Raw genomic sequence first — 72,089 nt, forward strand, 5'->3', positions numbered from 1 at the left:
AAGTGCAGAAAGGAAAATGTCTCTTCTGATGCACTGTTTAGGTTCTGAAGGACAGGAAGACTTCGAAAATCTATCTGAACTTATGATGGAAGAGGCTAGTGATCGTAATGATTTTGAAATCTGTATTAAAAAACTAGACCCACACTACCTGCCCAAAATTTCCACAGTTTTGGAGAGATATCATTTTGGGAAAAGATATCAAAGGTCTGGAGAATCTGTGGAAGAGTACATTACAGTACTTAGGAAATTAGCTTCCACTTGTGGTTTTGGAAGTAGTAAGGATGAAAGATTGAGAGATCAATTCATGTTGGGCTGCAACATTAATAAGGCAAAAGAATATTTCTGGACTAAGGACAATCCATTACTTCATGAAGTAGTGCCTATCGCGAAAACACATGAACATAGCTCAGCTTGTCTTAATGAAATCAGAAAGACGAATTCACTAGGAAAAGATGATGAAATCCAGTTCGTCAGTCAAGGGAGTAGTGTACAAGATAAAACAAGCTCTCAGAAATTAGCAAAAGATAAGTTTAATGGCTTGAGAGCTAAGAAAGGTGTACAGGGAAAATGTTACAGGTGTGGTAAGTTTGGTCACTACACTAATTTAAAGGTTCCATAGGTTGGAAGGTTTTCTGCAAGATTTGCGGGAAAAAGAGACATCTTGCTTCATGTTGCAAGAATTCCAATTTTAAAAAAGGTGTTCAGGAAATAACCCTGGAGGATGAAGATTCTCTGAAAGGATTTGTCTTACAAATAAAAAATGGAACAAGTGGCCCGGTAGAAACAGTACATATTGAAGGAGTTTCTGTCCCTATGATGTTTGATTCTGGAGCAAAGATCACATTAATCCCTATGAGTATTTTTAACAAATATTTGAAACCCTTGGTAAAGTTGTTCAGGCCGGATATTTCTCCTAAAGGATATGGAGGGGAACCTACTAAGCTGTTGGGTTATTTTATAGGTTCCATTCAATACATGGATAGGTTCACAGCCGGTAAGATATATATCTCTGTCAGAGGTGATTCCCTCATTAGTTGGGCTCATCAGAAAGATTTGAGGGTTTTCTTGATCCAAATGAGTCTCCATCAGTTAGACTGAAAGATTTGAGCTGTATTAATGCAGTGAAAATGATAGACCATCTTATGAACAAGAATTCTCTGATCTCTTTCAGTCTAAGCTTGGCTGTTTGAAGTGCTATGTTCATGAGATCAAGATGAGGAGGGGTGTAACTCCAGTAGTCAGTAAAGTGAGAGGTGTTCCCTAAATGGTAAAGGAGAAAATGAGAAGGGAACTAGAAAGGCTGGAACAGGATGGAATAATTGAGAAAATAGATGCCACTGAGTGGTTGGCTCCAGTAGTGATGGCAGTAAAAGCTAATGGTGAGCCAAGACTGTGTGTTGACTTGAGAGAGCTGAATAAGTGAGTGATAATAGATCACTATCCCTTGCCCAATATTAACAAAATGTTAACTCTTCTCAGTGACGCTAAATGTTTTTCATCCTTGACTTGACCTCCGCGTATCACCAAATTAAGCTTCACCAAAATTCTCAAGACTTGACAGCCTTCATAACACCCTTTGGCACTTACAAATTCCTTCCGATGCCTTTTGGGTTGGTCTCTGCGGCTGCAGTTTTTCAACGAGCCATGGAGAAGATTCTTGAAGGGATTCAAGGCGTCAGGATAAACCAAGATGACATTCTAGTGCATGGCAAGGATGTATACACAATACAAGGGTTTGACAAGTTCTCTTGAGATTAAGAGAAAGTGGTTTAACGTTGAAAGCAGAAAAATGCAAGTTTAATCTTGGTGAAATTGATTAGTTAGGTCACAAGAGCTACTCTCTTAGCATTGAACCAAATGAAAACTTAGTCAACACAATTGAAAATCTTGCGAGCCCAACTTCAAAGGAGGAAGTATTGAAGTTTTTAGGGATGGCTGAATTTTACAGTAAATTTATAGACAACTTTTCTGAAAAAAAACAAGACCATCAGAGGGTTGATTAGAAAGGGTGTTACGTTTCGATGGGATAAGGCATGTGAGGATGAATTTAGGAATGTGAAACACTAGCTGAAGTGTGCTCCGTGTTTGCAAAGCTTTGATCCAGGTCAACAAACTATCATTATGGTTGATGCTTGCGCCAAAGGTCTTGCTGATGTTTTACTTCACATTCATAACGGTGTAGAAAAAAATATACTTTTCATCTCAAGGTGCTTAAGGGAGGCAGAATCTAACTATTCAGTGATCGAGAAGGAGGCTCTTGCTGTATATTGGTCAGTGAACAAACTAAGGAAGTTTGTTTGGGGGAGCAAATTCTGTGTGAGAACTGACCACAAACCCCTGAAAGAATTTTTTTAGAAGAAAGGGCTAGATACTATTTCAGGAAGGATCAGGAAATGGGTAGTGACTTTACAAGAATTTTGTTTTGAAGTACAATATGTACCGGGCGCTAAGAATCTTGTTGCAGATTGCTTTTCTAGGCTTGTGAATGAAGTTCCAGAACCTGAAGATCAGATTGCTGGAAGTCTTGATGAATTTGATGTTTGTTCAGGGAAGGAATAATTAAAGAGAGTGAGTGGATGACCGATCTAAATAATGATGTAGTGATGCAAAATGTCCTTAAAAAAATCCAATATGGTTGGGATGGCACTGAGAAACAAGATCAACTCTTATGTGGTTTTTGGAGAGTCAGAGATGAGTTGTCCTCTCAGAGAGGTCTATTATTGAGAGGGACAAAACTGGTTCTTCCAGAGAAACTAAGGGATCAACTTATATCTATAGCACATAAGAGTCATCCAGGCATCTCTAAAATGAAGGAAAGATTAAGGCTTACATATTGGTGGCCAGGAATGGATATCCAAATTGAGCGGAGTGTAAGGAAGTGTGTGGAGTGTTCCAGAGCAGACAAGACCATGATGTGTAGAGTTCAATCCTATGGAAGTGAGGGAGCTACCCAGTGAACCTAGGCAGGAAGTTTCTTTAGACATTTTGGGACCTATTAGATACTCTAGTACTGACAAGTATGTTTTGGCTTTAATAGACATGTATTCAAGGTGACCTGAAATTGGGATCACATCATCGGTGGAAACTCAGGTTGTCATAGACTTCCTCAATCAGATTTTTGACAGGGAGGGGTTTCCATCTTCCATCCTCACAGACAATGGTATACAGTTTGTCTCTCGAGACATGGAAAGTTTCTTTAGTAACAGAGGACAGATTAGACATAAGAAGGCCTCTCTCTATCATCCTGAGACTAATGGCATGGTAGAGAGATTGAATAGGGTGCTAAAAGAAACTATTCAATTAGCTCTAGCTAATAACAAATGTTGTAAAGAGGAGATTTTGAACAAAATCAAGAACTACAGGTTGACTCCACATACAAGCACGGATCTTACACCTTTTGAGTTGTTTAGGCGCAGAAAACCTAACACGCAAATGTGTCCGTCTTGGGTAAATGACAAGGTGCGGTCAGAACCTGATATTGGGCATATAGTAGAACATAAGATGGACAAGGAAATTAGAAAAGCTTTGGAAAGAAAGGCCAACTTTGATAGATGGAAAGCAGTAAAGAAAATTGTAATTTCAGTGGGTGATGTCATCAAAGTGAGAAATCCTCGTGTTGGTTTATCCAATACTCATTCTAAATTCTCCTCTCCCATCAAAGTGATAAAAGTCATGAAAAATTCTGTGAAGACAGAAGATCATAGGATATGGAACATTGGGAGAGTGGTAAAAGTTACTGGTGATGGAGAAGATAATTCTGCGAAAGTGAGTGAAAAAAAGTGTGAACAATGGGATGGTGCACTGAGGAGAAGCTCAAGAGTCTATAGACGTCCTAAGTCTTTAGAAGACTTTGTGACCTCAAAGTAACAATTTATGTAACTTTGTTATTTGTTCGTGTTGGAAAAGAGCTTCAATCTTTCACATGTCTGCAAATCTTTCACATGTCTGCAATGCATAAGATTGTATAATTGCATTATTTTCTTCTATATTGTATTGAGTTAGAATTACAAATCTGCTTTTAGTTTTGTTAACAAGGGGAAGATCTGTGGTATTCTAAGTATTCTAAGTTGGAATGATTATTGGAATGTGAGTGTCTCCAAGGAGACTACGACAGTTGGAGGGTTGAAGAGGCAGAAGGAGGACGGGGAGAGAATCGTCTGTGGGCTGAGGTGTTTATTACTGCAAGAATCTCTTAAATAAACTTCTGTCTCACTCGAAGAAGCTGTATTCCCTACGATCTTTCACAAGGCTTGTTTGCGGTCTTTCTGCATGGAAATAACTCTGCATCCACCAGCACGCCGTGGGACATCTTCTTTGCAAAGGAGAAGCTCCTGGCATCTTCCGTTGTTGCAGAATCTTCAGCTTCTCCCACCTGGAGGTAGCCATTTTGCACCTTCATCCAGGGTTTAGTGGGCTCCTCCCCCCCGGACCCTTTTGTGACTCTTGGACTTGGTCCCCATCCTTTGCAGGTCTTCAGGTCCAGGAATCCGTCTTCAGTGCTTTTCAGTCTGTTGTGGTCTTTGCAGAATCTCCTATCACGACTTTAGTGTGTTTCTGGGGAAGTAGGGACACTTTACTCCTACTTTTTAGGGTCTTGGCCTGGGGTATCTTGGACACCCTTAGTGTTTTCGTACACTCCCAGCAACCCTCTACACACTACACTAGGCCTGGGGTCCCTAAGTGGTTCGCATTCCATTTTCTTAGTATATGGTTTGTGTTGCCCCTAGGCCTATTGCATCCTATTGTATTATACAGTGTTTGCACTACTTTTCTAACTGTTTACCTACCTGATTTTGGTTTGTGTGTATATTTTGTGTATTTTACTTACCTCTTACAGGAGTATATCCTCTGAGTTATTTTTGGCACATTGTCACTAAAATAAAGTACCTTTATTTTTAGTATCTCTGAGTATTGTGATTCTTATGATATAGTGCTATATGACATAAGTGGTATAGTAGGAGCTTTGCATGTCTCCTAGTTTAGCCTAAGCTGCTCTGCTATAGCTACCTATATCAGCCTAAGCTGCTAGAACACTAATAATCTACTAATAAGGGATAACTGGATCTGACACTAGGTGTACGTACCATCAGGTACCCACTATAAGCCAGGCCAGCCTCCTACAAAGCTTTCATCTAACCCTGAACTGAAACCTCACCCCTTTCCTGGTGTGTTAAGTATTATCTCTCTTCCTGAACCGATTGAATTTGCATGATCTGGAGTGTTTGCAATGGACATCTCTGATTCCGACAAATATACTAGTAATCTTCTATTAAAGGTACTATAGCTATTATAAGAGGTAGTATCATCTCGGGACAGGGAAAATGTAGGTGATCCTTCAGAAAGCCTTGCATTGGGAAAAAATCCTATTCAATTAGTGGTCTGATTTGAATTTTGTGTGTGTAGGGGTTATTTGTCTCAGGACAGTGGAAAGTCTTCTGATTGTGAAGGTACTTGAATTAGTTTGATTCACTGGGGTATTGCTTGTCTTAGGGATAGCTGGTAATCAATGTATATTATTTCCTCTTGATTCTGGGTCATATAATGGAAAAATGGGACCTATTGCCACGGAATCTGTCAATGCATCTGGAGTGGATAATGAATTCTGAGGAATTGTCATTCCTAAGGCCTGTCCTGTCTGACTTGTGGTTGGTTGTACTGGTGCAGTAGGTATGTCAGATGTCTCATCTTTAACTGTCACGTTTTCTGATCCTGTCTGTATTGTGTTATATAATAGTGGACAACTCAACGACAATTAATTTATAAATTAATTGTCCGAATTACTCTCACAATTGTCATCCTTGTTCTTACTATCACCTGTTGTTTCCTTCTCTTTATTTTCCTTTGGTTTGGGTTTTCCCTCATTTTCCTTTACTAGGGCAGAATATAATCTAGTTCCTTCAATTATGTCAGATTTCCAAGCTTTTTGCTGCTCATCTCATCTAGCCTCTCCAAAAGACCTTACTGCTTTATTCATTCTTCCCTCATACTTCTCTCTCTGTCTTTGAGGTGCCATGGGTTCCCAAGTATTAAGTGCCTCAAACTGTGCAGGGCTAGGAGCTGGTTTCATCTCAAATGAAATTGGACTCAACCACTCAATTATTCTGAAATTAAAGGTTTCCATGTGGAAATTCTAACGCAACCTCTTTCTCAGTAATCTTATGCCATTATTCAAGCCAGAAACATGCAAGGAGACCTACATGATGACCTGGTGTACCCTCTGGGGGAGTCTCCACTCCCTCTCGAACCGGAAAAACTCACCACCCTTTATTAAACCTTTCATTGCATTAAAGAATTTCATTTTTACAATCCAATTTACCATAGTTGACTTTTCATTTACAAAGGAGGAAGTAATTCTACACCCTCAATCCTCTGCTCGATGTTCACAGCCAATGCCAGTGCAGTTTTACACCAACCAACCTAATCAAGCGTGACACAGTGTGACATCAGTCTCACTACTTGCAGCAGCTCACCCTCCTTTAAAATTTCTATTGTAATCACTTTGTCACTCTAACCTAAATGCAAAATTTGAAAATGCAAGTGTTTTCAATGGCAACCTTCATCTGCTTCACTAAAGGTTCAGGACAGAGAATGTATGGAGCTCACTTTCCGACATACTCAGGATTCACTAATACCAACCTCTCAGAATCATACTTAGAAATTACTGATACTGTTGATGACATTTCAAGTCCAAACCCCCATACACAGCAGACAACAATAAATTAGCCAAGTGTCTTCTCCACTTGTGCATTATCCCGGGATCTTAGGCCATGTCAGACCCGTGTATCAATTTATTAGCAGCAAGCGACACATTCACACAAAAGCTTTGAAAACTCTGCAAAACACTTCACAGCAATCTTACGCACAAGGTATGAAAAGCACAACTGCATTAAAACTCACACATCCGCTGCATAGGAATAACGCTGAAACACCATTAATCTTCTGAACTAACAATGGACTCAGAATTTGGTCTGGGACAAAATCTTAATGGGACAACCTAAATTCCCTATCTTTATCTCCCTAAGGACTGAACCGTCCTCAGCTACCAGCTCTGATAGTGCATTTACCTGTTATGCTCTAAACTAGGTTGACGGTCTTGAAATCCTGCAAAGGGCTAAAACTAGAAATAGGAAACAAATCTATTCAACATTAATCAAATATTAAACAATGCTATCAATTTTGCCATACATTGAAAACCCAAGTCGGAAATCAATTTAAAGTGTTTTATTACAGTTTAACACTCAGGTTAATGTACACGATTTTCAAAAAGATCCTGTAAAGGTACACAATGACAATAGGAAATCCATAACACCGGAAGAACTGTAAGTGTGCTAACATAAGGCAGACTAATAGTTCAGAGACAGCAATGTGGAATATCAACAACAAACTCTGGTGCTTGGACAACAAACGCTGGTGCAATCTGTCACACATTAGGGCAACCGTATATCTTCTGATTAAATAAACCAAGGTGATCAGGAATTTCCTAAAGGAACCTAAGAATACATATATTCCAATCTAATGGACACCAGGATAAAGAGTGAAAAGCCAAATTAGAACAAAAATAATTTGGAAAATTGTCATCAAGAGCAAAAGGAAGATAACAAAAGAAGGCAAAAATTGGGAAACAAGGAAGGTGTCAGCACATCAGAAGCTCGGTCAAGAGCTTTCTTAGGGAATCCAGTGTTAGCCTAAGCCACACTCAGCAAGCATGGGGAAAGGGAATTAGAGGACTATACCTCTCAAAGTCCTGGTAAATCTGTGTTTAGGCTTGTCAGCATAATTCTTCCCTGGGGTCAGGATGGGTCTGCCCCATTCATAAGTGAAAGTCCTAATTAAAACCAAAAGTTTCATTGGTTATCCCTCCTCTGATCAGGAAAATTCCAGTTCCAGCCTCTCATCGCCTTACGGGCAATCTGTAACATCCACATTCTTTCCTAAGACCATCCTGTGAAGGCAAACATCCTTGGGTTTCCGTGTGACTTTGTAACATGATTGAATCAGGACAGTCACATTTCTTTTCAGTCTCTGAGTGTACCTTTTAAGGCTACTTTCTAAAGCTCCATATGAATAAGACAATAGCATATCTATTTACAAGCCAACATTTCTCTGTATGAAATACCTAAAAGAAATGTCATGTTAGCAAAAATGGAAAACTATTTCTTACATTCAGGGGACTATAGTTATTGAGGCCTAGTTCAGCAAAAATAAAGAAATACATTCATGGCACATTTAATTTAAATTACACTAAAATCTGTCACAATAACATTTTCAGACTATAATGTTAATCCAACCCTTATCATTCCAAACTCCATGTTACTGGAAAATGCAAAATGAAACAAATTGTTAACACATGTAAATGAATATCACGAGGAACTACATTTCTTCAATGTTAAGCAACGTTTTCAACATACATGTTAAACAAATCTGTTATTGTTTCAGGGTAATCACTTTTAAACAAGTAGAGGATAGCTGCAGAACCACCATAAATTATTAAAATTTGATTAATTGTGTTATGCCATAGGACTTTGGTTTCCTACACTACATGCAACGCTTAAAACGTGTCAAATATAACACTTTACAATTAGCAAACTATTATTTCAAACTTTTGATTCAATAATATAATAATATCAATAAATAAAGTCATTGTGGGCATTCATGACTGATCCTCCTTTAAACCCCACTGGCAGGGTGAGAACTATAATGATTAGGAACACCTAAGTCTCTTTGGAGAATTTATATATAAATCATAACACAACAGGGGCTTATTGGGCAGAAATATCACAACGTGTTTTTTTTTTTAAACAGAAGTTGTTTTTCGTGTGCCAGTGAGCAAGTAGTAAGAAATGTCCTAATGACCACCCTTCATGGTATGAGTGAATATACATCAGGGTAGTACAGTGTTTCAGGTTCAAATGGTATGGACTGTTTATATGGAGTTCCCCCCTAGAACTATTGCTTGACAACATGATAACAAAGTTTTGTTTTTTTTATCAAAAAATGATATGTGCTATAGTGATATACAGAAAAAGTTATACAGTGAATAAAATGTTTTGTAAACATCGTTGAAAAATAGGTAGTATTGTGAATACAATCGTAAATTAAAACCAAAGAAAATTGTAATGTAATTCTATTTTATTTGCATTTGGTGTGTTAAAAACAAATCAAATCTAGACAATGTTAATGTTCGTAACATGCACTGCCTCGTCTGATAACTCACTATGTTTATAAATGGGTCAGGAATCAATAGAGGAATCTGTAAGAAAGTATAATACATGGACATCCTTTCCAGTTCTGAAAAGAAGCTGGTACTCTGAATGACGCTGCTTTTTCTCAGGTTTCTCCTCTCTGTCTTGGACACAGATTTGTTTTTCGAGAAGCATCCTGATAACACTGCTGATCAGAATTACACAGTGGACAGACCCTTTCCTGGAGACATTCTTTCTTAAGATCTGTGGACAAGCCCTAGTCTCTGGAGCAAATTTGGCCTTCTGCCAGTTGAAGGAGTAATCTTTGCTGCCTGGAGCAGAGCAGGCCTCCTAGCCAAACCTGCCAAGGCCCAGGTGGCTCTGCCTGTGTATGGAGGTCATCTCAGTAGAAGGAGATACCTAGGAGTCACAAAACCATTGCTGTCCATCTGACAAAAGAGACAGGAATGACCAGATCAGCAGAGATTGAGGAGCTGCAGAGACATTCTCTAGGAAGACATCTGTATTGAGCCTACATTGCCCAACCTCACAAGTATCATACGGTGACCCATGTTTTTCTGTTCAGCAGAAGACAGACAGTAAAACTCTTCTATTAATCATCATTTTTGGGGTTATGTTCTGAGGAATGCATCCAGTTGTTTTTAAAACCTGGAATCTGTTGTAACCTGTGATATAAGCTAGTAGATGAAAATGTTTTTTCATTGTTTAGGGGTTTTAAGTTTGTTTGTCAAAAGTGAAAAACTTATATTTGATAGAAAATGCATACATTTCCAGAAACTGTTATGTAGATGCGGGCAAACACAATGGGTGCATTTTCAAAATATAGTTATGAAAGATTAATTTGTACCCATATATACATATAAAGCAACATACTGCTGTCCTAAAACTAAGATGGCAGACAAGACAAGGAACATGGATAAAGGAATCAATGTGAGGGGCCCAAGCGGACAAGTTGCTGGTGAAGGACGGACATGGAGGAAAGCTGGACCAGTAAATGGGAGAGATGAGTTTAAGAAATGGAGTGCAAAAGACGTATGCCTCTTGGATGCATGAGGTGCAGGGATAAAGTTGGAGGCAGGAATATAGTCCTGCAAGGTGAGAGAAATAATTGACATTGTAGTAGAATGGAATGATAGACTCCGTTTGGGAAGGGCTAGGGACTAGGTGGTTGCACAGTGGAGTGAAATAGTTAATGAGTAGGTTACATTGGGGAAGTTGGAGGTGTAAGGAGGACGTGTAGGGACTCCTTTCTTTAGACTCTGGCCACTAGGAGTTTACACTGTAGCAAGGTGTTGCTTGAAGCCGTAAGCCTTAGCTCTATCCCCAGTGGATGAGAGCTATTTGAAGCTGAAATGTAAAGATCACCCGAAGTTTGGAATACTCATTACAGATGTCTTATTGGTGCTAGAGGCCGCTTCCTGCTATATCCTCTAATGTCATGACTAGTGTATGAGCATTTCATCAACAACTATACTCAATAATAACTATATGACATTATGAGTACTGCTTCCTGAGGCATGAGCGTGTAATATTGGTGTAATCTGTCATGCAAACTGTGAGGTCTCTGTAAACTGAGTGTGACATCATTAGAATGAACATTTAAATTTTGCCTTATTTTGCTGTCTGTGGCTTCAGATTGTGAAATCTGTGTAATTTTTAGGTCGAGCACGCAAGCTCGTGACCTGTTGTAAGTATTGTGGGCTTTTAACCACACCCACCGCATGCCCATCACTTTCACTCCTTTGTGGGCTTGCCTTTTCAAAATCCTTTGCTAATTGGTAAATGTTTACGTTTTTCCCTCTTTGGGGCGGTTTTGTTACCGCCTTGTAGACTGCCCCTGTTACATGGATAATTGCACGATTGCTGACACGTTTGACTGCGAGCAAACTTCTCTTTCTTTTTGTGTCCCTCCTTCGCGCTCATGCTCATGGCGGACATGGCACTTTGAATCGGCTCGCTTATATCAACTGTTTTACTTTTCATTTTCAATTTAATTGACAAGAAAAGTCCAGTGAGGAATTTACAACACTAATAGCTGTAACTCAAGCAAATGCGAGACGCATTACATTGCAAATGCTTGTTCATTTTTCCACCCTGATCCTTTCAAGTAGATATTTTGTATAAACTCCTGACTTCAATTCTACTACTTGGGGGGGTAAGTTGAAAGATGAAAGGAAAAAGGTATGTAGGAAGATGATACTTAAGTTTTAAAAATGCTACGCTATGTGAAATTGCACACACAGATTTAACTACATTAAACACCTTTTTAGCACATATGGAGAAAAGGCGCTGAACAATTCTTGACTTTTTTGAGGCAATTTCTTTCGAATTTGGATTGAAGAAGGGAGACATATAACATCCTTGGAAGGGCAGACCTCTTTGGCACCCTGAGGAAGGATTGCAGTTTTTCAGTAATGCCACATAAAAACGCATGGTATTGGAGCCGATTTAGTATAAAGAAGGCTCTTAACATTCTCTAATTTGCTCCATGTTTACAGTTTCCCTAAAGAACAGCCAACAAAACCGCCTTCCAGGAATTCAGGCTTGTCGATTGGCCTAATGCGATTTAGGGCAGTATTTACACCACACAACTTTACAGTTTCATCAACAGCCAATTATGTCCCACCATCTTGAATGCTCAACAGCCACCAGTAACTATGGTCTCCAATTACTAGACCAAAGCCTGCTTCTGCCTCTATATATATAATGCAACGGTATTTTGGTGAGGGGTATATACCAGCACTTCCACCTTTACTAATTGTCACTATGCACTATCAAGTATGAGCCCTCTTACAGTCTACAGTCAGACTTGAGCATTCTATTTTTACCTAATGGCTTGAAACAGGGGATGGGCTCTCATTATCTGTTACCTCAGGTCAAGTCGACCTAAACTCTTGGAACCTATATGTTAACCGACAGAGGAATGCAGGGAATATACAATTTCATAGTAAACTTTTATTTTTATATAATAGCGCCTCCACGATGAGTATACCTAAAAACGTTTTATTCTATAAAAATGGCAATTTGCACGCACATACGAAATATCATGATTCACTTTAATAAAACACTGCCCGGCCCTGGAGTGGGTGTAAGACATTATGGCCCAGATTTAAGCGGGCCTACAGCCACCTTGCGTCACATTAGCATCATTTCTTTTGCGCGAATGTGGCAGAACAAGGCCAAAAATCGCCACACCGTACATTGTGCCACTTTGTAACCCCTTGTGCCACATTATGCCTGTGCCAGGTATAATGTATGCAAGGCGGGTGCCAAAAAAATGGTGCAAAGCAGGCGTTAAAAGGGGGCATTTAGAAAGAAAGATTGTGCTAAACTCCATGTTCCTTAACATACTATAGATGTAATGGATATATGCGTGGCACTATTGGGGTTTATGAATCATTGAAAAGTTATTCCGCTGAAGGTAAAAACATATTGGGTATGTTTAAAAAAAGGAAACCTTCTTGGAATGTAATTCCCTTGCAGTACTGTATTATATTTAATAAATCATGGTGAGATTTCCTCATTCCATTATTCCACAAATTCATTCTCAGCTGCAGTGAATACTCTCCTTTTCCTCGACCTCCTACATGGCAGTAAGTTTTTTTGGGGAAACTGCACACTTTTTCTGTTCCCTGTGAAAGTAAATAAACTTCACTGCCTGTTCCACCACCGTCCCACTCGTTCGGTTATTCTTCGCTTTCTCTCTCCTCCCTGATTTGGCTGCCTCATCAAGGACAAAGCAGGGAAACACGTTTGCTTTTGTTCTGGCATTAAATAGATCCTGTGTGATTCCGTCCTTCAAACTGCAGAGCTCAAACGGAAGAGAGAGGGCGGTCACTGAAACACGGTTTATGGTCTCATCTCAGGAGTGTCTCTAAGGGTAAATCTGAGACAGGTCCTGGGTAGTGCTCTGCTTAAGAGCTGCCCAGCTCCACCTGTAAAGGGGCATCTTCAGGGTCATTGTCAAAATAAACACAGCTCCTGACCTCCACTCCTTCTCTCTCCGGCTCTTAACTCCCCGCTGACAAAGCTTCTCCCATAGTTCTGCACAGCTCCACATTCCACATGGCAGGAGCTTCAGCTCTGCTGCCGGCAGAACAGAACAGAAACCTCTCCCACATGTCATGCAGATAAAACAAGCATACAGACCTGTGAAATGTGCTCCCGCTCAGAAACCGTAGAGTGGCGTCATTCTGTTCAGGCTAATAGACTCTAGTATCAGATCTGCTGAAGGACTCCAAGTCAAGGGTGGTTTTTATTAACTTTATATAAGCACTGCACCTTCCTGAAGCAAAGTGATTAATGTCACATCATGTAAGGTCGGTTAGGACGTGGAAGATGAGGAGCTCTGTGTGTGCATGCTACTGCGTTTCATTGAAGTTTAAGTAAAGAAAAAGAGAAGGAAAGTTCATTGGGGCACATACACAACGAAGCTACATTTCATGGGCAGTTAGGATGTTAGGGGAATTAATGAACATAGTTTTCATTTTTTTAAGTTATGTTTATTTATGAGACACTAGTCACAATTATGTTCTATAGAAGAGGATGATAATTGTCTTATAGGATAAGAATCAATAGTTAAGCTATAATTTAATGAGTAAAAAACTGTTCACTTTTTGCCAACAAGAAACCCTTTCGTGTTGCGATCCGGTCTTAGTAAAATAATGTAGCACTTGGGAATGAATATACAACCCAGGAGTCCCGCAGTGGAAGCCAGGATGGCGAAAATCTCCACGGCCACCATGTATTTGCCCTTGGTGCTCAGGTAGGCTGGGATGAAGGCCACCCACACACTGCAGAAGACCATCATACTGAATGTAATGAGCTGAGCCTCGTTAAAAGAGTCCGGCAACCTTCTGGCAAAGAACGCCAAAAGAAAGCTCAGGAGAGCCAAAACTCCAATGTAGCCAATAACAAGGTATAGAGCAACAGCAGAGCCATCATTGCACTGCAGAATCATCTTCCCCATTTCAGAGGTGTCTACGTCTGGGAAAGGTGGAGCGAGGATGATCCACACGATACATATTATACCTTCCCCCAAAGATAAGAAGATGACTAAAGAGTTTCCAAGTCTTGGTCCAACCCACTTCCTCAGCTGGCTGCCTGGCTTTGTGGCATTGAAGGCCAGCACTACTGTGACGGTTTTTGCGAGAACGGAAGAAACAGCAATGGTAAAAACAATTGAAAAGCTTGTTTGTCGTAGTACGCATGTTACTTTTACAGGTCGGCCAATGAATATTAAACAGCAAAGGAAGGAAAGTATTAGAGAAATAAGGAGGATGTAGCTCAGGTCTCTGTTGTTGGCTTTTACAAGAGCGGTGTGATGGTGTTTTATAAAGATCCCTAGAACACCAGCTCCTACTACTGAAAAAAGAACTGAGGAGAAGGCTAACAGAACACCCAGCAGATCCTCATAAGACAAAACCTCCAAGGTCCTTGGAATACATGAATCCTTCTTCTCATTGGGCCACTGATCTTTAGGGCACCTTACGCAGTTTTCCATGTCTAGGAGAAAAAGAAGAAGAAATGTAAAAGAGAGAATGTTATGCACAATCCATAAAAACATAAGGAGGTAGAAAACACCTCAGCCCTTAATATTGATATGGGTCTCTTAAAACCATGTTTTTGAAATGCAAATATTTTTATGCTGAAACAAAAATGTGTTAAAAAAAGAATCATGTTAGGTCTGAAGTATTTGTTTACTCCCTTCCTACTACTGGCGAGTCTGACCCTGGCCAAGCTCTAACTCATATGTCCACCCTGCTAGCCTTGATAAGATACACAATGACGTGGCTCTACCTCCCTTGTCCACCACACATGACTCTTTTAACAAGACTCTTCAGTCAGCCTTTGACTCCAAGTTTCTCCACTTGCACTCTGCCGCACCACATATCCAGGCCTGACACACTCCCACCATCACTTTCTTTCATAAGCACGTGTGTCTCCATCCCCAAACGTGGAGTAATTGCCAGCAGACCTCCGACACCTCAACAATTAGAACCATAAATCCCACCACAACAGGTCATTAAACAGCTCAATCTTCCTATAAGTGTGACCTTATCTCCTCAATCAATTCAGTTTTATATCAGCTGCTATTCTGTTTGGTTAGCTATTTACCTTCCTTCTGTGCTGGAGCATATCCACTATTAACTGTGCTTACGATTTCTTTAAAATCATAATTTTCTAGGACACACACAACACATTCCTCACTGTCCCTCTGCACCTATGATCACCAGCAATAGCCCCCTTCAGTTTGCTCAAATCACCTAATTCCCCCCACCAAATCTTCAAAGGAACTTGTTCGCCTACAATTTACTGTGAATCCTTCAAATGACTACCCAGAATGTTTAAAACAGTGCCTGCTTGTATAAAAATAACCCTACAAACGGGGTAAACTGTAAAATATTCCCCATTAAGTGAACATTGGGAAATTGGCATACCTACAAATCTCTCCTCAGGTTATCAAAGTGGAATGATTTATTGTTTGCCAGAGAAGCAGAGGTGACCATACTCAAAATGTCTATTGTAGTATTGTGTTTAATTTTGTTTTATCTGGAGATTGTTTTGTTTAGTGACCACACCACTTTACAGCAGTTTCAGAGGTCTTCAAGGAAATACTTAAGGGAAAGGTAGTTGGGTATCCAGATGGCCAGTGATTCCTTGGTCATGTGGCTTGGTGGACCAGCAGGTCACTATGAGGGAGCAAGTCCTTACACCAACAAGAACAGGAAGTTTCAGTCCAAATATAAATTCAAAAAGTTAAAAGTAAATTGGGAGTGCTAAGGAGATTCCACAGATAAGCCTTATGAGAAAACATCAAAATGTAGCATGCCTTACACAAAGCATTCACAGGGATGGCTACCACACTGAATAACTCTTTACTGGATGACATAAGATGTGAAAAAGATTTGGGTCCTTCAGAAAAAAATCCAAGAACATTTCTCTTTAAACAATACTTAAATGTGCAGCTCAATTAGCTGAATGGTATTTTGATCCTAACCTGTTTCCTCTCTGCTCCAATTACCCTCAACGGTCTGACATATTTACTAATTATCCCTGATTGTTTCAAGTAGCTTTTTCAACCACAGCATCATTCGCAAAACCACCACAACCACTACACCTGCTTTTCTTGGAAATAAGCTCACTATCGTTGGTATATCTTAGCACACCCACTGCCAGGACTCCTTCAGACTGCAGAGTAAGAAGAGTGAAAAAAGAAAAACAGTGCAGCAGGTCATTTACATCTATACTCCCAAGATCTGGAGCTGAATCCAGTATCCATCAGTACCGCACCAACGCTGCTCCAATTTAGGAAAGAGTTGAAGACTGAATTTTCAAAGAACACTACGTCACAATGCCTTAACAGTCTGCTAACCAGCTACCTCTCCTATCACTTGTTGATTTACACTTGTCTTTAACCCATTATAGTGTTCTGCTGCCTTTTGGCTAGGTTTGCGCTATATAAATACCACATACATACATACATTTATGTTTAGTAAAATATAATTATCTAGATAGGAAAGGTTACTTATCAAATATGTTGAACTGTACACCTGTTTGCTCAAACAAAATTTCAAATACACTGTAAAAGGGCTCTCACACCCAATACAGGTAGACCAGCACTACAGAAAAACCATAAACAAATACAAATAAAGTCACTGGCTTGAAGTCAAGTTAATTGTGGACCATTAAAATACGATGTCTAGTCAGTTTAAAGAGTATACACCTATCCCTAATGTAGTGAAGGCCACAGCCATGCAGTGCTTTTTTTTTAATTTTTTTTATGCTTAGCGTCTTGAGCTGTTTCCTGCCTTTCATCAGGCATCAGTTTCTGAGTTCCAAGGTTTGTGTGATGTGGTCTGTTTGTTGTAATCCTGGGACGGAATTGGCTGCACTTTTGTTTGTTCTTTACAGTTTATGGACTCCGCACTCTCAGCACCTGGCACCAGTCATGCAGGTCAGCTTTGGGGGTGGTGTTAAATTTGTATGCAGGACCCTTTTACTGATGGAGGGATTGATCTGGCAGAAGTTCACTTTGCAAGTCTTGTTCCTGTAAACGCTTTAATCATGTTCTTGTACCTAATGCTCTATCTCACATTTAGAGGACAGTGGTAATGTGGGAAATGTGCAATAACTGGGCGTGCATTCTACTGATTTTGGTTAATTCTATAATACTGTATAAGAAATGTTGCAACACCATAAAGCATTTCGGGCACCATCCCTCCAATGCACGGCTCAAAGTTCCAAGTACCCACTCACTCAGTCCATGTGTTTAGCCCGGTATACTGGCTTCCTCCATTAACATCACAGGGCTATGCCCACCCTGCTGTTTTCAAGGCGAACCTTTTTCATCTGAAATGTCATCAGCACAGTCAGACATCATCTTGAGCACTGTCTCCTCTTCATCATTTATGTAGTATGTTACATGTACGCATATATTTAACTTCCCGCGACTGTTCAGGCACTACATATTGTCATTGTGCCTGTTGCCTTTTGTCTCCCCATCAATTCTCAATACCTTACGTTTTGGAATAGGTGATGTCTCAGGCCTCACAGGTCTCAGACAAATGACACCAAACTGAAGACCAAGCACATCCCTTCAGCACTTGACTCTCAAGGTAGTGGTGTCGCAGGGAGGTGATGTGGGTTGTAAACTCAGAACTCAATAACACACCTATTAAAACTCAGGTAAATCAGGTGCAGTGAAGGCTTCTATTTTAAGAAAATACACACAAAGCTAAATACTACACATAGAATTGCAAATAAGAATACAATATGCAGTAGGCAAAATTAAAATCTAAATAGTATACAGGATCTTGGTGGGGATAGCAATTTAAGACCCCTCCTAAATTGGCTGCAGATAACCAGGGGACACATTACCTCCCATAAAAATATATAACGGGGGAACCCCATCAATCTAGTCTGCTTACTTTATCTGCAAAGGACCTAGTGTGAAATTGCAAGCCCTAACATGAAAAACTGCAATAGCCCTAACAAGCCTTTTTGTAACATCATGAACTCTTCATAATCAACAGAGTTAGGCCTGCAGGCTCCGCCAAGGTCACCACAAGCAATAAGAAAGGCTGAATGCCTTGAAAATGTATTTGCGTTTATTATTCCTCTGAGCAAAGTTCCACACTATTCCAAAGTCGCTGGGGATTTACTGCTCTAAAAAGGGAGCAGGGAAGAGAGCGTGGTGTGGGTTGGGTGAAAGTTGGAGGGTGGTCGGGCGGGAGACAAAGGGAAGTGGACAATGTGGCTTGGAGGTTGGAGTATTACATGCAGTACCTGGGGCCTTAGAAAGGGCTCGGGTGAGAGGCAGACAGCAGAGATCTGGTGCACTTGCAGCTCAGGCCTAAACAATTTTACTAACTGGATTGCCTGGCTGGTAAATTTTGGTCCAGGCTTTTACCCCTGGGAAATCCAGGTATAGTAACACCAGGGCAGGAATAATTGGGAAAAGCAGTGTCCAACCCAGGAATGAAACTTAGTCCAATTTGCAATCAGCACTAATGCCTGGAAAAGCCTAAATTGTGGACTAATCCTGTACACTCTGACAGCAGCCATTGTGTTATTTCCACATAGAGTTATCCCTAAATTTACATTACCTTCTAAATAGGGGTGGACGGAACTTGCAGCGTTACATAAATACTCCACAATATTCTGTGAGGTTCCAATTACCCATAGGAGTCAGGAAACCTGCATCATAGGACGCGAGCAGCTGAAAATCATTCAAAAGGCTCACGCACTCTTAAGTGCATCACTTGTTTTCTTTATCTGTTGCTGTGATGGACTACTTTGACATTTCTTTGGTGCTCCCTTTTCACTGTGGGTGTTTTAGGCTGGTAGCTGCCTGTGTTTTATTGCAGCATTCCATTCCTCCCACCTCCTCCCATGTAGCTGACATTTGTTTTGGGTTTATTCCAGTGCTGTCCTCACCTCTGGCTTATATAGTAAGCTTATTTTACAAAAGATACACCCGGTTGTTTAGCTCACTGCTCACGAAAGCCACAATATGCCCTTTCTGGTAAAATGTAGCTAAACCTAGAAGCAATGATGTGAAACTTGCTTAGTCTTCGCAGAGTCTCTCTTTCTCCTGGGCCCCTCCCTGCCACCACTCATTACATCGCACACATGACATTGCTTATCTCCTATATTGGGGCCATAAATCTCAGTCTCTCTGCTATTGTTAACTTCATTAGGGCTTTGTCTTGGTAAACAAAGAAGATCTCAGCGCGCACTGACTTGGTAGCCAAAAAAGCGCTCAGCACACGCCAGTCCGATGGAGCATATCATGCACATGGAGCGGTCAGACACGCTGTTCCTCATTGCGACACACTACTACTTTACTCACGAGTGACAGAGTCTCATGGCAGATGTGCGCTGTTGAAATCTTTGGTTACCCTGAGATTTCCAACAGTGCTGCGACCATCACTGGTGAACTCTACCTGTCTGGCCATGATGTCCAGCTCTATCAAGCTCAGTTCCTGAGCCAACATCAAGTTATTTTCTTCTATGGATAACTTTTTCTCGTCCAATGCCTTCTCCTTCTGCAATCTGAGCTTAGCCAGCTCCAGTTTTAGGTTCCTCTCCTCTCTCCTGTCCTCCACTTCCTCTGGGGTCAGGTTTTTTAGAGGACACACAGCTTCCTGCCCAGAAGGGAACCATCTCTCCTTGCAGACTGGTTGTTCCCATCTCACAGGCAATCCCAGACTATCCACTGAATCCAGATCCAGCTTGTTGTCATCCTTTGTCTCCACATCATCCTCCTGTGGGGTCACATGTGTTACATCTGTTGATTCCAACTAGGCCCTCAGCGCCTTTTCTAGCTCCACCTTCTTGGTGAGGCCTTTAGTAGAAACCCCAAACTCCTTGCAAAAATCCTTGAGTTGTTGCTCTATGTACTTCTCCATTCTGGACAATTCCAACTCCAGTTTTGCAGGTGCACGTGAGGGTGCAGTTATGGGACCTCCATTCAAAGACGTGATTTAGAATAAAAAGCAAAAATGCCAATCAGGGTGAATTGAAAAATAAAAATACCAATTGAAGCAAGTAGGAAGGAAAAAAACAATTATGCCACAAGACAATTGATTTGAATTGGACTAAATGTGGATGGTAGCGTACCCCCATTTACTGTAAGGTATTGTACAAACACAAGTCCTATCCTCACCACTGATCACCAGTGTTAGAAATTGGGTCTCTAGTGGGCAGGGGTATTTCACTCGAAGTAGAAGCCACAATTCTAGTCAGGGTACGCCAGTCACACTTCCTAAATTAACCTGTGCTCACCCTCCTGTAGCTTGGCACTGAGCAGGCAGGGATAACCTAAGAGGCAATGTGTAAAGTATTTGTACAAAACTTGAACTATAGTAACACAGTGAAAACTCCACAAAAAGGCTCCACGGCTGTTTAGAAAAATAGGAAATATTTATCTGATTAAACTTAGACCCAAACAACAAAACATCCAATTACACTTGCAATGGTTATCATGGTTCAAGCTTAGTATTGAAAATCACAGTGCTTAAAAAGATGCAGGAGCTCCCCTATAGGGAGTTCCGGTAAGTTCTCTTTAGAGGAGTCCTTGGACAGCATGCACAATTATGGTTCTGATGCTGTCCGCCAAAAAGTTTGTAGGGTAACCCGGCTCCTCGAGACTGGAAGTCAATGCGGGGTGGAAACACACAACAAGCAGCCAAGAGCTGTGGTGTGGGGTCCCGCAGGGTATGCAAGCACAGAGGCTGTGTAGTCAGCCTCTCCCCTTACTCACAGTACCATGTCCATGTCTGGACAGCTGTGTGTAGATGAAGAAGCGCTATGAGCACTGGCTTGGTGAATGAAGAAGCGCTATCTACCTGACTTGGTGAATGAAGAAGCACTAAATGCGCTAACTTGGCCAGTGAAGACGCACTACACAATGAGTTGGCAAACCAAAAAGCAATATGCGCGCTGATTAAGCAAAAGAGGAAGTACTCGCCACGCGCTGACTTGGTAGATGAAGAATCACTTAACACACGCTGACTTGCTAAATGAAGAAGCGCTTGGCACACACTGAGATGGTAGACGGAGAAGCACTTAGCATGCGCTAGTCAGGTGAAGCATTTCATGCACACGGTGCGGTCAGACACACTGTTCCGCATTGAGATGCACTGCTACTGGGCTCACGAGTGACAGAGTCCCAAGGCAGCGGTGCAAGGTTTAAATTTTTTATGGCCCTAAGATTTAAGACTTTTGGCAAGTTAGCAAGCCCTTGGAGTTAACTGAGATGTCCTTTCAAGTTGTAGAGCAGGAGTAGTCCTCACTGCAAGAGGCAGCAGGCCAACACAGCAGAGTAAGTTGCAAAGTGGCAGTCTCTCCTAGAAGCACAGCAATCGACAGGCAGTAGGGCCAACAGAGCAGTTTGCAAAGTGGCAGTACATCCTGGCTGTATAACTCCTCTTCTTGGCAGTGTCCTCAGAACCCCAAAAGTAAATTGAGTTGGTGGGGTTTGAGGTCCAGTACTTATAACAAAATGTGTCTTTGAAGTGGGGGAGACTTCAAAAGAGGCCTTTGGGGATCACAAGGTCCCTTCCTTTCCTTCCCTGACTGCACACACTCTACAGGGGGGGGTATGCAGCCCTTTGTGTGACGAGAGGCAAAGCCCTATTCTGGTGTAGGTGTCAGCTTCTCCCACCTAGCCCAGGAAGACCTATCAGCCAGGTGATGAACCATCAGGAAGCAAATGTCACACTCAAGCTTCCTTTTTGTGTGACTGTTTATAGGAAAGGCACAAAGTTCAGCCGTTACCGACCCCAAACGTGTACTCAGAGACAGGCAGAGGTACAGAACGGTTAAAGTAAGAAAATGCCAACTTTCTAAAAGGGGCGTTTTCAGATTTACAATTTAAAATCCAACTTCACCACAAGTTGTGATTTTAAATTGTGAGTCCAGAGACACCAAACTCCACATTTTCACCTCTTTCCAATTGGAAATTATACTTAAAGGATGCTTCAAGGCAACCCCAATATTAAGCTATGGGAGAGATAGGCCTTGCAGTAGTGGAAAATGAATTTAAGAGTTTTTCACTACCTGGACACGTTAAACTAAAAGGTACATGTCCAACATTTTAAATACATGCACCCTGTCCTTGGGGCTAACCAGGGTCTACCTTAGGGGTGATTTATATGTAATAAAAAGGAAGGTTTAGGCCTGGCAAGTGTGTACACTGGCCAAGTCGAAATGACAGTGTAAAACTGCACCCAAAGGTAATGCAGTGGCAGGTATGAGACATGTTTGAAGGCTACTTTAGTGGGTGGCACAAGCTGTGCCGCAGCCCTCTAGTAGCATTTCATTTACAGGCCCTGGGCACATGTAACATATAACTACTACTAGGGACTTATAAGTAAATCAAGTATGCCAATTGTGCACAAACCAATGTTAGCATGTTTAGAGGAGACAGCACTTGCACTTTAGCACCTGTCAGCAGTAGTAAAGTACACAAAATCCTAAAAGCCAGCAGAAAAACATGAGTTTGAAAACCAGGAGATCAGAGGGCCAAAAGTTATGAGAAACCATACCAAGGATGCCAGGTCTACCAAGAATCATTTCCTGTCATGGAGGGTTGTCAATGGAATTCACCTTGGTTCAGCAAAATGGGATTTTTGTCTGCTGTACAGGAACAAAATGGTAATTAGCTTGTGCTCACTGCAGCCTCACTCAAACCTCAAGAAGTGCGTCATTAAAAACCACATTGCTGATAAAATATCTGAATTTGTAGAAAACTGAAAGATCTCCATTTGCAAATGTAATAACCCCTGTACAATGCCCACAAACATAACTGAATTTGGAGCATTCTTTGCATTTAATGGTAAATATATACTGAAGGGGAAAAATATATATTTTAATGGTACTAACAACTCCTAATTAAAATGTATAGAATTCAGCTCCAGTAACTAACACGTAGGGCTGATGGTACTGTGCAGGTAGCATTCTGTTTGTGAAAAATAGCACTAAGAAACAGATATAGAAAACTTCCACGTTAACGTCTCTGCAGTTTATCGGGAATGAAAGGTGGCAGAAACTCACGTAAATCTAGCAGGCGGCCATGTCAGAGTGAATAGAAGAGAAAGGAGAAGGTGCTGTTGAGGGAATAAATTACGTTAACGAGCCACATCCCTGTATTCTGCTTGGCTCCAGTAAGGTTAGGCTGACCAGATTTTGAGGAGCAAAAACCGGGACAGGTCAGACATAAAAGAGGGACTAAAGACTTTACTCTCACCTTTATATCAGGCCTGTTCCGTTGTTTTGCGTAGCTTTGTGAATGTGTGCCTATACATGTGTGTTTGTGCCTATACATATGTGTGTGTGTGTGTGTGTGTATATATATATATATATATATATATATACACACACATATACACACACACACATATGCACACACACACACGCCTACAAGACTACATATATAAAATTATCTATGGCTTGACCTCCTACCCTGCACCCCTAACACCCCCCCCCCATCCACCTCTCTCTGCTCCCCACTCCGTCTTCCTTCTGGGAGCAGAAAGGGGACTGTGTTGCCTGACAGTAGCAGAGAAATTACTTTAATTCCTCCATACTTTGTAGGCGTCTTTAACTTATGCTTCCCTACATGACCTGACCTTTGTCCAAAAAAACGGGACATTTATTCAATGATCTGCCCTTCGTCCCAAAAAACGGGAAATTTATTTAAAATTAAGAGAAGCATGGGGACACCGGGACAGTCCTCTAAATACCGGGAATGTCCGGGGAAATTGGGGACGTCTGGTCACCCTAAGTAAAGTCCACTTCCAAACCTTTATGTGCCATGCTCCTAGTGTTACGGGGTGGATGTTGTTATTCCGGAAAAGCATGCATCCAGATAGACAAGTTTTGCTGTCTGGGTTGCACAAGCGCTGGCACATGATATGACATGACACTGTGACCATAGACATTGAAGATGGACGAGTGTGCTGGAGCCAAGCAGAATACAGGGATGTGGCTCGTCAAGGTAATTCATTTATTTCCTCAACCGCTCCTGTCAGGCTTCACCCACTCTTTCCTCTTCTGTTCACTGGGACACTTACCCGAGTTTTCAACTCCACTCTCCTAGGCCGAAAATAACGAGAGCCCCGCTGCCTGGGAATCAAAGTTGAAAATGTTCTCTAACAAAACAGCTGCAGCCCTGGCAAGTGCCACACATCTCATGTTAGAATAACGCATTTTCGGTCATTTTCTCGCAATGCCTGAGATTGTCACACAAAAGAACCATGTACTGAAGTGTGGTAAAACAGTGTAGTTCAAGTTTTTCACTTTGCTAGAAGCTCTAAGTACTGTTTATCAAAAGACACAAGGTAGTGCGGGTGTATAATGGGAGGTATGGGATTCTCCATATATTACGAAAAAATATGTGTTCTACTGTCACAGAAACTCATATCTCAGCCAAGCGAGCCAGCCCGCCTCAGCATCGCAATTCCGGGGCCCCATGGTCCAAGCACTGGTCCTTTGGTGGGAGGGGGCACTCAAGGGAGATCTAGTGCTGGGGAAAGTGCCCCACGCATGCTTCCTTCCCATAGATCATTAATCAAATAATGATGTGCTGATGCCCAGAAGCTTCTCCCTCCCTGAAGGAATGAAGAGAAAGTGTGGACGAGCACAATGCACCTGAGGTTACACAGCCAGCCCTCCCATTTCTGGTGCTTTGCCGCAGTTTTAAGATCTTCCTAGAGTTTCTCGTTGCTCAAATGGGTGTAATTTCTAATAATTATATGGTTCCATTGTCTTCATCACTTGATTTTGCTTGCGAGAAAGTGTCACTCATAATTACACAGAAATTATGAAAATGTCACACATAGCAGTCTGAAGCCTTGGCTGCTATGAAGCTGTTGCATCATGCAAGCCGCATGCTAATTTTACGTGAGTTTCTGCTGCCTTTCATTCCTGATAACCTGCAGAGACATTGGAAGTTTTCTACAGCTTTTTCTTAGTGTTATTGTTCACAAACAGGATACTAGACTGGCCCGGGAATGCCGCTGCCTCCCTCCATGGATGGAATAATGGTGCATGCATGTGTGGATGTGAGAAGTGTTGGTCGGAATGAATCTGGGATCCTGAAGGAGAGGAAATGAAAAAAGTAATGGAGCAGGGAATCTTTTGGTTCAAAAGAGCAAACAGGATGAGTTGGTGGTGAGATGGAACCTACCAGCAACTGAAAACATGCCATTTGGGAACAAGGAACAGGCTTTAAATGCTGATTGTAAAAAGGGTGGGGGTCCACATTTGTGCAAACAGAATTACCGTGACAAGCACTACAAGCCCATTGTGCAGAAGTGATTGTAAGCACAGAGAACTGAAGGCATAAACAGAAACCTAGGGGCAGCAACGTATTACATCATTTACAATCTTGGTTTCCTTGTTGTTCATCTTCAACCAGCCCGTCATCTTTTAGTTAATGCATTTTAAGTAAAGCTTTTTATTACCATATCGTTGACTCATGGTTAATAAACAATTTTTTTGTGTATATACATAAAAATAAACATAATAATACAGTTATTCTTTATTATTTAAACCACGTATTCCTTTTTATGACATTAATGCTAATATACACTTGTTTTAGCATACATTTACCTGGTGCTTTTACTGCTTTTTAGGTTTCGCCTGCATGCGCACTTGTGTGCATGCTTGTGAAAACTTTTGTTGGTAAAAAAAAAAAAAAAATTCAAAGGGCTTGGAGCCAACCACTTACTTACCTAAACTTACTCCAATGTTGCTCTGATTTACCTACTTCAGATTGGCCAGCACGTCTTCTTCACGTCACTTCCTGTCGCTGTCTTCTTCGCCGATCTTGCTGTCGAGTTGCCTGTGGACCTAGTACTCCTTCCGATCACTTCCTATTGGACACAGGCCAGTGTCCTTCCCACTGGCTGCGACGCTGAAGGTACTTCTTTTTTCTTTTTGCATGCCGTCGTCTTTCTTCTCTGATGACTTCGCTGCCGTCTTCTCTGTCTTCTTTCTTCATTCCTGACTTCTTTTTAATTCCAGCATGTTGTCTTCTTTCTTCAATGCCTTCTCCTCGTCTTCTTTCTTCATTGCCTCCTGTCTTCTTTTTCCTTTCTGCATACCGTCTTCTGTCTTTGCTATCTTCTTTACCGCATGCCGTCTTCTGTCTTCTCACATCTGCACTCTTCTCACGAGACGTGTCTTCTCACGCCTTCTGTCTTCTGCCATCTTCTGTCTTCTTCCACCTTCGGTCTTCTGCTGTGTTCTGTCTTCTTCTGTGTTCTGTCTTCTCCAGTCTTCTGCCGTCTTCTGTCTTCTGTCTTTCGGGTTCTTTCTTATGTCTTCTTCCGTCTTCCATCTTCTGCCTTCTTTTTCCTTCTACTTTTAGAAGCAGTGCCTGTTTTACCCTCCGTACATTCATGCATTGTCCGCGTTAACATTAATATAACACTTGCAGTATTTGTGGTTCGAAATGTAAAGAAGACTGCAATTTGTGATACTCATCCTGATCTACAGTTTGTAAAGTCAGGCATTCAGATGTGAGAATTGAGTAGCAGACAAGAAATGTGATGTGGTGGACCGGCATCATAACTCACTGGTAGTTTAACCCTAACTGGACCAACTCAATAGAAGTCCGTGTCATCAGCCCCAAGAATAACTTCCCAAATTGCCCTGTGAATGCATGAGTTCATTTCACAACAGTTGTCGAGTTAAATTGTCCAGACCAATATGCAAGCATTTTAGCACTGACGTATTTACATCTGCTTTCATCTCTTTTTAGTGGTTAGTGGCTCATCTGTGACTGTGCAGACATATTTAATTTCCTTAACACTTCGATTTTTCCCAGAGTCCAGCTTCCTACTGAATTTACAGTGGCTCTCACCGAACTCATGTTTGTTTTTCAGCAGATGATCCAACTAAAATACTGCGTCTGCTTTGCAAAACACCTTTACATGGCAATAGGCATAAGGTCTACCAGGGGTATCATCCGCATAAACAAAATTGGGCACCATGATCACGCAACTCAGGAGAAAACATGCAAACATCTTATAGGTATAAAGCCTGCAGTGCGGGCCCCCCATATCATCCTTGTCCGGCGCGTTTCTAGCAGGGGGCCAGGAGGGCCAGGCCCACCCAAGGAACCCCCTGGCCCTCCCAAGGTCCATATAGAAGTATAAATATATATATTTCTTTATTTCCTTAATGGTTAATGAGGGCAATCAGCAGCCTCGCGTTCTGAACCTAAATGGTAAACTTCCTGACAAACACCAGTGCGGTAGGATACTTGAAGTGCCAGGGATCGGTGTGAAGTCTGTGGGATGATTGTTGTTTAAATGCACAGGTGAAAACCAGTGGTACCTGTGATATGTCTATTGTATCAAAAGAGGCTTGCAAGCTACAATTAAACATTACGTAAAAGATGACATATGGCCAGAGGCGCCAGGATTTTGTGATTCTGCTGATGTCGTGATTTCTGCATAATTATGGATTGGCCGCATTTGCCACATAGTGCCAATAATTTCCAGATTTAAACAAAAAAAAATCTACTTCAAACGGATTAAAAGTAACTAAACCACTACCAAGTGTTGTCATGCAGTAGCAGGCGTTTTGTCACGAACAGGCAAGTCACTTCTCTGTCCCAGATTGCTGTGTTTAGATGTTAAACTGATATTAGTGCTGTGAAATCTTTGTTAACATGTAAAAACGAGAAAATTATGAATACTGCTTCAAAATACGCCACATTAGGCCACATAATTTGCCTTTTCTTGTTGCATAATTTATTACACCTTGCAGCATTATTTGGTTTTCCCTTGCCAGGTAATAACAGTTGGGCCTGAATATGGCAGAAACAATCTGAAATGGTTTTGCCATCCTAAGAAAAGTAATTGAAAATATGCATACAATCCGTTTATATCTTTGTAGTGGTTGTAGTTTCTTCCTGCTGTGACACTATTCTTAACTCATTGTGCTATATGAAAAAAAACCAACATTTTTCTGAATTGAAAAGACTTTTCGAAGTTTCAATAGCATAACCCAGATACAGCACGGGCCTGCGCAGTGCAAGTTCCTATTATAAGAGAAACAGTATTGGCAACTATTCTGATTCAGAGCTGGCAACATGTACTGCAACTGTCCTAACTACTGCCTACTCCCAATCTCCAGTGGTGCTAGGTGAGTCACATAATTAGAAGGACCCTAAGAGGGAGACAGAACCTTTTAGAGTACAGGGAACTGTGTATTTATTATCTCCCAACAAATTCTCTCTCTATGTCACATGGATAAAATTGGATTATAGGGCTAATGTAACCTCTCTGCCCTAAACCAATAAAATAATATAGTCGGCTAATGCACTTGCTGCTAAGATGTTCCTATAATCTGTGGAGTTCTAATATTGCTCTTCAGGATTTTCATTTTTAACTAAAGATTTGGACAGTAAATGTTGTAAAACATTCTATGTCCTGCCATCAATGTAAAAATTCTGAGCTTCTAGCGGTCCCTGTTAAACAACACCCTTATTTGAGTTGCAAGTAATTGTGTTTTGGTGCATTTTGAAAGGCTCAGCACATAACCAGATTAGACCACTAATGTTATTAACTAATAATTAACTCACAGCTATGGATGTGGTGGTGTCCTTTTGTCAGTAGTCCTGAAAACCCTTCGTCCACAGCTTCCACCACTGTGGCTTTATGAGTAGTGAACTTAATCATACATTTTAGATTCTTGACAAGAGGAAATGGTGATGGGAATGGTGCATAGATGAGATATGGAGATTACTTACAGAGTGTGAGGATAGAAAAGATGAGGGTAAGGAAAAAAGGAAGGATAAAAAAGAATGGTAAGGAAAGAGGTGGATGAAAGAAGAATAAACTAGTGAGTAGAAGGGAAGGTAGAGATTGTGATAAAGATGTGTTGGAGGTGAATGAATAAGGATATAGCAGGAGGACGATGAGCAAAGCGGGTGATGGGAATAGGGTGATTGATAGATGTGAACTGAGAAAGAAACAAGAGGTGGGATGAGAAGGAAGAATGGAAAGGGGTGAAGGTGCTGAAATAGGCTGATAAAGGATTAGGATGATGAAAAACAAAGGTAATCAGAGAGGAGCGATAGAGCATATGTCAAATTGTGTTGGGGCAGAGAAGGTATGTTAAAAGGAGAGTGGTAGAACAGGAGGGAGAGGAGAGTGATGAGTGAGAAGGGTGTTGGAAACAGAGAGGGTGGTGGAATGGAAGAAACTAGAGGGAGAAAAGAAGAGGAGGGGATTTGTCAGTCACAATTTAGAAAAGACTGTTCAGTCTAGAGGCAATCACCTGAGCTATACATTTCCACATTGTCCTCCTTCAAATACTTTCAACTGAAAGGACTGACAGCTCAATATTGGTTGAAAAACTAATCATCAAATTATAGTTATAGTCTTAATCCTCAGAATCAGTGCTGTTGGCACAGTGGGCAGCTAAGGTAACAAACAGATTTGCATATGATGTTTGGCCAGTTGCCACCTTTGACTGCTTTTTCTGTTGTTATTATATTTATTTTAAGTAAATGGTCAACAGTAGGGTCTCCAAAAAGTTGCACAGCCCTGTGCAATCCCTTTAAAATATGCAGCCCCCATAATCTTTGTAGATCTTCTGCGCACACACACTGTATAATCTAGGACTCGGTGCTGCTGGTGTTTGAGATGCTGTGAGTTGCCAGTGGGGAACAAGTACAGGGCAGCAGGATTACAAAGTCCATTTATGCACGCCCACAAAAGCACAACCACTTGTTCAGAAACAGTTCAAGCTTCCTTTACAAACACACATGTATTACCCTGGAGGCAGCAGCAGGGAAGGTAAGGCTGACAGACGAGGGTGAGCAGGAGAGAGTCAAGGTTGAGCTGGAGAGAGAGGAGGTTGTTTTTTCAAAGAGGGGGTCTGAAAGCTGAGGCAGGGGTGGGAGACAGGAATGTGCGAGGGAGATAGGAGGTCAGGCAAAGGGGCCAAGGATACTGAGGAAGAGAGAGTGAGGCTGGAGAGGGGAAGAGAAGAAGCAGGCGAGTGCGGGAGAGAGTGAGAGAAAGGCATGGTAGAGAAAGAAAGTCACAGCAGCAGTGAAGAATGAAGTGGAGACGAAAGAAGAATGTGGAAGTACAGTGAGAGGACAGTAAAGTAAGGTAAAGAGAGAGAGGAGATTGAGTCAGAAAAAGAAAAGAGTGATGGGGAAAAAGAGATTAGGATACGTTGGAGAGAGAGAAAGAGGAGGCCACTGCAGGGAGGCAGGAGGATGAGATGGGTGAGATGGAGAAAGAGGAGGGTGAAGTCAAGAGACAAGAGTGAGGCAGGAGGATGCAGAGGGTGATAAGAGCAAGACGAGGTGGTGACAGAGGAGGGTGAGGCACAGAGGAAGGAGGATGAGGTGTAGAGAAAGGAGGGGCCGGCAAAGAGAAAGGGGCGTGAGATAGGAGAGTGACAGAAAGAGAGAGTAAAATAGATAAAGAACTTAGCTACACAACAAACCCTTAGAGATAGCGGTAACACTAGTAAGCATGACCCACAGTATGCAGAGCATGAAGCTCTTCCCCTGTAAGACTCCCCGACATGACCAGACCCAGGTCTCAGACACTCAGGGGATGCTGTGCAAATCCATTCATCATCATGGCCCACCTGTGCTTCTTCATGGCCCTCCCAGATCCCGTAACCTGGACCCGGGCTTGATACTCCTTAAGGCCTGCAGTGCGGGTTGCTCATCCGAAGGGGTATTTATGAATCCCATTACACACTTGTAAAACAATGTTGAATTGGAAACAATTCTTCAGTTTCACTGCCATATTTAAAGTGCTAAATAGTCTATTTTCCTAATTCTGTTCATAGAACGAGCAGTGTTCTGTGTAACACTGCACCACGGGCTCTCACAATCTGAACAAGCACTCACAATCTCAACAAGCACTGGCAAAGCCAATAGGTTTTGCATTTGTTTTTTCATTTGCATTCTATCTTGCTATCAAACTGGATTATAAATATTACAAAAAGGTTATAATAATGTTTGCTTTAAATTTGATAAACCGTTTATAGTTGTTTATGTTGTTATGTATGTTCAATTAATAAACAACAACATAAACAACTATTATCAAATTTAAAACAAACATTATTATAGCATTTTCCTAATATTTATAATCCATTTAGACAGTAAGATGGAATGTAAAACAAAAACAAAGGCGAAACCTATTGGCTTTGCCATTGCTTGTTGCTTGTGGTGCTGTCAGGTGAGTAAAGAAAGGACACAGAGAAGCAAACATTCTTTAATCCAAAAATGGTTAGAACAACTCTCTTTGCCACCGTTCAGTGGGATTTAGTTTTGAGGGGGCACGATGATTTAAAAAAACATAAAACAGCATCAATCATATTATAAACATTTTCTCGGGAGCGGGGATTGCTCTCTTAGGCCTAGATTTACTAAACCTTTGTGTCGCTTGTTTGATGCAGGGCAACAGGCTTATTTGGAATTTACAAAGCCACGCAAGGCCTGATTTGTGTGGCCTTGCATGTATTTGTAAAGAAATGTAACACAGCGCAGCTGCTTGCGCTGCATTATGTTACATTTCCACCTTTCAGGCATTCTATGGGTGGAGAATGGGCAGTTCCATGCATCCATCCATAGAGTATTGTGCATTCTCAGATTTACTAAAGCTAGTAAACCCGGGAATGCATCAGATTGCCCCAGTGAGGCGTAATGAGGGCAAAGTTCTTCTTGTTATTTCCTGTATTCCGCACAACACATGGAAAGAGGAAAATGCCTCTATGGATTGTTTGGTTTTTTGTTGTGCAGGACGGAGTCCCTTCCTACACACAATCCTAGCTGTAAGGTAGGCACCCCAAGGGTGCGTGTGTTGGCGCTAGAAGAGAGCAGAAATGTTTGGTTACCTTTGTATATCTAGGGGCATATCTGCTCTCACCCTCTGACGCAACGAGGCGTAGCACCTTTGGCTTGTGTAAAAGTTTAGTAACTATGTCCCTGTGTCTGGGTGAAAATGTGCATACCTGTTTGGTTTGAAATTTCCCCTTCTGGACACGGGCTGCACGAGTAACAGCATACTTGTTTCTCTCGTTCAGGGACTTTTCTGAATCCGGGCAAGCAGCTTGGACTGCAAACGGAGACAGGAGTCTGTGAAATGTAAAAAACGTGAAGAGCTGTCAAAATGAAGGTGGTTTCAAGACACGCCCCAGTGTCTCGTTGTTTCACTGAGTCGAAACCAGTCTGATTTATTTATTCATTTTCTGTATTGTCATATTGCAAACATAAATGGAAACTGTGGCCAAATAAAAGGGTTACACGCCAAGTCTGGTGAAAGACATTTATCGTGAAAAACTAAAGCTATATCAACGTCAAGCAAAGGAATGACCAAGCTCATTGATCTGCAACAGCCAATAAAAAGGAACAAGTGTAGAAAAAGAGGAAAGAATAATATAGAAGAAAAGAGCAAAAACGAATATTGTAGTTAATATTACAATTGGTTTGGAGAACATAGCCTGAAAGGGCCTCCCACACATTGTCGCACGATCCTTTGACTGATATAAACTTTCCTCCAAAGACATAGGATGTCAATGTCCTGGGTTGAACAGACTATTTCCAAGTGAGTCTTTCTTTTCCAGTTTCACCACACTGATGCTCTTCCAAACTGTCGAAGCTTGCATGACTCAAAGCTTCTGATCTAACAGTAGTTCCTCATCATGAGTAATATCATTAAAACAATTGCTTTGTTGAAGACTTAATGATGACCATAAGAAACAAGGGCAGTCCTAATAACAACATCCTCCCTGAAGGGTCTCAGAACTCCAAAATTACTAACAAGTGAAGTGGGACTCTCCGAACTTCTTCACACTTATTGAATCCCTTAGCAGGAAATTAGTTTTAGCCATGTTCTTCTGAATTTCTTTTTTTGGACTGCAAGTACTATTTCAATCTCAGGAAAGTAGGGCCCTGGTAAGCAACTGTATGAGCACTTCTATAAGAATTTTTTTTTGTGGCATATATGACCGTTTGGTTAGTCAATTATGAATTGTGCACAACAGGAAGTTACATTTAGTGACAAAGCCTTCAGTAATCATTTCCTTAACTTACACCTGAAGCAAGGGTGTACACAAGGCCACAGGCAGCTCACGGTAGGCTCCTTGATAAACAGAAATGACAAGCTCAATCAGCAATAAAAGGTCCAGATTTAACTCTTCTGAAAGTGTACATTAAAATGTTAGGAACAGCTCCTTGCTCAATGAATCTGGAAAATAAGACTTTATTTATGATTTAGTCTCGGTTGAGATCCCCAAATGATATAGCTGACAATACCAATTCACCACCTGTTCCAACCAAAGTGCGGAATAATAATAACTGTTAGGAACTTGGGGAAAAAGAAGGAAGTTGATAGGACACTGGAGATACTAGTTCCAAATTATGCCAACTACAGCCAGTGATCGTCTTAGAACCACTACTTGGTAACCTTGATAGAACACAGAAATAAAAAAATAATTACTACAATGTTGCGAACAAACAAGTATTAACATTCAGAACAGGAAAAAGAGCCCATCAGCTTACCTCTCATCTGGCTGCAAAGTGCTACGACTAGCCAAGGCCCTACCAGGTTAATACACAGAAGTGAACTGCTCAGTACTGCCAAGGCAGGAAAGGCAGCATGTTGACCAAAATTCATAGAGAGCAAATTTGGATGCAGATGAGGATTAATACATTTTATAGGGCACTGAGAAGCAGTGGATGCAGAAGTGTGATCTATGAAAGTGTTGAAGCGTAATACTTATCAGTGATTCTAGTATGCGGCCAAACAAAGCAAGTCTGGCTTCATCAATGAGCATTACTGAGGGCTCTCCCCAAATAATATTTTTTTTAAACGGGGACAAATAGTGAATTTTAAACAAAAATTTTCACATACTTTCGCTAAAAGCCATTGCCTCTAAAAGGGCACGTTTCATTGGTGGCTTTTTAACAAAGGTATTAGGGCAACACCTTGTCACCTGTGAACCACCACTTAATTCCCCTAAACTATTGCTCAGTGCTATTTATTGAATTTTTCATTATTGATGAAAGCATATCATTTTTGCTTCCATGACTCTGACTGTGCAGGCTTTTCTGGGCTCCTGATAATAGGTGGGGGACGCTTGCCATGAGTTCTCTCGTTTTTTTTCAAAATTTGCCTTGAGTGCCGCAATATGTTAACATTACCTCCAGTGTGCCAATGCCAGCATTTTGTCATGGGTACCACCTTATGCCAAGAGTTGAACAGAATATGCCAGTACCATAATTTTCCATAAACTGGCAGGTGCGCATAGAGCACACCAGTCCCAAGACACACTGCCTAACAACATAAATTGAATTTGAGCTAAGTAATCCATAGTAATCCGAGTTTTCACTAGTTTCAAAGTTCATACAGAGGCAGCATGGTACCATTCTTCACATGCATAGAAATGCCAATCCAGGCTTTATTTCACAGCATGTCGAAATTCACGTTTCATCCTGGGTAACCGTGATAACATACACCCTATGCATTTCAGGCATCAAGAGCTTCATCAGGTGTAACTATAATGTAAGAAAGAAGTTCTTCAGCAAACTACAATGATGTTATGCATATAACCATGAGCAAACGATTAAGCATTCGCTGTATTAAAATTGATAGTTTAAGCCGCCACCAAAACTTGTTATAAATGATTTTCTCAAGAATAAACACACGCTAATTGGAACCAAAAGGAAAAAAAGCAACAAGTGATCAATACTTCATGCTTCTCCAAGTGCGGTGAAATTGAAAAGTGTGCCCCTTACCACATGATGCTGTGAATAAAAGCCACCATGAAACCGAGCTGAAAATAAACCTAGCCTAACCATTAACTCCACTTAACACATGTGTAGAGATACACTGGAGATGATGGTTAGGTTAGCACTGGACATTGGAACCAGCAGGCATGATTCTCAACGAGGAGCCAGAGAGCAGCAGCACCAGGGTTAAGGTGAAGTACAGCCCCCAGAAGCTGGGTCAGTGCTTAGAATCCTGCTGCTCTGCTTCAATTGTTATTGACCTCAGGGATTCACCGATGATGTCTCTGACAGCCTAAGCTTAGCAGATATACTGTGCTGCCTGAGGCATGTACAGTATGCCTGCTAAGTAAAATGGATTGTGCCCAAGTAAAGGAATTGTAGTTCAGTTACACCCCTCAGACTTGTGCAATCTATGCATCCACCTACAGAGTGCCATGTTTTGGACAGCACTCTGTAGATGAATCATGCCTCAGCTCCCCAACCCTCTGTTCTTCCACCTCCTATCATCAGAAGACTGGGGAGCTTGAGAGGGATGACGTTTGCACTGACCGTGTTCATGCAGGCACAAAAGCAGTGTTTTTATGAGCACTGCTAAATGTAATAATTAGCACTGTGAGCACAGGCAATGGCATTATGTAATGGCTCTTAGGTGGCAGGACTGTGTTCTGATGCTCCTGTTGATGAGCCACCACTGGTATTGAGGAGCGAAGCTTAGCAAGAGAACCAAGAGGAGAATGGATAAGTGGGCAGGAGAACACTGTGAACCTATAAGGGAAACACAACGGGAAGTGATAGACAATGCAAAGGTGATGGATGGAATGCTTGAATTAATCTCAACCAATGGCAATTGCTCGAGCCGCATCCAAATCCATTGTTTTTTTGCCCACCATGCCACCCCAGTTTGGACCCAGCCATATGCAAATCAGTCTTGACCCTGCTCCCCATGGAAACAGTCCAGCCTAAACTGCCAGCCCATGTCATCCCAGGACTGGAAACAAGCACTCCAGGACTGGTTCCAATGTTGAGCAGGGTTGAGACTGATTTGAACATGGCGGGTCCAAACTGGAATGACACGGCGAGCAAAAAAACAATGGATTTAGGCTCAGATCTGTGACTGTCGTGAATGTTTGACATTGTACGGCACTCCGTCCATCATCTGTTTTTTTTTTGCAAGTGATAAACAAGCCATAAACCAAGTAAAAAAAAAAAAAAACAACTGGAAGGTGTTGCCAGGTACTTTCCCAGATCTTATGTAAATCTTATAGATCAGTTCTACCCCATCGCCTCAGACATCCTGCCCCATCCCTGAAGTGAGCACCACATAGTTCTCATCCTTGTTTCTATGTCCCCTGTCTTCCATATTTTCTATGCCTGACTTCTTAAGTGCAGGTCATAAGCCAGGATATTGGATTGTACATACTACATTCTCCTGTTCTTCCTTACTATTCCTGTCAGATGTTTTCTTATTTGCACCCAAAAAAGTGTGCAGCCCAAAAATGAACATGGGCTTAGTACTTACATTATGTCTACGTTACTTTTAAAGTAACAGTTTTGCCTAAAACTTCTATTTGTCAACTTCTGTCCGGAAACAGAAAAACATACAGAACAATTTAGACAGAGTGGCTTAATCATTTCCACCTGCTGGACGGCCTATACCTCAGAGACAATTGGAGTCATTCATACATCATCCTTCGTGCAGCAATGTCCCAAAGTATCAGTTCCACTCCTGCCTGGTGTCCCTCCTGGTAATTGTTTGTCCCTCACCTGATCCCAGGGAGTCTGTATGCCCGGGTCCAATAAGTTCATCATCTGGGAAAGAAAGTTTATCCTGGGAAGGTCTTCCTGGTTCACAGTGCCGATGGTAGTCTTCAGGGGTGGCTCCTCCATATGGGCAGAGGAGCGTCGCCCCCTCCCCTGCCAGCAGCAGGAGCTACAAACCTTTCAGAACGAAAGGATAATAAACTATGTTTATTATCCTTTCGTTCTGAAATGGATGGGGTCATGTGCACTGAGGGAGAGTGCAGCATTCTCCCTCAGAGCGCATGTGTGTTTGGCCGGCCATACTCTAGGGTTGAGGTGCTATGCTCTGCGGCATCAGTCCACCCCTATGCCTGTTCCATGCCTGAACTCCCCAGGGAATAGGAAACAGTGGTGAGGGGGGTCTTACTACACCAGTAAACCACACCTGCGGTCTGTTTTGCCCCCCTCTGTTGCAGATTCTGTGCAAAAGAGCGCTTGTGTGTGTGTAACACTATTGAACGGCACTTCAGGCTCCACCTGATATATACAAGTTGTAACAATTTGTCAGGGCCACAAAACCTAGGGCTGTTAGGGCGGGGTGTTTACCTTACAAACATAGAGAAAACCACAATGAAAGCTTAGGGTCATCAGTGTGCCACTCAAAAGGACTCACTACTTCAGACCAATGTTTTCAACAAAGCCTCACCCCTTTTTCTTGCATTTCTGTTTTTCCATTGTCGTATGTTTCATGTACTTGAAAGCTCTTTATTAATGTCATAACTATAATTTCACAATTGCTTTATTAATCTTCTTGCTTTCTCAAATTTGCTTGAAAATGCACCATTTGCCCACTCTTTTACCAAAATGTTCCTGGGGGGAGAACCCCCCGAGCCCCTTTTGTGACAGGTTTGCTCACTACGCTCACTCACCACAGGGCCCTCAGCCCAAACCTTTATGCCCCACCACTTTCAAATGCCACCAGCCGCCACTGGCAGTCTCCATCATGAGTCATGTTGGAACAAATTCAGGTCTTGTAGACTGCTGTTCTCATGAGAGCACCGGTCATCTTGGGTACAGCTTTTATTGAAGTGGCTTCTAGTTTCTTCAGCCTGCTTGCCTTCAGACATCTTTCAGGGTCAGGCCATATGTGTGGGCACACCTCCAGGACGTCACCTGCAGACTCTGACGGCTGCACATGGGGGATGGGGCTGAGGTCGACAGAGTGGCATCGGCTGTGCACGTGGCGGTGCTGATGGTGGTGCAGGTGGCGGTGTCTGCGGCGGAGATGCTGCCAGTCCTGCCGTTGTGCAAGGGACTGTTGTGGTGGCTGGAGACACCATACTGTCTCCGGCCGCCTCGGATGGCTGATCCTTGGGGAGGATGCTGCTGACTGACATAGTGGCAGCGGCGGTGCAGGTGGTGGTGCAGGTGGCGGTGCAGGTGGCGGTGCAGGTGGCGGTCGTTGCGGCGGTGGTGACTGTGGTGCATGTGGCTGCCATCCCTGATGATATGGTGGTCACCAGCCCCTCACCAGGAGACATTGTGCCCAGAGGTGATGTGCCCTTTGTCTTGTGGCCGTTCCCCATCTTGACAGTCGCTGCAGGGGCCTTGGCACTGTGCACTCAGGGTTTGGGAGAGGCCTTGCTGGGTGGGTGGTGTGACTGTCCCCTGCTGGAAGCCAGACCCTTTTTGACCTTTGCAGGTGGTGGAATAGGGTAGTCCTTCTTCTATGTTAGTGGCACACTGGCAGCTCTGATGGGTGCCCCCTTAGCCCGTACTGGTGTAGCAGGGACCACAGCAGCTGCAGATTTGGTGGCTGAGGTGCTGGGCTGGGATCTAGACATCCTGGCCCTAGGGGAAGGACGGGGGGAGGTGTAGGGAATAGGTCAATGTTAACTAAGAAAAGTTTCTTTGACACACTGGGACAGGAAGATGGAGGGGGTGTGGGAGTGGAAGAAGAGGTAGTGGTTGTAGGAGGTGTACGTCTGCTGAGTTTGGGTGAGGGTGCATGGGTTGGAGGCTGTTGTGAGGTGGATGGCTGTTGAGTGGGTGTGTGCCTGCGTTTGTGTACTTTAGGAGGAGGGCTCACAGACACACTGGGAGAGGACACAGGGGACGTGTGAATGGTAGTGGGGGTGGTGATTGCACGTGAGCGGTGTGTAGTGATGGGCGTGCTGGTGATGGAGGCAGTGGCTGATGAGGTAGTGCATGCAGGTGTGAGTGGAGACAAGACTGGGAGGGAGGTGGAGGATGTGGAGGAGGGGGACACAGTGGAGGCAGTGGATGTTGGTATGTGTGCATGGGTAGTGCTTGTGTGAGTGCCTGTGGGATGTGTGGTGGTTATATTTGCCTGAGCCACTTTTGTATGTTGATGTGTGTGCATGCTAGGCTGATGGTGTGCTTGGGATAGGCTGAGGTAGAGGGAATTGGGTCGGGGTAGTGGAAGTTGGAGGGGGGAGGCTGGACACAGGGGCAATGGCTGCCATTAGTGCTAAGGCCAGAGCCTGAAATGTTCTCTGTTGGGCCGCCACACCAGAATGAATGCCCTCCAGGTATGCATTTGTTTGCTGCAAATGCCTCTCGACACCCTGGATGGCATTCAGAATGGTTGACTGCCCAACAGTGAGGGATCTCAGGAGGTCAATAGCCTCCTCACTGAGGGCAGCAGGGCTGACAGGGGCAGGGCCTGAGGTGCCTGGGGCGAAGGAGATGCCCACCCTCCTGGGAGAGCGGGCACGGGAAACACAGTGAGGGGCTGCTGGGAGGGCGGTGCTGGTAGGAGGGGTGGCGGCTGTACCTGTTGTTGGGTTGGGCACAGAGGTGTCCGCCACCTCCAGGGAGCTTCCATCAGAGGAGGAGTCGCTGTTGCTGGTATCCCCTCCTGTCCCCGTCGTGGAGCTCCCCTTGCCCTCCGTCCCACTGGTGCCTTCACCCTCCGTGGATTCACCCTCCAGGGCCATGTGGGATGCAGCTCCCTCTGTCGCCGGTACCTCTGCTCCTCCGCCAGATGATGCTAATGCACACAAGGACAGGGTGACAAAACAAGAAGGGGGGAAAAGACAGAAAACACACATGGTCAATGCCAGCAACACCACTACCGTTGGCGGACACAACACTCAGGGAGCAGCCCTATGCACTAGGCCATGCACTAGCAGATAGTAGGAAATTTACCAGGCCATGGGGTACAATGTCTCACACCATTTGCTGCACACCTGGAACCCACAGGGGCCTGCCCAGTTGTAGATGCCCACTAAAAATATTGGGGTTGGAGTGCCCCAGGGCCTGCCCAACAAGGGACCTACCCTACCAAGTTCGCCCTGGCCTATCGGAGCCCACAGCCCACATCCCCCACCCAGACACTTCGTCAAGTGCGCAGAGTCAGCTCAATGACACTGTACTCACCCCCTTGTGGCTGCTGTGATGGCCTCAAGCGCCCATCCAACTCCGGATATGCCACCGCCAGGATCCGGAACATCAGGGGGGTCATGGTGCGACAGACACCCCTTCCACGTTGGGGAGCCAGCCCCAGCTGGGCGTCCGCCATCTTCTTACTCCAGCGGTGCAGGTCCTCCCATCTCTTGCGGCAGTAGGTGCTCCGTCTATGATAGACCCCCAGGGTCCGCAGTTCCTTGGTGATGGCACACCAAATACCCTTCTTCTGGTGGGCGCTGAGCTAGAGGAAAGGTACAGGAGGAAAGGAAATTACTCCCCCGTCCGGACCGTCATACTCATTGCCCACCAGTTCCCACCCATGCCCTGACGCACATACACTCACTATCCTCACATGCAGGCCTCAGCCCCCCGCCACATTTATATTCCATCCACACCACTCCAAACAGGCATTTCCCACGCATCATGCTCACAGTGTACTCCCCTGTTTGTCTGGAGGACCGTAGAGTTGAGTGTGCTGGTGGAGGACCCCATCCACCAGTTTGTCCAACTCCTCCGCGGTGAAGGCAGGGGCCCTTTCCCCTGACACTCGAGCCATTGTCGCTTCCAGACTCAGGTCACAGCAGCACTTGCAGTGTAGGACCTCTCCTGTTGAAGGTCAGGTATCATGGGAGTGAACAGATAGAAAATGGCGGTCACGTCCGCAACGGTGCGAACCGTCACCGCCGGCGTACATCGTCATTGGCTCCTGGAACCCATAGGGCCCAATGATAACCAATGCTGAATTGCGTGGCGGTCTTCGACCGCCTACCGCGACGCTGCACAATGCCAACACAGTTACCTCATTTCCCATTGTCCCTCCTCACAAGTCAGGCAGCCGCTATTTCAGGGGGCCACATGACATGGCACCTAACTGCGTCACAGCTCAATTTAGCAGATATACAGACAAACTTCGCCACACACGGATTTACTCACATTACTGCAAACACACTTGTGCAACCTATGTGGTACATGACCCTCTGCTCACCATTCTCCTCCATAGGTCAAATCCGCTGGGCCAGATGATGAGATGGCGTCATCCTCCGGTGTACAGACCCCTGGTGGACCTGGCGACAATGGAAGACAGACAGATCATTATCACCTACAGACTAGATCGTGCCACAATCCAAGAGCTGTGTGCCCAATTGGAGCCAGACCTGTTGTCAGCTATCCGCCAGCCCACAGGAATCCCCCCTGAAGTGCAGGTCCTGTCAGTGCTCCATTTCCTGGCAAGTGGGTCCTTTCAAACTACAGTGGCCATGGCATCTGGGATGTCTCAGCCAAAGTTTTCTAACGTGTTGACCAGAGTGTTGTCTGCCCTGCTGAAACACATGCGCAGCTACATCGTGTTTCCCCAGGTGTAGGATTTGCCCACAGTGAAAGCTGACTTTTATGCCCTGGGACATATCCCCAACATCATTGGTGCCATTGATGGTACACATGTGGCATTTGTCACCCCCGCAGAACTGAACAAGTGTACAGAAACCGAAAAAGCTACCATTCGATGAATGTGCAGAAGGTGTGTTTAGCGGACCAGTACATCTCCCATGTGAATGCCAAGTTTCCTGGCTCTGTGCATGATGCCTACATTTTGAGGAATAGCAGTATCCCTTAGGTGATGAGCCAACCCCAGAGGCACGGTGTGTGGCTAATAGGAGAGCCCAAGGTCCCCACACAGTATGAGTAGGTGTCTGGGTATGGGGTAGTCCCTAAGGGTTAGTGTGTGTCTAACAGTTATCCCTCGACATTTGCAGGTGACTCTGGTTTCCCCAACCTCTCATGGCTACTGACCCCAGTGAGGAATGCCAGGACAAGGGCAGAGGAACGCTACAATGAGGCACATGGGCGAACTAGGTGGATTATAGAGAGGACGTTCGGCCTCCCGAAGGCCAGATTCTGGTGCCTCTATCTAACAGGTGGGTCCCTGTACTACTCACCGAAGAAGGTGTGCCAGATAATCGTGGCATGCTGCATGTTGCACAACCTGGCATTGCGATGCCAGGTGCCTTTTCTGCAGGAGGATGGGCCTGATGATGGTCTTGTGGCAGCGGTGGAGCCTGTGGACAGTTAGGAAGAGGAGGCAGAGGAAAAAGAGATTGACAACCAAACTAACATCATCATGCAGTACTTCCAGTGACACACAGGTAAGAGACTGTAAGTGCTCCTCACATTTCTGAATACTGTAGGACATTGTATAAGTCAGCCTCTTAACCTCCGTCTATGGACACTGACAGTTCACTTTGCCTTTCAATTTTTCAGATCTGGGTACCTCATTCTGTCTTCTGCTATATGTACTGCTGCCCAACAACTGTCAAACATTGGTATGAGCAAATGCACATTTACATTGATATTTGTTGGTGATGTTGTAATAATACATTTGTGACAGATCAGACTGACTCCAGATTGGTCTGTGATTCAAGGGTGTTTATTTAGAGGCTAATGTGAATAGGGGGGTGTGGAAGGGGCTGGGGTGATGGTGGAGGAAGGTCCATAGTAGAGTCCAGTCTCTTGGTATCACAGGTGCATTGTCCAATGGTGCATAGGAAGGGGAGTAATGACAGTTCAATGTGGACAGGGTGACATAGTGGGACAGAAGGGTGATTATCAGGAGGGTCCCATTTCCTGGCGGGGGTCTTGGCAATGTTCTCTGTCTTATGCCTGGATCGCAGGGACCGTTTGCGGGGTGGTTCTCCTTCTGCAGGGGGTGGGGTGCTGGTGGCCTGTTGGTCCTGTGGCGGGGCCTCCTGTCCACTAGCGCCGGCGGAGGTGGAAAGCTGTTTATCGGTTTGGCTAGTGTCAGGGGCCCTTTGTTGTGCCACTGCCTCCCTCATGGTGGTGGCTATGTCAGCCAGCACCCCTGCAATGGGGACCATGGTGGAGTTGATGTCCTTCAAGTCCTCCCTAATCCCCAGATACTGTCCCTCCTGCAGCCGCTGGGTCTCTTGCAGCTTGGCCAATACCGTGCCCATGGTCTCCTGGGAATGGTGGTATGCTCCCATGATGTTTGATAGTGCCTCGTGGAGGGTCGGTTCCCTGGGCCTGTCCTCCCCCTGTCGCACAGCAGTCCTCCCAGCTTCCCTGTTGTCCTGTGCCTCTGTCCCCTGAACCGTGTGCCCACTGCCACTGACCCCAGGTCCCTGATCGTCCTGTGTTAGTGAGGTTGCCTGGGGTCCCTCTAGTGGTGGACATACTGCTGATTGACGTGTCCTGGGGACAGTGGCATGGGCCAGCTGGGTGGGTGCTGTGTTGGTGTTTCCGGAGGGGGGAGGTTCTGTGGTGAGTTGGGACTGTGGCAGGGGAACCGACTGTCCAGACGTCCCTGATGGGCCAGGATGGTCATCTTGATACAGGCGTGCAGAGCTGCTGTCGTCACTGTGGGCCTCTTCTGTGGGGGGACTGGATATGGCTGGCACCTCCTGTCCGGTGACGTTGGGTAGGGGTCCTGTTGGGGTGTAAATGCATTGTTATTTTATCTGTGTGTGGCATCTTGTGCAATGGGTGTGTTTTCCTCTATTACTGTGCTTGCACTATCGCCTTGGCCCTTGTGTGAGTGGTGATTGTGTGCCTTGTGTGAGTTTCTCTATTGGACATGCTTTGGTGATGGGTGTCCATGCATGTCTGTGATGGGTGTCCATGCATTGTTGTTGCATGCAGGGCTTGGTTGTGGGAGTGGTGGGGTGTGATGGTGGGGTTGTGTGGGAGATGGTGGAGTCATGGGAGTGAGGGTGAGGGTGGGAGTATGTGATGGCATGCAGGTGGGGTGGGGGGGATATAATAGTAAAGATTTACCTTACCAGAGTCTATTCCTCCTGCTACTCATGCGAGGCCCTCAGGATGCATTATTGCCAAGACTTGCTCCTCCCATGTTATTAGTTGTGGGGGAGGAGGTAGGGGTCCACCACCAGTCCTCTGTATGGCTACCTGGTGTCTGGATACCACGGAACGCACCTTCCCCCGTAGGTCGTTCCACCTCTTTCTGATGTCATCCCTTGTTCTTGGATGCTGTCCCACTGCGTTGACCCTGCGGACAATTCTCCGCCATAGCTCCATCTTCCTTGCAATGGAGGTCTGCTGCACCTGTGATCCGAATAGCTGTGGCTCTACCCGGATGATTTCCTCCACCATGACCCTGAGCTCCTCCTCAGAAAACCTGGGGTGTCTTTGAGGTGCCATGATGTGGTGTGAATGATGTGTGAGGTGATGGTTGATGTGATGTGTGGGGTGATGTGTTGGGGTGTGTGGTGTGATGTGCGTGGATGGTGTATGAGTGATGGTGTTGTGTGCCTCTGGATGCTGGTGTGGTCTTTGCGTTTGTCTCTCTGTGCTTTTTCAAACATTTTTGTTGTAAGGGGTTGTGGGTAAAGTGGGTGTGTGTTTTATAGTGGTGTGTGTGTGTGGGTGTGGTGTGTGTATGTGTGTCAGGTGTGTGTAGTTTGAATTGTCCAATGTGGTTGTGTTTTGTAAGTGTGTGTGTATTTTGAGCGCTGCGGTGTGTACCGCCAATGGTTTACCGCGGTTGAAAGACCGCTGAGGTGATTCGTGGGTCGTGATACTGTGGGCGTGTTTCTGTTGGCATAACGGTGTGGGTTTTGGTACCACCAGTTTATCACTGACCTTTGGTGTGGCGGACTTGTGTGGGTGTCTGTATAGTGGCGGAATTCTCAGTGTGGGTTATAATACCCGTACCGGATTTCCGCCGCGGACACTGTATATTGGCAGCCGTCAGCACGGCGGTCAGCGGGATTTACCGCCAGGGTTGTAATGAGGGCCTATGTTTGTGTGATTACTATGATATAGTTGTCTATATCTCTGTGAAGCAGTTTATTGGTATTGGACAGCATTAAGGGATTGTGTCACAACAAGAGTGACGGAGTCCAAAGAGAAGATGAGAGAGATGGTGACATCCATTTTCTCTTCTCCTTCTTTTTTACCACCTTCTGCGTTTTTAGCCAACTAGTCCCATGTGATGAAGCTGGAATAGGCCTGGGAGGGCAAAATGTATACACATTGTTCGCTCAGGCAAACAGCTTGGACAAAAGGTTACTGGTCTGGCCTTCAGGCCAGATATGCAGTTTCAAAGGATTTTGACTCAACAGGCCTTCCACTCAGTTCAGCAGAGACACAGGCTGTGTTTGCCTAACAATGAGTCTAGGAAGAACCATTACAGATTCAGAGTAACTATTCACTGCTTCGGTGTGAGAAAACAGTCAAGCGTCACTGGGATTTTTCCTCTGATCCTCTGGAGGTATAAGTAGGCTGCCCTTGGGCAGAGTTTGGAGGGAGAAAAAGGCGAAAAGCTAAGGAAAGCTTAGAGGTACCATTCTGGGGAATAGCAAGACAAAGCACAGGACTGTATTTACAATAAGGAACCTTATGAGAACTGGGTTACAATGTAGTAAAATATAGTCTGATAGCGCAAGAGACCACATCCAATCACAGTTGTGAGACGTTTTCCGAAATTTTGAAGAGATTTGGAATTGCCAAGGAAAAAGGTACAGAACCTTTTCTAAATGCCTGCCAATGTTTTTGATGAAGAAGTGTTGATAGATGCAATTTCTTGATTTTTCCCACTCAGAGTTTTTCAGTGTGAAGTTCAAGGCAATCTTAATTCCGTGTAATAGAGATATCTGGTTTGTGGGGCCTTATTGGTCCTCAGCTTCCAGCTTTGCTCTGCCGATGACTTTGGATCTTTGAAATAAAGTTTAAAGTGCAAAGATTAACATAGGACGAACTGTAAAACCTTCCACGGGTCCTTCATACCACTACCCTCTATCCAAGGCTGGCTGATTCCCGGTCAACCACATTGACTTTTACAGTACTTTGAGTTCCTTTTACTTTCTATGGAATGTCCAACCCACACCTTCTGAGGAGAATAAATAAATGGCATGTTCTAAGTTGTCCACGTAAGACTCTTTCAATTTCAAATTAAACAGAAGCAAGCAATAAGAAAACTACCTGTGAATAGCTTGAGTTCTAACCTCTTATCCTCCAACCAAACTCAAGAGCAAGTTGATTAAGGGCTGTTGAGGCCTTATAATCTAATTGAGCATCCAAAAATATCGCTGCTTTTTTTTTTTAGTAAAATTGTAAGTTTGTAGTGCTTCATGAAAAAAATCCTTGCAATCTTGAAATAAAGTTTCAGTTCTGTCAATGACACACCGATTTTTTTTTTTATTAAATTTTTTTTAATTGGTTTTCAACCTTAGCATGGTTCAACAGACATTGTATAGATTAAGTATACTTAACAAAGTTGTGAACAAGCGGTCCAATCCTCAAACCTTTAGGTGTGTCTCAGCATTCTTATATTATTGAACTTTGGTGAAGAACAACAAGGCCTTTCCTCTCCCTCTCCCCACCCCAACCCACTTCTGTCATCAATCATATGAGTAAAGCCATTATCAGAGAGCCTCTGGGGAGTATATCACCTAGAAGGTAGGGCCGACATATGGAGTCTTTCTAAGAACAATACCACCCTTTATGAGTCATATGTGGGGAATGTGAGAATGAAAACCTCTTAGGTCGAAATTTGTCTAAACCTCTGGATTTTTACTCTCTCTCTGCTCACAGCATTGTTTTAGGGACGCTGCTAGCCTCAATGCTGTTATTCCTGTGTCTCATTCTGTGCCCTAAATGCTTCCACTAGTGTGTCCCACTCTAGAGATTTTGGTTTTCTTCTCATCCCTCTGTATTCTTCTCTTCTGAGTGCCACACTTTCAGCCTGGCTCTAGTGTAATACTTCTTCCCTCCATGAGGGAATGGGTGGGGCATGGGGAGGCTTCCAGCGCCTTGTCAGCTGCCATTTCGCCAAGAGCATAGTCATGTCCATGAAGCTTGAAGTTACCTTACAGCCTCGTGTTTTAGGGTGTAGCCCCAGGAGGAAATAAGCAGGCGTCCGTTCCACTGTCTCCTCCTTGATCTCTATCAGAGTGGCTCCTATTGTGGCCCAGTATTGTGAGAGAGACGGACACGTCCAGATTATATGAAGAAGGTCAGCGTCAATGGTATGACACTGAGGACACTGCGCTGTTGTCGTTTGATATATAATATTGAGCCTGTGTGGAGTGAGGTACGCTCGATGAAAAAGGTAACATTTTATCAGTTTGAATCTAGTGTTGCCGGATACTTTTTTACCATATGGTAATAGGAAGGTCCACTCTTTGGCAGTAATGTCTATACCTATATCAGTTGCCCACTTAGTTTTTAGCGTATTGAAAGTCGTGTGGAGGTGTACTTGGTATAGCCATCTAATAAGATGCCTGGCGTGCCCCATTGTATGAAGAGCCTGAAGGGCTTCGTATGTTACTGGTTCAGTGCCCTGTGGTGCCCAATGATTGCGTAAGTAGGCCAGTACTTTAGCATGGGTTAAAAAGAGAGTTTCAGACAAGCCATGTACTTGCACAAAGTCCGACTGCGTCATTAACATGCCATCTTCAAAAAAGTTCCCTTGTGTAAGTGGTCCCTGCTGTTTCCAAACTCTGAGCATTATCGCCGTGATAGTTCATGAGGGGGTAGGAAGCCCGCACAGTGGTATGTTGGGTGCATAGGGGGTTGATGAGGCTGTGTAACGTGTAGCTAGTTTCCAGTAAGCCAACACCGTACGCAATTGTAAGGTAGCCCCGGGGGTAATTTTGGGAACCCAGGACAAAGCAAACGATGAATGAAGCCTTTCTTCCACATCGCAACTGTACAATTTATCTCTTCCAGATTATGATCGGCTAGCCAGTACGACAGCCATTGGAGTTGGCCCGCTATACAGTAGGCTTTGAAGACTGGGGCTCCCAGGCCACCCATGTCTGGGGGTAACTGTAATTTCATCAGGCCGATGCGACCCTTCCCCCATATTAAATCAACCAGTAAGGAGTTCAATGTTCGAAATATACCAGGTGAAACCATGAGCGGCAGGTTCACAAAATGGTATAAGACACAGGGCAGCAGTACCATTTTTGCCAGGGCTATCCTCCCTGCCACCGAAAGGGTAGAGTGATCCAGAAATCGGCTTGGGACCGGAGTGATGTAATCGTCCAGCTTGTATTACCTTCTAGCGAATCCGCTTGGTTCCGGTATATGCGAATAACAAGATAACTGAAGGATACAAGTGTTATTGCAATGGTCATGGGTCCAAATCAGACCGAAGGTTCCGAATAGGTGCCCCGGAAAGAGTATGCATTGGTTTTATTGGGATTCATTTTGAAACCCTGATAGAAGTGCAAATCGAGAAAAAATCTGCGCTGCTCTATCCGTGCCCTGCTGCAAACCCCTATAATAGAGTATCATATCATCTGCGTTTAAGAAGCAAGTGTGGGTAGTGGGATTGAGTACAATTACCCAATCACTCATGCTGCGTAGGTTTTGTGCCAAGGATTCCAACGCCAATACAAATAAAAAGGGGAGATAGAGGACTACCCTGTCTAGTTCCACGGTATATGGGGTAAGAGACGGAGATATGCGCACCTGTCTTAGCCCTAGCAGTCAGAGCCCTGTATAAGAGCTTGACCCACCGTATAAAATCTGGGGGTATGCCATAGGCCTCCAGTGAGGCCAACATATAGTTCCAGCTGAGAGTGTCGAATGCTTGTCGCATATCTCAGGAAATGCAGCTAGCATGCAGATATTAGTGTTTCGTCGCATCTATCAACTGTAATAGGCAGCGGATATTCATCAGTGTACCGCGGCGTGGAACGAATCCACATTGGTCCGTGTGTAGTAGCCTCGAAAGAAGTGGGAGGGGTCTGTGCGCTAACACTTTACTAAAGAGCTTATATTCTGTATTTAATATAGACAGGGGTCTATAAGAGGACACCTGTGTAGGAGATCTATCCGGTTTAAGAAGCAAAGTCACCACTGCTTCTTGAGTTGTGGCCGGAAGCATTCCTTCTTTGAGAGACCTAATATATAACTTCTCTAGGTGGGGGCGCAGGCGATTGGCATATGTGGCATAAAATTCTACCGGCAATCCATCAGACCCAGGGGTCTTATTACAGGCCATCTCCTTCAGTGCCTCGCAGATCTCAGTGATAGCAATTGGAGCTCGCAGCACCTCTTTCTCTCTACTACTGTCACCTGCGGAAGCAGATGTTGGTGCAGAAACATGTGTATGGTGTTGTGGTCTACAGGCGGAGGTGCGGCATAGAGGTCAGTATAGTATTGACAGAACGCATTGTTTATGCTAGTCTGATTATTTACTATTTCCAACTGTGGAGTTTGGATCATTAATATAGGTGTGGGAAAGTGCTGTAGACAGATTAGTTTGGTAGGAAGGGCGCCAAGTTTGTCCACCTCTGCATGTGCCCTTTGGGTATAAGATCTGTAATCCACAACACGCAAGCGCTCTACGAGTTCCGCGTTGCGTACCCCTGCTGTTTGTAATTGAGCTGCCTTTGTGTCATCTAGGGTTGCCTCTTGTTCCAAGGCGCCCAGATTATTTTCTAGTTGTGTGAGGTCCTTCAGAATTTCCGCCTGTGCTCCCACCTGCCTAGAAATGGAGGACCCCCTTATTGCCACCTTAAAGGCCTCCCACTCGATCTGTGGGGAGGAAGCAGTGTGTGTGTTTTCTGAAAAGAATGTGTCTATAGTAGTAGCTAGTGTGTCCCTATAGACCGTGTCTTCTAATAATGTGGGCTGTAAGCGCCATGTTGGTATGGGGTGGGTGCCAGATAATGTCTTGCCTAAATATGTAGCATGGGTTATGTGGGACTGCAGGCTGGAAGTGCACAGGAATCGGCCTAAGCGAGAATGGAGCATATGCGGGTAGGAGTAAAAGGAATATTCCTTTGCGTCCCCATTATGGCTCCGCCATACATCCACTAGGTCCCAACTCTCAACCCGTTGTCGCAATGCTCTTGCCTGGCGAACCAGTGCAGCTCTCGGAAGGGGTGGGTGTGAACGGTCAAGGAGAACGTTCAAGTACCGCATTCGAGTCCCCACCCAGCACCCATGGAAGGTCAGCCCAGTCCGATAACACAGTGGATAAGCATGCGTAAAAAGCATCTTGTTCTTGGTTTGGAGCATAAAAACATCCTAGTACTATGGGGGTCATTACAACCCTGGCGGATGGTGTTAAAGTGGCGGTAATACCACAAACAGGCCGGCGGAACAAAAAAGGGAATTATGACCGTGGCGGAAACCGCCAACATAGACAGCCACTTTAACACTCCGACCGCCACGGCGGTACAGACAAGCAGCATGGCGGTCTCCGCCAACAGACAGACGGGAGACAAAGTACCGCCCACAGTATTACAACAGGCCAATCCGCCACCTTTTCCGGGGCGGATACTCCGTGGATAAAAACACGGCGGAAACAGCTTTTGCAATGGGAAAACGCTCACCTGAACACACTCCACGAGGAAGAGGGTCACCATGGACCCGGAACTCCAAATACTCCCTGCGATTGTGTTCCTGCTCCTCTACGAACATCAGCAACGGCGGCGCCGAAGACAACGGTGAGTACTGCACCTACGACATAGGGGAGGGGGGAGGCAAAAGTCAGGGACACTTACACGCAACACCCCCACCCCGACCCTCGCACACTACAACACACACACCAATGCATAACCAAACATCACAGGAACAACCCCCAACCCCCCCGGAAGAATGCAAAGACAAAAGGAAATGAAGTACAACCATTGTAATGTATCAAAACACAGTAAGCACATATATACATAAATATATACACATTCCAAATATATACATCACGAATAGTAGTGCAGGTATGCACATTTCAATGTCCGTGGACCACTGGGCCCAAAATGCATGGGGGAGGCCCACACACGATACCTGTCCAGAAACGGAGAGAACACTGCAGGGGCATCAGATAGAAATACAACAGGCACCTCAGGGGGAAGGGAAGGGGGGGCACCTCAGCCGGATGACAGCACCAAGCTAGATTCACGACGGCGCTCCATGCCCATTGATGTATCCTGGGGAGTGCAAAGCCACAGTCTCACAAGTCTCTGCAGTGGGTGGTTTGCCCACTGTTTCATCCTGGGGAGTGCAAAGCCACAGTCTCACAAGTCTTTGCAGTGGGTGGTTTGCCCACTGTTTCATCCTGGGGAGTGCACAGCCACAGTCTCACAAGTCTTTGCAGTGGGTGGTTTGCCCACTGTTTCATCCTGGGGAGTGCAAAGCCACAGTCTCACAAGTCTTTGCAGTGGGTGGTTTGCCCACTGTTTCATCCTGGGGAGTGCAAAGCCACAGTCTCACAAGTGGATAACAGTCTACATTGGTATTGGAGGGGGACTGGTGCTCACAGTGCATCACGCTCCCCGTGACGGTCCCAGTTCCGTCACTGCCCCTGCCGCACATGGGCTAACGATGCTTGAGTTGGCGGTGCTTGCCCTGTCAGCGGTGCTTGCGATTGCGGTCTTTGCCCTGTTCAGCGGTGCTTGCCCTGTTCAGCGGTGCTTGCCATGGCGGTCTTTGCCCTGTTCAGCGGTGCTTGCCCTGTTCAGCGGTGCTTGTCCTATTCAGCGGTGCTTGCCCTGTTCAGCGGTGCTTGCCATGGCGGTCTTTGCCATGTTCAGCGGTGCTTGCCATGGCGGTCTTTGCCCTGTTCAGCGGTGCTTGCCCTGTTCAGCGGTGCTTGTCCTATTCAGCGGTGCTTGCCCTGTTCAGCGGTGCTTGCCATGGTGGTCTTTGCCATGTTCAGCGGTGCTTGCCATGGCGGTCTTTGCCCTGTGCAGCGGTGTGTGCCATGGCGGTCCCTCATTGCCCAGCGGTGCTGTGCCTGCCGGGGCCCTCCTAGGCACTGACTCTGGCAGTGGTCTCCGGACCAGTGACGATTGTGCTGCCCACCTGGGCACTGACTCTGGCGGTGGTCTCCTGACCAGTCACGATTGTGCTGTCCTCCTGGGCACTGACTCTGGCGGTGGTCTCCTGACCAGTCACGATTGTGCTGCCCTCCTGGGCACTGACTCTGGAGGTGGTCTCCTGACCAGTGACGATTGTGCTGCCCTCCTGGGCACAGACTCTGGCGGTGGTCTCCTGACCAGTCACGATTGTGCTGCCCTCCTGGGCACAGACTCTGGCTGTGGTCTCCTGACCAGTCACGATTGTGCTGCCCTCCTGGGTACTGACTCTGGCGGTGGTCTCCTGACCAGTCACGATGGGGCTGGCAGTGGCGTCCTGGGCGGCGGGGAGGATGGCGGCCTTCTCCGCCGTGCTGCTCTTCCCAGAGTTTGGCGACTACTTCTGCCCCTTCCCCACCTTGGGAGGAGTCACAGCTGACTCGACACTCCCCCCGGGACCCTTGTGAGCGGCTTTGCCTGCAGGAGTCTTCACCCTCTCCCGTCGGGCACTGTCTAACTTCTGGTGCTTCACAGGGGGTGGACTGGCAGTGCTTTGGCTCCATGTCACACTGGCTGCCCTGGTGCCCGGTGCACTCCACACACCTCTAACAGCCACCACTGGTACCGGGCTTTTTTAGGCTGAGGTGCTACTACGGGACCTATGAATTGGAGGGGGGGGTGGTGGGACAGAGGTCAAGGTTGCTCAGGAAAAGTTTCTGACGAACACTGGGACGGGTAGCTGGAGGGGGTCTGGGAGTGGAGGAAGAGGAGGTGGTTGTAGGAGGTGTGACTTTTGATGCTTTGGATGCAGGTGCATGTTCTGGAGGCTGTCGTGAGGTGGATGGATGTTGGGTGTGTGTGTGCCCGCGTTTGTGTACTTTGGGAGGGGGCGTCACAGACACACTGGGAAAGGACACAGGGGACGTGTAAATGGTAGTCGGGGTGGTGAGTGCAGGTGAGCAGGGTGTGGTGCTGGGTGTTCTGGTGCGAGTCCTAGTGGCTGTAGTGGTAGTGCATGCAGGTGAGAGTGTAGACGAGACTGGGAGGGAGGAGGGAGACGACGAGGAGGGGGACACAGTGGAGGCAGTGGATGTTGCTGTGTCTGTATGTGGGTGATGCTTGTGTGAGTGCCTGTGGGATGTGTGGTGCTTATGTTTGCCTGAGCTTCCCTTGTGTGGTGAGGTGTGTGCAGGCTGGTCTGATGGTGTGCTTGGGATAGGCTGGGGTACAGGGGATTGGGTCTGGGTGGAGGAAGTTGGAGGGGGAGGCTAGACACAGGGACAATGGCTGCCATCAGTGCTGAGGCCAGAGATTGCAGGGTTCGATGATGGGCAGCCTGACCAGAATGAATGCCCTCCAGGAATGCATTAGTGTGTTGCAACTCCCTTTCTACACCCTGGATGGCATTCACAATGGTAGACTGCCCAACAGTGAGTGACCTGAGGAGGTCAATGGCCTCCTCACTGAGGGCAGCAGGGGTGACAGGGGCAGGGGCTGAGGTGCCTGGGGCGAAGGTGATGCCCACCCTCCTGGGTGAGCGGGCACGGGGCGAAGGCTGAGGGGCTGCTGGGAGGGCGGTGCTGGTAGGGGGGGTGGCAGCTGTACCTGTAGGAGTGGGGGGCACAGATTTTGCCGCCACCACAAGGGAGCTCCCATCGGAGGACGAGTCTGTGTCGCTGGTTGCTGATCCGGTGACTGCCGTGAAGCTCCCGTCGCCCTCCGTCCCACTGGTGTATTCAGAGTCCGTGGTGAGGCCCTCCATGGCCATGTGGGATGCAGCCCCCTCGTGCTCCGGTGCCCCTGTACCTCCGCCTGATGATGCTGATGCACAAGAGAACAGGGAGAGCACAAAAAGGGGTGGGGAAACAGAAGAAAGACAGGTTGAGTGCATGGCTTACCGCTACCGTTGGCGGACAATACAGACACAGAAGCCCCCTGCACTACGCCGCGTTCTTGGGCTCTACAGATGCAGTTCCTGGGATATGGCCTACATGGCTATGATAGACATCTGCACACATAGATGACACAGGGGCATGTATACCTGTACTTGGCACTCTACCGAGGTGGGGTGGAGTGCCACATGGCCTGCATTACGGAGGGGCCTAGCCTACGTAACTCGCTTTGGCCTAGGGAAACCCACAGCCCTCCTCCCCCACCAAGACCCCTCCACTGCGCTCAAAGTAATGAGAATGTGAGTGTACTCACCCCCTTGTGTCTGCTGTGATGCCCTCATGCGCCCATCCAACTCAGGGTAGGCCACCACCAGGATCCGGAACATCAGGCGTGTCATGGTGCGACGGGCACCCCTCCCACGTTGGGAGGCCATCCCCAGCTGAGCCTCCGCCGTCTTCTTGCTCCAGTGGCGAATGTCCTCCCATCTTTTACGGCAGTGGGTGCTCCGTCTCTGGTGGACCCCCAGGGTCCGGACGTCCTTGGCGATGGGACGCCAAATATCCTTCTTCTGGTGGGCGCTGACCTACATGACATGAACAGGGGAAGAAGAGGAGTCATTACCAACTGTACCGTCAAAGTGAGTGGCCCACATCTCTGCCCTTGCCATGTGGCACATACATTCACACTCCTTCATGCTTGCAGAACTCTGCCCCCTTCCTACTTACATCCAGCCCTCTCCACCCATGCATAGCCCATACAACTTGCACCTTATGTACTCACCTGTTGGTCTGGAGGACCGTAGAGTAGCGTGTACTGGGGGAGGACCCCGTCCACGAGCTTCTCCAACTCCTGTGCAGTGAAGGCAGGGGCCCTTTCCCCAGACGCATGTGCCATTGTCTCTTCCAGACCGAGGTCACAGCAGCACTTGCAGTGCAGGTCCTCTCCTGTCGAAGATCAGGTATCGAGTGATTCAACAGATAGAAAATGGCGGTCACGTCCGCGGCGGTGACGTCCGCGGCGGTGCGTATCATCAACGCCGGCGCACTTCGTCATTGGCTCCTGGGACCCATAGGGTCCTATGTTAACCAATGCAGCATTGCGCCGCGGTCTACGACCGCCTACCGCGACGGTGTACAACGCCAGCGCAGTTACCTCACATCCCATTGTCCCACTTTAGAGGTTAGGCATCCAACATTTCAGGGGCCCACATGGCTTCATTTTCAACTGCGTCACACATACCTAGGCCTGGAGTCAACACACATTCAGAATTATTTTGTATTTTGTGTCGTCTTCTGTGTAGCTGTGGGTACATACCTCTGAATTGGTTGACTCTGTGGTCGCTTTTGTCCTTCCTAGGCACCGTCAGCTGGGACATGTGAGGAGATGGCGGAATCCTCCGGTGTACCGACCTCTGGTGGACCTGTTGACAATGGAGGAGCGACATTTAATCATCACCTACAGGTTTGACCGTGCCACAATCCAGGAACTGTGTACCCAGTTGGATCCAGACCTTATGTCAGCTATCCGCCATCCCACAGGAATCCCCCCTCAAGTGCAGGTGCTATCAGTGCTCGATTTCCTAGCAAGTGGGTCATTTCAAACAACAGTGGCCATGGCATCAGGGATGTCCCAGCCTATGTTTTCCAACATGTTGTCCATAGTGTTGTCTGCCCTGCTGAAACACATGAGGAGCTACATTGTTTTCCCTCAGGTGGAGGATTTGGCTACAGTTAAAGGTGACTTCTATGCCCTTGGACATATCCCTAACATCATAGCTGCCATTGATGGGACACATGTAGCTCTGGTCCCCCTGCAGGAGTGAACAGGTGTACAGGAACCACAAGAGTTATCATTCGATTAATGTACAGATGGTATGTTTGGTAGACAAGTACATCTCCCAGGTAAATGCTATGTTCCCTGGCTCAGTGCATGACGCCTACATCCTGCAGAATAGCAGCATCCCTTATGTGATGGGTCAACTCCAGAGGCACCGGGTGTGGCTATTAGGGGACTCTGGTTACCCCAACCTGTCATGGCTACTGACCCCAGTGAGGAATCCCAGGACGAGGGCAGAGGAACGCTACAATGAGGCCCATGGGCGGACTAGGAGGGTGATCAAACGCACCTTCGGCCTCCTGAAGGCCAGGTTCAGGTGCCTCCATATGACAGGTGGTTCCCTATTCTACTCACCAAGGAAGGTGTGCCAGATCATCATCGCCTGCTGTATGCTTCACAATCTTGCTTTGCAACGCCAGGTGCCTTTTCTGCAGGAGGATGGTCCAGATGATGGTGTTGTGGCAGCTGTGGAGCCTGTGGACAGTGATGAAGAGGAAGCAGAGGAAGAAGACATTGACAACAGGGACTCAGTCATCCAGCAATATTTCCACTGACACACAGGTGAGAACAATTTCCTTACTAGTACATTTACTTTCACACTTCTACCTCTATCCTGTCTGTCAATTTGAAGCAGTATTTGGTAACTGAGTTGTACATTTCCATTACGGTTTCACAGGAGTGGTTACCAACGTGTGTCATCTGCTTGCATCCTTCATGGACTTGTGATGTGTGACATAGGTATGTTTACATTACAATCTTCGAAGGGATTTTGTCATTGTCATAGATAATACAAATTTTAGAAATCACAGAGTGACTCCAGATTGTTTTGTGGTTCAAGGGTGTTTATTGACGTGCTAAATATTGGAGGGGGTGGCAAAATGGTGAGGGGGGATGGTGGAGGAATGTCCATGGCAGAGTCCAGTCTATAAGTCTCACAGGTGCACTGCCCATATGGGCATAGGAAGTGGAGCTGGGGCAGTTCGAATTTGGACAGGGTAACAATGTGGGACAGTGGGATGACAATCAGGGTGGTCTTATTTCTTGGCAGGGGTCTTGCCATCGTGCTCTGTCCTGTTACTGGATCTCAGGGACCGCTTGCAGGGTGGTTGTCCGTCTGCAGGGGGTGGGGTGCTGGTGTGGTGGTCCTGTGGCAGGGCGTCCTGTCCACTAGCACCGGCGGAGGTGGTGGGCAGTTCATCGTCCATGCTAGTGTCAGGGGCCCCTTGGAGTGCCACGGTGTCCCTCATGGTGTTCTGTATGTCCTTCAGCACCCCTACGATGGTGCCCAGGGCGGAGCTGATGGTTCTGAGCTCCTCCCTGAAGCCCAAATACTGTTCCTCCTGCATGCGCTGGGTCTCCTGAAATTTGGCCAGGACCGTAGCCATTGTCTCCTGGGAGTGGTGGTATGCTCCCATGATGGAGGAGAGGGCCTCGTGGAGAGTGGGTTCCCTTGGCCTGTCCGCCCCCTGTCGCACAGCAGCCCTCCCAGTTCCCCTGTGTTCCTGGGCCTCCGTCCCCTGGACCGTGTGCCCACTACCACTGCCCCCAGGTCCCTGTTGTTGTTGGTGTGGTGGGTTATCCTGGGTTCCCTGTAGTGGTGGACACACAGCTGATTGACGTGTCCTAGGGACGGAGGTATGGGCCCGCTGGGTGGGTGCTGTGCTGGTGTTACCAGAGGGTGGAAGGTCAGTGTTGGGCTGTGCCTGTGCGAGGGGAACCGACTGTCCCGAGGCCCACGATGGTCCGGGCTGGTCATTTGGATCCAGTTGGCCAGAGCTGCTGTTGTCACTGTGGGCCTCTTCAGTGGGTGGGGTAGAGATGTCTGGACCCTCCTGTCTGGTGGCGTTAGGGAGTGGTCCTGCAGGGGTATAAAAGCATGATTATTGCATGTGTGTGTGTCATGGTGTGCAATGGGTGGGTGAGCGTGTACCCCTGTGCTAGCATTCCTGTGTGGGGGCTTGTGTGATGATGGTTAGGGGGTGTTATGAGTATGTGCAGCGGGCACGCTTTAGTGATGGGTGTCCATGCTTTGTTGTGTCATGCAGGGCTTGGTGTTGGGATGTGTGGTTTGTGTTAATAGTACATTAGTGAGGATTTGGCGTGATAGGGGAGAGGGTGAGGGTGGGGGTGTGTGATAGCATGCAGGTAGGGTGGGGGATATGATAGTTAAGATTTACCTTACCAATGTCCATTCCTCCACTGACTCCTCCGAGGCCCTCAGGATGCATAATGGTCAAGACCTGCTCCTCCCATGTTGTTAGTTGTGGGGGAGGAGGTGGGGGTCCGCCGCCAGTCCGCTGAACCGCGATGTTGTGCCTGGAGACCACGGAACGCACCTTCCCCCGTAGGTCATTCCACCTCTTCCTGATGTCCTCCCGATTTCTTGGGTGCTGTCCCACTGCGTTGACCCTGTCCACGATTCTTCGCCATAGCTCCATCTTCCTAGCTATAGAGGTGCTGCACCTGTGATCCAAATAGCTGTGGCTCTACCCGTACGATTTCCTCCACCATAACCCTGAGCTCCTCCTCCGAAAACCTAGGGTGTCTTTGGCGTGCCATGGGGTGGTGTAGGTGATGTGTGGGGTGGTGTATGTGGTGATGAGTGTGGTGATGTGTAGTGGTGTGTGGTGTTTTGTGCGTGGATGTTGTGTGGGTGATGGTGTTGTGTGCCTCTGTGTGTTTGGGTTGTCTATTGCTGTGCTCTCTGTCTGTCGCCTTCGTCTCTGCTTTTGGTCGTAGGGGTTTGTGGGTGATGTGGGTGTTTGTTTTATATTGTGTTGGGTGCGTGGGAGTGGTGTGTGTATGTGTATCCGGTGTGTGTATTTCGAATTGTCCAATGTGGCGGTGTTTTGGTGATGTGTGTGTATTTTGAGCGTGGCGGTTTGTACCGCCTATGGAATACCGCGGTTGAAAGACCGCCGCGTGGATTTGTGTGTCGTGATAGCATGGGCGTGTTTCTGTTGGCGTGACAGTGGAGGTTTTGTTTTTGCCAGTTTTTCACTGACCTTTGGTGTGGCGGATTTGTGTGGGTGTCTGAATTTCGGCGGATTCCGAGATGTGTGTCATAATAGCTGTGGCGGAATTCCGCGGCCGCGGCGGTGTATTGGCGGTCTTCTGCGCGGCGGTAAGCGGCTTTTACCGCCAGGGTTGTAATGAGGGCCTATATGTTTTCCATACAGGAGTCCCCTGAATACTACATATCGACCATGTGTGTCAATCTTTGTATCTTGGACTGAAAACTGAATCCCCGCCGTTATCCATAAGGCTGCTCCCCGGGCATATGCTGAGAAGGAGGTATGGAACAATTGTCTCCTCCATCTGTGTTGCAGTTTTAGGGCATCTGGTGTAGTAAGGTGGGTTTCCTGTAGGAAGGCGAAGTGAGCGTGGCATCTGTGCAATTGCGCCAGCACCCTGTGTCATTTATGGAGTGACCCAAGTCCCCTAATATTCCAAGTAATTACATTGTATGATTTAGTGATTGTGGTCATTGCGATTAATGTAGTGAATGTCGAGCAATTTTATCCCATGATGTTACTGCGTTCCCCCAGTATTTTAGTGGTGACAGAATCGTAATAATAACAATCAACACCCCTACCCAATACATGGTCCAGCGTGGAAAACTGTGCTCGACCAGTGCAACAAATACAACAAAACTGTATAAACATAAAGATAGCAAGGCTTTCGCTAGTAAGGTGCCGTGGTTCATATGCCAATCTATATATCTGCAAGGCAATCATATCACATAATAAAGGTCCGGACCCAGGTCTCACCTGTAATAAGTTACCCACATAGTATTTTCCAACTTCAAACTAATAATACAAGGATATCACACGTAGATGGTGAAGTGCAAATGTAATGCCGGTTAACAACCATTATGTCTTCAAATAGGAATCGGTGTAGCGGTCTGGGTTACAGTTTCTTGGAATGCAGGTTCTCTCCAGCGTTGTTGCCAGGATCTCTGAAGCAGAGCCGAGCAAACGATAAGGGCAGCCCTTCGGTCTTTCAAAGTTCATTAGCAGTCTGGGGCGTAATAGTTGGGAATAATGCTACGCTGCCCTCAGTTTCAGAGTCTGAGTCCCCAGCCAGGGATGACTCCGTGCCTTACCTATGGCTGGGATCCCGTAGAGTAGTAGCAAGTTGAATGGCTTCCAGTTGAAATGCCTGTTGTGGGGATGGACCTCCTCCTCTGCTGTTTGCAGCGTCCTGTTTACGGCGGGCGCGCCGAGCCCGACGGTTTGATTTCTGTGATGCAACTCATGTTGTTGGTCACTGCGTGTTCCCTGGAAATTTTGAGCTAGCCATTTTCTGGCTGCTGTTGGAGAATCAAAGAAATTAGAACAACGTTCATGTATAACTTTCAATTTCGCTGGAATAATCAGTGCATATACAAGGCTGTGTGCTCGGAGGTATCGTTTTAATTCAAAAAAGGAAGCCCGGGGGCGTTGTACTAACATCGTGTAGTCTGGATAGAGAGATACTCTGGAGCTGGCAACAGTGAGCGGCACGCGTTCCCACGCCGCTCGTAGCAGCCTGTCTCTGTCCCTGTAGTTCAGTATTTTTTTTGCCACTATTGGCAAAAGTGGGGCCCCTGGGACCGGTCTCTTGGCCGGCACACAGTCGGCCCACTCCACCGTGAACAGGGCAGATAGGCCCTCCGGCGCCACCTTTGACTGTAGCCAGGTCTTAAAGAACTGAGTGGGGCGATCTCCCTCCCTGCCTTCTAGAAGGCCCACAATGCGGATATTATTTCTGCGCACTCTGCCTTCGGTATCTTCGGCACGGTCCTGGAGTTGTTCCGCTTGTTTGTGCAGTTGTGTCAACATTGAGTTGTGCTCTGTTTTTGCTGGCAGCAAGTTAGCTAGCACTTGCTCCATCTATTTGACTCTGTCCGCCAATTTATGCTGGTCATCTTTCAGCAGATTTAGGTCCATGGTAATAGCACCAAGTCTCTGTTCCATGATTACTCTGGAGTCCCGGATTTCCTGTAAAATAAGATCTAGCTTGTCCCCTGATTGCTATGTTCTCGTGGGGGGAACACAGTCAGATGGTGTGGAGGCAGTCACCTCAAGCACCCCTCCAAAGCAAGAACTTTAGGTTAGCAAGGGGCTGCCTGCGTACTAGATCCCTCATCACTCCCGGACAGCGGCAGCCATATTACGGAGATCCCATCCATGCAGGCTGTGGGCTGCCATCAACCACCTCTCCCAGGATACGGTCTGCATCCGGTCCCGCAGGTGTTTGTGCTCCGCCGTTGTACAAGAACCCTACCCGCCGACTCTGGGGCCACCAGGCTCAGCCGCTTCATATATGTTGGAGGTTGGGCCAGGATAAGCCATCTTGGCGCACAGTTAGCCACGCCCCCACTAGTACTACCAATAATACCACCACTACTGCTACCATCAGCACCACCACCAATGCAATACAAGCCTCAAACTCAGCTCCGCCAGTACCACACCATCAGTACCACTAGCAATCACGGTCAAAACCAGTGACTTTAAAGGATATTGCATGGAACAATCATTTCTGCATGCATGTTTGTTTATCACATTAAACCCGAACTCTGACTTTTCCAGTCCTTGTTTTTAACATATGCTTCTGGTGCGGCGAGTAGGCAGAAATGTGCCAAAATAATTCAGACATTTCAGAAATGTAAAATACATAATTTGTACAATGATCTTTAGTTTGACAATCATACTGGACAAATAAAATTACTTTATAATCATGTTCTTGAATTCTCTAAAGGTACCTCTGTGAAGTAAGGGTTCCAGGAGATGTTGCTTTCTCCTAGGAAGATGTCTTGAATCCCACTGGATGAAAAAGAATATCCAACTTTGTTGTAACTGAATGTTTCATCTTGTGAAGTAACAAAGTTCAAAATATCGAATTGGCTTGGAAGGCTGCCAGTTTCATCAAAGTAAATGTCATCTCCGCCAGTAGAGTTGAAGCGAACGGTTTTCATATATTTGTTCAGCTAAAGACAAATGCACAGACACAAAAAAAATAGTGGTATTTTTTAGTATAGATGATCTTAGCCAAGAAAATAGTACAGTTGCCTATGAAAATGATCATATAATTTGTTTCAGTAAAGTCACAAAAGTAAATAAAATGAGAATGAGAACTATTTCACTCATTGGATGTGGAAATTGGCATCACAAGCACTAACTAATAACATTGAACAATAGCACATTTTACTTTAATAGTAAGGGCCTCATTACAAATTTGGCAGTCATTTGTCAAGACTACCGCGGTGGCGGCCGCCAAAAGACAGTCATGTTGGCGGTAATCCGACTGCCGTATTAAGAGTCACACTGTGAAGGCCACAAAAAACAGCCAAAATTCCTACTCTGCCAGGAGACAGGAGGGCGGGAAAGATGGGGTTCTATCACCAGCACCACCAGCCCGACACAATTCCACCCACAACATTACGAGCCACAAATCACCACAGTGGTTCTTCCATGGCGGTAAACCATTGGCTGTCCGAACCACCGCTCTCAGTACAAACTCCTATTGGAACACAACACCACATTGGCCAGTTTGAATACCCCACACCTGACACACATACACACACCAGACACACCTACTCACCTCACTATATAACACCCCCTCACACACCCCACAATCCTTTGCAACTAATACCAGATATAGAGACACTGACAGCAGGCAATTACACTAATATAGCACCTATACACTGTAGGCACACATACACATCTCACTCAGACACACACCAAACAACTGCACTACCAACACAATACACACATAATGAGCACACACAAACACCACAAGCGTCCAACACTCACAACACACCACCTACAACCCCTTCAATCACCCAATACTGCACCCTTACACACACAACACTCCCACCCTCAACACAACCACTACCATCTCCCCACAAAAGCACCCACGATTCACGGACGATGAGTTGAGCGTCATGGTGGATGAAATTGCCAGGTTAGTGCCACAACTGTTTGGAGCACATGTCCAGCAAACCTCGATTGCCAGGAAAATCTAGTTGTGGCAGAGAATAGTCGACAGGGTCAACTCAGTAGACAGCCATCCACACACAAGGAAGGACATCAGGAAGAGGTGGAATGACCTACGGGTGAAGGTACCTTTCATGGCATCACAACACCAGATTGCCGTTCACAATTACCCACAACTTCCATGTCACACAATTGTTGTGTCCTGCATGCTTCCTCACCACCCAATAACTCCCCAATTCACTGCATGTCTCACTACACCTCCCACCTATTCACCTAATGTCCCCTCCTGCATGCCACACCTCCACCCAGCCCAACTGCCCACACAGCCCTTTCCAAAGGCATGGATAGCATCAGCAAATACTATCACTACGACCCCCACAATGTACTAGCCCATCTACGTGAAAACCTGGAATGTGCACATCACCTCACATCCCATGCATGTATGAATATTGCACTAGCTACACCAACTAGATGGTACGACTGAGGACCACTATATGGCAATGACAACAATGCAATGGTACACCACAATGGCAAACAAGGTTAAACACAGCTACAGCTCTGTGACTAATCCAAATGCCCACGTATCCAGATCTTTAACCCTGAAATGGACTCACCATGGTATGGAATGTAAGATGGCAGACTCCATGCTCATGCACAACATGCAAGACAGGACTGTAGGAGGCTGGCCTGGCTTATAGTGGGTATGCAGGGTACTTACACTCTGTGCCAGGTCCATTTATCCTTTATTAGTGTAGAAGAGGTGTTTCTAGCAGCTAAGGCTGATAGAAGGTAGCTATGGCAAAGCAGCTTAGGCTGAACTAGGAGACATGCAAAGCTCCTACTATACCACTGGTGTCATATGCACAATATCATAAGAAAACACAATATGCAGAGTTACTAAAAATAAAGGTACTTTATTTTTATGACAATATGCCACAAGTATCTCAGTGAGTACCCTCAGTATGAGGATCAGTTATATACACAAGATATATATACACAAACCAAAATTAGGTAAGTAATAGCAGGAAAAGTAATGCAAACAGTGTAGAATTACAGTAGATTGCAATAGGAGCACATAGGTATAGGGGCAACACAAACCATATACTCCAAAAGTGGAATGCTAACCACAAATGGACCCCAAACCTATGAACCTATGTGAGCTTGTAGAGGGTCGCTGGGACAGTAAGAAAACAGTGAGGGTTAGAAAAATAGCCCACCCCAAGACCCTGAAAAGTAGGTGTAAAGTGCACCTACTACCCCCAGAGAGCACAGAAGTCGTGACAGGGGGATTCTGTAGGAAGAACAAACACCAGCAATGCAACAACAGTGGATTTCCGGACCTGAGTATCTGTAAGACAAGGGGACCAAGTCCAATAGTCGCGACAGTGTCGAGAGTGGGCAGGAGCCCAGGAAATGCCAGCTGAAGGTGCGAGGAAGCTACCACCTGTTGGAAGAAGCTTGGTGTTCTACAAGAAAGAAGAGGACTAGGAACTTCCCCTTCGGAGGATGGATGTCCCACGTCGCGATGAAGCTTGCAGAGGTGTTCCCACGCAGAAAGACCACAAACAAGCCTTGCTAGCTGCAAGGGTTGCGGTAGAGGTTTTTGGGTGCTGCTGTGGCCCAGGAGGGACCAGGATGTCGCCACTCGGAGGAGGAGACAGAGGGCGCGCCCTGCAACTCAAGGAGCCCTCACAGGAGCAGGCAGCACCCGCAGAAGTACCTGAACAGGCACTTAGAAGAAAAGTGAACTGGAGTCCACCTGAAGACACAAAAGGGAGTCCCACGACGCCGGAGGACAACTCAGAGGGTTGTGCACTGCAGGAAGGAGTGTCGGGGACCCAGGCTTGGCTGTGCACGAAGGAAATCCTGGAAGAGTGCACAGGAGCCGGAGCAACTGCAAATCACACGGTACCCAGCAATGCAGTCTAGCGTGGGGAGGCAAGGACTTACCTCCACCAAACTTGGACTGAAGAGTCACTGGACTGTGGGAGTCACTTGGACAGAGTTGCAGAGTTCCAGGGACCACGCTCGTCGTGCTGAGAGGGGACCCAGAGGACCAGTGATGCAGTCTTTTGGTGCCTGCGGTTGCAGGGGGAAGATTCCGTCCACCCACAGGAGATTTCTTCAGAGCTCCTGGTGCAGGGAGGAGGCAGGCTACCCCCAGAGCATGCACCACCTGGAAACAGTCGAGAAAGCTGGCAGGATGAAGCGATACAAGGTTACTAGTAGTCGTCTGGCTACTTTGTTGCGGTTTTGCAGGCGTCCTGAGCAGTCAGTGGTCGATCCTTTGGCAGAAGGTGAAGAGGGAGATGCAGAGGAACTCTGATGAGCTCTTGCATTTGTTATCTGGTGAATTCCCCAAAGCAGAGACCCTAAATAGCCAGAAAAGGAGGTTTGGCTACCAACAAAGGAGGATTGGCTACCAAGACAGGTAAGAGCCTATCATAGGGAGTCTCTGACGTCACCTGCTGGCACTGGCCACTCAGAGCAGTCCAGTGTGCCAGCAAAACCTCTGAATCCAAGATGGCAGAGGTCTGGGGCACACTGGAGGAGCTCTGGCACCTCCCCTGGGAGGTGCAGGTCAGGGGAGTGGTCACTCCCCTTCCCTTTGTCCAGTTTCGCACCAGAGGAGGGCTGGGGGATCCCTGAACCGGTGTAGACTGGCTTATGCAGAGATGGGCAGCATCTGTGCCCATCAAAGCATTTCCAGAGGCTGGGGGAGGCTACTCCTCCCCAGCCCTTCTCACCTTTTCCAAAGGGAGAGGGTGTAACACCCTCTCTCAGAGGAAGTTCTTTGTTCTGCCTTCCTGGGCCAGGGCTGCCTGGACCTCAGGGGGGCAGAAACCTGTCTGAGGGGTTGGCAGCAGCAGCAGCTGCAGTGAAACCCCGGAAAGGCAGTTTGGCAGTACACGGGTTCTGTGCTAGAGACCCGGGGTATCATGGAATTGTCTCCCCAATACCAGAATGGTATTGGGGTGACAATTCCATGATCTTAGACATGTTACATGGCCATGTTCGGAGTTACCATTGTGACGCTACACATAGGTAGTGACCTATGTGTAGTGCATGGTGTAATGGTGTCCCCGCACTCACAAAGTCCGGGGAATTTGCCCTGAACAATGTGGGGGCACCTTGGCTAGTGCCAGGGTGCTCACACACTAAGTAACTTTTCACCCAACCTTCACCAGGTGAAGGTTAGACATATAGGTGACTTATAAGTTACTTATGTGCAGTGGTAAATGGCTGTGAAATAACGTGGACGTTATTTCACGCAGGCTGCAGTGGCAGGCCTGTGTAAGAATGGTCAGAGCTCCCTATGGGTGGCAAAAGAAATGCTGCAGCCCATAGGGATCTCCTGGAACCCCAATACCCTGGGTACCTCAGTACCATATACAAGGGAATTAAATAGGTGTACCAGTATGCCAATGCAAATTGGTAAATTTAGTCACTAGCCTGTTAGTGATAAATGTGGAAGGAAGAGAGAGCATAACCACTGAGGTTCTGGTTAGCAGAGGCTCAGTGCGACAGTTAGGCATCACACAAGGAACACATACAGGGCACATACTTATGAGCACTGGGGCCCTGCCTGGCAGGGTCCCAGTGACACATGGACTAAAACAACATACATACAGTGAAATATGGGGGTAACATGCCAGACAAGATGGTACTTTCCTACAAGGACATTTAGGGCCTCATTATGACCCTGGCGGGCGGCGGAGGCCGCCTGCCAGGATCCCGCCCTCCATTATACCGCTCCGCGGTATGAAGACCGCGGAGGGTATTATGAGTTTTTCCCTGGGCTGGCGGGCGGTCTCCAAAAGACCGCCCGCCAGCCCAGGGAAAAACTCCCTTCCCACGAGGATGCCGGCTCGTAATCGAGCCGGCGGAGTGGGAAGGTGCGACGGGTGCAGTGGCACCCGTCGCGTATTTCAGTGTCTGCAACGCAGACACTGAAATACTTTGCGGGGCCCTCTTACGGGGGCCCCTGCCGTGCCCATGCCATTGGCATGGGCACGGCAGGGGCCCCCAGGGGCCCCGCGACCCCCCCTACCGCCATCCTGTTCATGGCGGCTTTCCCTCCATGAACAGGATGGCGGTAGGGGGGGTCAGAATCCCCTCGGCAGCGCAGCGAGCTGCGCCGCCTTGGAGGATTCTAAGGTCAGTGGAAAACCGGCGGGAGACCGCCGGTTTTCCCATTCTGACCGCGGCCAAAGCGCCGCGGTCAGAATGACCAAGGGAGCACCGCCGGCCTGTCGGCGGTGCTCCCGCCCCCGTTGGCCCTGGCGGTAGAGAACCGCCAGGGTCAGAATGAGGGCCTTAATCTTGCATACTTACACACTGTCCTCCCACTGGGACACCATGCTGCAATGTCCAGCCATTTCATGCCACATCAAGCAAGCTTGATTAGTTACTAGGTAACAGTGCTGAACAGTCATGTGAACTATCAGTAGGTACCTGAACACATCCGCAGTGCAATAGTTACCAAATCTGATTGACACCAACCAACATGGAGTATGGTACACATGTCACAGGCTACTATCTACCACCAATGGTATGCTGTGCTGCATCTGTCATTGTCATTGTTGGGAATCATGTTAAGCCACTGTATGCATCTCATAAACAGATACCCAAGCACACATCCTATATGTAACTCTGTCTCTCATTCCATCCACAGGTACCCCTGCCAGTGCAACCATGGAGAGGATACCAGAGACTGACAGTCCCCCTCAGGATGAAGGCCCCAGTGAGGAACAACACGCCTGGATGTCTGGACACTGACGACCTACCTTGCCTATCCGGGACATCTGGTCAGTCTACGAGTCCCTGCCTCACCCTGCCCACATCAATCCCCCCAACCCTGTGGCATCAACATCACAGCCAACCCTTCATCCACAAACCTGTGTTCCAAGGACTGTTCAAACTGTTGTGTGCCCGGCAGTACAGGGACCTGAGTCGACCCATAGCACCCCAGACAAGTATGGTCCTGCAGATACTGGGAGTGGGCACACCATGCTAGGGGCACAGGCACCTTGGGGCTTGGGAGGGAGGCTGTGGGCCAGAGAAGGGGGGCACAGTCACAGATTATACACACTAATTACTTTACCTGCCAACTGTCATGTTCAAACAACTTTTCTGCTGTCGCTTAGCAATGGCTAATGACAATGAATGCCTCAAACCATAGGTATCAGAGGCACTGAGTAAGGTACCACAGTCAGTCGGTGGAATGACATGAGAACAGGAGAATGCAACCAACATACCTCTATACTGGTCTGTCTATTTGAGCTATTAATGTAGGAAACTGCAGTGAAAACACTTGTTAGAGCTGAAACACTTTTACTGTGCACCTCACATTCTATCAGTCAGCTCCCACATGTCACACATTGGGATAGGACCACATAACACCGCCACTGATGAACCAAGTCAGGAAGACAATTGTCACCAATGATTGTGGACATACAAGACTTGAAAGCTCCACTTACCATACCTGTATGTGACTGTAAGTACTGATTGATGAGCTCAGTCCTAGTGTTATCTGCACCTTCCTCCTCTGCCTCCTCATCACTTACCATTTCAGCATTTCCAGCCACTGGTCCAGCTGCCTCACCCTCATCAGCTAGCAATGGTATCTGACGTCTCAGGGCTAGAATGTGGAGCATGCAGCAGGCAACAATTATCTGGCATACCTTTTGGGGCGAGTAGAGGAGAGCACCTCCAGATAGGTCCAGGCACCTGAATCTGGCCTTCAGGAGGCGAAATGTTCTTTCAGTTACAGGTCTCCTCCTCCCGTGGGTCTCACTGAAACGGAGTTCACCTTCCGTGGCAGGGTACCTCACTGGTGTCAACAGCCAAGGAAGTTTAGGATAGCCAGAGTCACCTGTGAGCACAAATTCAGGACCTGTGAAATTACAGGTACAGCGACAGGGCAGATAGTGATGACAGCTGCCATAATAGTGAAACCCCTTATAATGCATACATACCATGGAGCCAGGTCCTTTCTGTGTGTAGTCGTGCCATCATGTGTGGGACATTGCCGTTCCTCAAAATGTAGGAGTCATACACAGATCCAGGATACTTGGCTGTGACTTGTGAGATGTACTGGTCTGCCAGACACACCACCTGAACATTTATGGAGTTATAGTTCTTTCTGTTCCTATACACCTGTTCATTGGCACCGGGAGGGACCAGGGCTATATGAGTGCCATGAATGGCCCCTACCACATGAGGAATGTGTCCCATACCATAAATGTCTGCCCTCACATAGGCCAAGTCCGCACATTGGGGGAACCTGATGTAACTATCCAGGTGTTTTAACAAAGCACACAGTACATCCTTAAACACCAGACTGAACATGGGCTGAGACATCCCTGCAGTTAAGCCCATTGTATTCTGAAAGGAACCTAAGGCAACAGAACGTAGCACTGACAAGACTTGTACTGTGGGAGGGATGCAATAGGGATTGCATATGACTGGCAAGAGATCTGGCTCCAATTGTGTACATAGATCCATGATGGTATGACGATTTAGATGATAGTTCTGGATGACATGCCTGTCCTCCATGATTTCAAGGTCAACTAGTGGACGGTACACTGGTGGTTGTCTCTTTCTCCTCATGGCAGGATATCTAGGTTGAGAGGAGAGAATGTACATAGAGTAAAGCAGTTGACACATGTAAGCAGAACATGTTTAAATAACACATACCTAACACTGTAGGTCATGCGTAGCACTGCTGACATATACTATACCGGCCATGCTGAAGCCCTTTGGAGCACATTGCCGTACATGTAAGTCATATAGGACAAATGTTGCATGCGTAATGTATAATATGTGGCAGACTGAGCTGTCCTGCACTGATCAAATGATACGTAATGGACTATACCAATATAGTGTAATCGCCTGTGTGCCTCCAAGTATCTGACCATGGCCATCATCATATATAATGCCACATCACATCATTGTGTCATGACTGTCACCATTTTTTGCTCTACCATGATGCCAAAGCATAGGCTTTCGCCGCCATTTGGGCGATTATGTGTATGGCACACTTATTTTGGGACATCCTTCGTTTATAGGTGCACAAAATGGAAGCCGCCTGTCCTGTTGAAGTGGACAGATGGAAATGACTTAAGTCCACCGGTGGATGTCGTCATGGCGGTAGGCATTCGCAACTGCTGTGCAACTTGTCATTGGTTAACATTGCTGCCTGTGGCAGACTGGGGCCAATGGCGATGACCACCGGCGGTGATGGTCCTGTACGTGGTGGCCATGACCGCCATTTTCTGCAGCCTTGCTCACTTGACTCCTGACACTTTTGCTAGCAAGACCTCTACGGCCTGAGCTGCTGTGTACTGTCTCTAGGAGCCATGGTGCCACATCCTGCAGATGATAGGGCCCCAGTCCTCACCGCACAAGAGCTGGAGAAGCTTGTGGAGGAGGTCCTACCCCTGTATGAACAGCTATATGGGGCACCAGAGTAGCAGGTGAGTCCAATGCCATAGTCATGTGTGATAGTGGTTGCATGTGACAGTAAATCGTGCAAGTGAACCGGTGAGGGAGTATATGCATGCAGAGCGCATAAAGTGTAGGCGTGTGAGTAGAGAAGATGGGTATGTGTGGGACCTTGCTGAGACAGATGTGTATTGCCCACTGCTGTTGGTATGGTGCCAGTGTACATGACTTTCTCCTTCTGTCTGTGTCATCCATGCAGGTGAACGTCCATCAGAAGAAAGGGATCTGGAGTGCCATCACCAAGCAAGTGCGGACCCTGGGGGTCCACAGCTGGCAGAGCACCCATTGTCGCAAGCGGTGGGAGGACCTGAGGCCCTGGGCCCAGATGACTGCGGAGGCCCAACTGGAGATGTCCTCCCAACGAGGGAGGGGTGCCCATCAGACCCTGACCCCCCTAATGGCCCACATTTTGGCAGTGGTCTACGCTGAGGTTGATGGGCATTTGAGGGCAGCACAGCAGCCACAAGGGGGTGAGTACTGACTGTATCCTGGGACTTGGCTCTGGCTGTATGGCGTTAGGTGCCTCACTGTAGCTTCTTTGACAATGTAGTTTGTGCAACATGCATGTAGACTAGTGGACATTGGTAGTGTCAGGAAAAAGGCTGTGCGCGGTCCAGGTCCCGCCCAAAACTCCGCTGCGCGTATTTGCGGCACTTCATGCGCACCTCTTGTCATCCCCCCTTGTTCTAGAAGTGGTCATCAGCATCGCCTGCTCTGTGGTAAAGCTCATGTAGTTGCAGGGTTAGGACATTGGTTGGCAAGATGCACTGATCAGTGCTATTTTATGAAGGGACACCATGTTTTTAGAGGCAGCAGCCATCTTGGGGTGTGGCAGGCCTATAAAGCCCAGCCACACCCAAGCACATTGCTCACTATTTTGAAGACTTCGATGCAGCCAGACCTCGTGGGGGTTTCTCTGAAGAAGAGCAGAGTTCCTGCATGGCAGATTGAAATAAAATCGGAGTATCCTTGTTTCCATGGTGAATTCAAAACGAGTAGGTCGTACTAGTAGCGGTAAGGCCTTGATGAATCCAATTTTGAAGGAAGTTGTTACTTCCAAAGGAAAAGTGCCCCTTAGCACGACAAGCAAAGCGCTTCAGTCCACAGGTGTAAGGCGCTCTTGGCAAGGCAATTCAATCGCTTCAGTCCACAGGTGTAAAGCGCTATTGGCACGGCAATTCAAGCACTTCAGTCCACAGGTGTAAAGCGCCATTGGCACGGCAATTCAAGTGCTTCAGTCCACAGGTGTAAAGCGCTCTTGGCAAGGCAATTTAAGCGCTTCAGTCCACAGGTGTAAAGCTCTCTTGGCACTGCAATCAAAGCGCTTCAGTTAATCGAGGTAGAGCGCTCTTGGCACGGCAATCAAAGCGCTTCAGTCCACTAAAATATTATTTTTCTTTATATCTCTAAACTATAGTTAATATGACAACGTCCAACACAAAATTACTAACCTGCTAAACATAAACACCACCTGTCCATAAACAAGTTAGACAAATAAATGATTAAAAATAAGTAAACAGAATTACATATTAAACAACTTAAAAAACATAAACAATAAAAATAAAACACAAATCTATCTCTGAATCTAAATAATATATTTTTTCACACATTTTTTTTAAAACAAACATTATAGTTCCGACAGCTCCAGAGAATATGAGTCAGGTGTGCAGGTTTAAGTGAAATCTAGAGCATTAGGTGGAGACCAAAGAGAACATCTTCTGAAATTTCAGTGATATATAAGTTATGCCATGTCTAGTATATTGGTTTGTATATATTTGAACCGAGCATTGTGGGTGATTTTTTAAGGGTTCAACAGCACAGCTTGTCATTCTTTATCATTAAATACTTGCTGTGGTTCGTTTTCCCAAGCCTGCCTAACAGGCCCTAATATTACAGTTTATTTTATCAAATCTCCCCGTATAGGTAAGTGACC

At 46.2% G+C, this 72,089-nt stretch overlaps 1 protein-coding gene across 1 annotated transcript; it reads right to left on the minus strand.

Annotated features, from left to right (window-relative positions):
* Positions 1-13,525: 13,525 nt before the first annotated feature.
* LOC138262394 (vomeronasal type-2 receptor 26-like) lies at positions 13,526-36,876 on the minus strand. Its single transcript, XM_069212296.1, has 3 exons — positions 36,754-36,876; positions 32,211-32,334; positions 13,526-14,708 (listed from the first exon to the last, which is right to left on the minus strand). Exons 1-3 carry the CDS (start codon positions 36,874-36,876, stop codon positions 13,813-13,815), a joined length of 1,143 nt encoding a protein of 380 aa, XP_069068397.1. The 3' UTR covers positions 13,526-13,812.
* Positions 36,877-72,089: the final 35,213 nt, after the last annotated feature.

The sequence above is a fragment of the Pleurodeles waltl genome, chromosome 10 (assembly GCF_031143425.1).
Source record: "Pleurodeles waltl isolate 20211129_DDA chromosome 10, aPleWal1.hap1.20221129, whole genome shotgun sequence".
In the NCBI taxonomy this organism is placed as follows: Eukaryota; Metazoa; Chordata; class Amphibia; order Caudata; family Salamandridae; genus Pleurodeles; species Pleurodeles waltl.

What these genes read in the sequence shown, in the direction of transcription:
- LOC138262394 (XM_069212296.1), bottom strand. Translation starts at nt 36,876, where the DNA reads ATGGAGGAGCCACCCCTGAAGACTACCATCGGCACTGTGAACCAGGAA. An exon ending in TACAGACTCCCTGGGATCAG is followed by an intron (nt 32,335 to 36,753) that starts GTGAGGGACAAA and finishes TACATTTCACAG; the next exon opens with ACTCCTGTCTCCGTTTGCAG. An exon ending in GGAAATTTCAAACCAAACAG is followed by an intron (nt 14,709 to 32,210) that starts GTATGCACATTT and finishes TTTTTCTCCTAG; the next exon opens with ACATGGAAAACTGCGTAAGG.